This window comes from Prionailurus bengalensis, chromosome D4 (genome assembly GCF_016509475.1).
Source record: "Prionailurus bengalensis isolate Pbe53 chromosome D4, Fcat_Pben_1.1_paternal_pri, whole genome shotgun sequence".
Classification (NCBI taxonomy): Eukaryota; Metazoa; Chordata; class Mammalia; order Carnivora; family Felidae; genus Prionailurus; species Prionailurus bengalensis.
The window spans coordinates 90875745-90945081 of NC_057359.1; the positions used below are offsets into that span (position 1 = coordinate 90875745).

General features: G+C 60.4%; 1 protein-coding gene and 1 long non-coding RNA gene across 3 annotated transcripts; both read left to right on the plus strand.

Annotated features, from left to right (window-relative positions):
• The first annotated feature begins 14921 nt into the window (after positions 1-14921).
• LOC122474707 lies at positions 14922-15997 on the plus strand. The gene is made up of 2 exons (XR_006294989.1): positions 14922-15182; positions 15485-15997. It is a non-coding gene; the product is annotated as an uncharacterized LOC122474707 (long non-coding RNA).
• An 8872-nt stretch (positions 15998-24869) lies between these two features.
• On the plus strand, positions 24870-56925 carry LOC122474520 (translation initiation factor IF-2-like). Of its 2 annotated transcripts, none has more exons than XR_006294924.1 (3): positions 24870-25322; positions 52776-53025; positions 56637-56925. XR_006294924.1 is itself a non-coding variant. In XM_043565427.1 (3 exons), exons 1-3 carry the CDS (start codon positions 25185-25187, stop codon positions 53712-53714), a joined length of 774 nt encoding a protein of 257 aa, XP_043421362.1. In that variant the 5' UTR covers positions 24896-25184; the 3' UTR covers positions 53715-53843. The 2 variants fall into 2 exon arrangements, 1 of the variants encoding a protein (XP_043421362.1); XM_043565427.1 differs by lacking the exon at positions 56637-56925 and adding an exon at positions 53329-53843 and having other exon boundaries at positions 24896-25322.
• The last annotated feature ends 12412 nt before the right edge of the window (positions 56926-69337 follow it).

Below are 69337 nucleotides of genomic sequence, written 5' to 3' on the forward strand. Positions count from 1 at the left end.
GCCCTCTGGGCGGCAGCCGCTGGCGCAGCGGGCCCAGCTCCGGGCGAGAAGAGCCGATCCGGGAACTCGGGGTGGGGGTGAGGGCCTGAGAAGTTAGAAACACTTTCGTGTGTTTAGAACAGCGTCGAAACAATCACAGGAAGGCAAAACCAGCTGAACGGTGCGCGTATTCCGCGGTTTAGGCATTCCCCCTTTGCTCAGGGCTTAGCTGCCGGCACGCTGGCCTCGGGCGCCCGGTGCGTTCCCGAATCTCCCTGAGCCTGTTTCCTCCCCTGGAAAAGGAGTCGAAATAGTTTCCTCCCAGGCTTGTTGGGGTACCATTGCCCTTTGTTCACCGCAGAGACTCTAGAGCCCCATGGGGACCCTCTTACGTTTCAAGAGGCCTTTGCTTAGGTCTGGATGAGGGAGGGGTCATAAAGAGGGACAAAAAAGGAAGGCACCCTAATGGTAAGTAAAGGAGTAGCAACAAGGGAGAAACAGAGAAACAGCAGGGGAAAGTAAGGACCCATGCAGCTCAGAGAGGTTACAGGTTTGCTCAAGGTCACAAGGAAGCCACTTGAAGTTGTAACTCTTCCTGGACCCTGGGCATAGCCTCTCAGGTCCTTTGGAGGTGTCCCCGTGTCCTTAGGGTTTCCCTTGACGACCGTAGGTTTCCATCAGGTGGGGCTAGTGTCCCCAGAATACGTAGGAGCCTGGCACATGACTGGGGAAGCTGGTAAGTGCCCGCAGAAAGGTCATGCTTCCATTTTTAGCTGCAAACACTGCTTCCCTGGGACCTGGTCTGGGACTGAGTGGTTTTTTTTTTTTCTTTGTTTGGTTTTTTTCTTTTTTTTTTAATGTTTATTTTTTATTTTTGACAGAGAGAGACAGAGCATGAACGGGGGAGGGGGAGACACACACACACACACACACACACACACACACAAACACACACACACGCACAGTATCTGAAACAGGCTCCGAGCTGTCAGCAGAGAGCCTGACGCGGGGCTTGAACTCATGGTCAGCAAGATCATGACCTGAGCTGAGGTCAGACGCTCAACGGACTGAGCCACCCAGTCAAGTGTGTTGTTTTTTTCTTAAGTAAGCTCTGCCCTAAAAGTGGGGCTTTGAAGACCCTCACATCAAGAGTCGCATGCTTTACTGATTCTTGACAATATTTTGCTGATTCTATTGCAACTGTATTGCCAAGACACATAGCCCAGAAATAGTCTAAGGGCCTCCAGACTGAGGCTCAGGAATCACCATAGTCTGTCAGCGGAACCAGAGTGAACTGTCGAGACGGGGACAGCCCTGTGCCTCCAGGAAGCCAGGCACAAGCCACTCTCTGAACCTGAGTGGTTTTTCCTCAATCAGTTTTCCTGGTGCGCATTCAGGACAAGGATGCCACCCAGTAAGAAACAGGAGAGCCGGGTGGGGCTCACCCAGCCCGGGGGCCCTGGCAGACAAGCCAGCACTTGGCCTGTGGGCCACGACCCTCTCCTGCCCCCACCGGCACCGTCTGCCCTCTGTCCCCTGACCCCCACCTCACAGGAGACAAACCAGCCCGAGGACAGCCTCGGGGCCGGCCTGGGAAGAGCTGGGTGGAAGGACAGGTGAGGGAAGACACAAGGGGTGTTCTCGACTCCCAAATCTGACGACCGAAGTCTGGGAGGCGAGAGGAAGATGGGAGGAAATGCAGGGTGTGCATTTGCACGTCTTCCTAATAGGAGACGTGAGTGGGTGACCCAGGACTCGGGCGGAGACCTGACGCCTTCAGGGGAGCCGGGAGAAGGATCCGAGAGAACCAGAGCAAACCCACAAAAGCACAGGGGCGGCGGGAGGTGCCGGAGACATACGTGTGCGGGTCCTCCAGGGCCCCCACTCTTCGCTCTATGTGTGTGTGTGTGTGTGTGTGTGTGTGTGTGTGTGTATACCGTGGTTAAAAACCTTGGTGAATATGGCTTACGTGTCTTCTTAGGGGGAGGAGGGCTATGGGGACGGTGCTCCCCCTTGCTGGCTGCGGGTGAGAGGCCGTACCACCTCCTGGGTGGGGTCCAGGGCTCGCTTTTGGGATCCAGGTGCGTGCACACAGCGGGGAGCAGACAGGGTGCTGAGGGCAGGCATGGACGCATCCACAGAGGAACAAGGACAGAAGCGATTTCTGTCAATGACAGCACCTTACGCATATCAATTCACCTGGTTATTCGAGAGAAGGTAAACGTCCACTACATTGCGGGAAGGTTCTGGGGGCTTGGACTTAGAGCAATGAGCCAACCTAGTTCCTGCTCGCATGGAGCTGACTAAAGCAGGGAGGGGTTCACTGAGGAATTCTGGTGACAGCCGTGTGGTCTCGCTGGGATCAGCGGGCTCGTCCAGCAGCTTAGGACCAAGCCAAGTGAGGCCCGCGGTGGAGGGGCTATGCCCCAGCTACCCCGGAGAAGCAAGCCTCCGTTCCCTTGGCCTGTCCTTAGATTTCCCATCTGTCAAATGGGTGTGTAGGGCAACACGCCCCTCGATTTGTCCGTGAACGTGGTCTCGACTCTTCCGGGCAGATGAGGAAGAACTTCCTGGTGGTCGGTCTCCCCACTGGTAACTTCAGGAGAGGGGTTGATGTCACCAAGGGGATGGGGCGGCACCCCCGGGGGAATGGCTAGGGATCCTTTTCTGGTTAGCGGCCAAGCTGGACCGGGAGCCCTGGCCTCCAAACTCCGTCCTCAACCTCCCTTCCACCCACATCCTCCCGCTCGATCCCTTGCTGTGACCTCCGCCTGAGATCCCGGAGGAGGCCTGGGAATGTCTCCCAGAAGAGAAGGGATCTGTGGTCGAGCATGTCTTAGAACCCTGGAAGCAGCAGGAAGACAGGGCTCCCCAGACCTTAATCTCCAAGGGCAGGTGGGGGCAGGGCCTCTAGCCCAGTGAGTGCATGCACCTCCCTTTTCTTACCGGAGGGCAGAACCTTCTGTCTGGAGCAAGGGCCAGCGTTTTCCCGGGAGCCCAGCAGACGGCTCTGGAAAACTCAGGGTAGACCCAGACAGCCATGTCAGGCCCCGCGGGGCCTCGGTACTGGGACCCGGTGACAACAAGAGATGTGTCTCTGTGGACAGATGCCAGGTCTCAGGTCACCTGCCACGGGCTCTGCCCTTGAAGTTCTGGGTGACCTTGGACAAAACCTCAGTGTTGCCTGCTATAAAAAGAAGTGATGGGTTCCTCATGGGCTCTTCAAGCTGTGCTTCTGGGATTGGGGGTCGGGCCTCTAGGGGGCCGTGGACGTTCGGGGAGTCCACGCCTCATGCCGGTGTCACCCTGAGCAGCTCTGTCCTGTGTTTGCCACACAGGGCTTCTGCCTTAGGTACCGTCGGGACAGAATTTGCCCTCCCCCATATAGGTGAGGTTTGAAACTGTAAGGGCAGGTGAGCGCTGGGCCAAGCCTGTCCCTCCGGGTCTCTGCTCCTCTGTTCCGTGTTGTCCTGTGTGCTCAGGGGGGACCAGTGGGTATGCAGTCTGGTGGCTCCGTCTACAGGAGTCCAGCTGAACCTGCGGGTCATTCTTTTACCAAATCCCATCGTCCCGCACTCGCTAGGGCCTGGCCTCGACCCACAGCCCCCATCCTGTCCCTGATCCCACGCTGGTCACAGGGAGCAAATCTGCAAGCTCTTCTGAGACCAGCAGGCCGGGACCCCAGGAGCAGACCCAGGGAAGGAGAGGGCTCCCCCTGCATCCGGCAGAGGAGCTGAGGGTGGGGCAAGGGGCCCAGACCCACATGTGAACGAGGGCATGTTCGGAGGGGTCTGTGTGCCCAGCAGGCTCACCCTGGGCTGGAGAGAAGGCCTTGCACTTTGGAGAAGGCTGGGAGGGACGAAGGTCCAGCCTCCCTCATCCACTGTGGGGGTTGGGGCCACCTTGCCGTTCAGGCTCCACAAGGTGGGACCTGGGACAGGTGGTCTGGACCTTCTGGACTCGTGCTTCCTTGCAGGGACATGTGCAGCGGCCTCCCTCGCAGACTCGCCAGAGGGGACACAGCGCAGGAAGATTCAGACCCTGCAAAGGAAGATGCCACGTGGGGGACCCCGTAGGGTCATGCTCACTGAAGAGGTCACAGTGCTCAGCATCTGAGATCCCCGGCTGAATTAGGGAAGGAGGGAGGGAGTGAAACCACAGTAGCAGGGTCCACACCAGGCCAGGTCAGAGGGTGTCACAGCTCGGGCCCTGGAAGGGGGCACGGGACACGTCTGTCTGTCCCTCCAGCACTGACCTTCCTCCACATGGGCCCTGCTGACCTCCTGGATCATGTCTACCTCCTCCGCAAACAACGCTGAGTGTTCTCAGACGAGGGAGAGCAGGCAGGGGCCAAGGACGGGCTTCTGGAATCCTGTGTCCTGGGGGACTCTGGGACAGCCTTCCAGGTGGCCCTTTGTGTCCTGCAGGCACCAGGCCACGATTCCACCTCATCTCTCAGGGAATGCGACAACCCATCTATAAGGCCCATTACGTCCCCATGTCACAGATGGGGACACTGAGGCTAATAGCACATCCTGGGTCACTAGACAAGCTGGGTCAGGAAGCCCATCTCCCTGACTTTGGATTGTCCTACCAGCAGGCATGAATCTTGGCGTCCTGGGGCTCGAGTCCCTCCTCCTGGGGGATCCCACCACCAGCCGAGGCCCCCCCCTACCCACTGAATCAGGGGAGCAGAGCTGACCAACCTGCCTGGGGCCCCACCTGGGGCTGGGGAAGGGCCGACTCCGGGCGCTGGGGGCTCTCTCAGTATCGGGCCAGCCGGTCCCCTGCAGGACGAGGACTCCTCGCTGTGGATCGGCTGGGGCTTCTGCTTCCTCACATTGTCACCTGGGCTGCCGGTCCCTAGACCAGAAACCTGCCCGTCTGAAGGTGACCACCGGTGCCTCCCTTGGGTTTCATTTGCCCGAGTCCCTCCCCGGGACGACCCGCATCTCTGACGCCTGCTCCCGTGGGGGTCGCCTCCCCTTGGACTGGGACGGGTCTGGCCTCCATCCCGGGGAACGCACTGGCTTTGGCGCATTATTTGGCCCAGAGGCCTGTGAACCTTCTGGCCCTGGGTCGTGAGGGATGCTCTCCCCTCTGTGGTGTGACCGTCCGGCCTTCTGCATCTCCCGGTTTCTGTTTGGGCCACGGGAGGACCAGCCGTGTCCTCTCTGGCGTCAGGCTGTGGAGTCACGGCACAAACAGGGGTCTCCACCCGGAGACCATTGTCACCGAAGGGGCCTCCTTTTTCCCCCCTAATCTTTAATCCATCGTGATTTCAATATCAAAGGAGAAAAAGTCTATTTCAAACGACCACAAAGTACAAAAATGAATCTGTCCCATCTGAAAACACGATGCGGACCCAAAGGTATCTCTTACAAGATTCCACTTGAAGGAAACCTCCAGACTAGGTAAGGAAACACGGAGAGAAAGCAGACTGGGGGTTCCCAGGGGCTGGAGGGGGCACGAAAGGGGAGTGAGGTCTCTGGGTACACGGTGACCCTTGGGGATCGAGATATTCTGCAGCAAAATTCTGTGGCGTGGTTCACAGCGTTGTGAGCGTACCCAGTGCTGAGGAATTGAACAACGTAAAATAAATAAAACATTTTATTGAAGATTAATATAGATTATAACTAATGAACAAATAACATAACAGCTAAAAAATAGAAGAGAAAAAGGATAAGGGAGAAGAGGAAGAGACATTTTGGTGGGGGGTCGGGGTCAGGGATTGGAGAATGCATTTGAAATAAAATATAATAAACAAAAAATGAAATAAGATGAAAAAAGCACCCTGTATAGGTCTTCAACCCCTTGATTTTTGGGCGACATCCATGTGGGATCAAGGGCAGTGGCAGGGGCGGGGAGAAGGGCGATGGCAGGAGCAGTGTTGGGAGCAACAGCGGGAAGAGTGGAACCAGCAGAAGCAGGACCCAGCTGACTCTGCTCAGGTGCCCGCTGTCCCCGCACAGGTCCCAGGTCACCTGCTGGCTCCCGGGCCCCTGCAGGAGTCGCTCCAGATACCTCGCCTGCCTGCAGATACGCCGAGGCCCCTGATGCCTTTGGGCCGGGCTCTGGAGCCGACCCGGCTTTTGCTCCTGCACCGGACTCTTGAGAAGGAAACAGAGTGATGGTTGCAGCGGCTCCAAGGCCTCACGGTGAGAGGAGGGAAGGTCCCCCACCCCACCCAGCCCCGGCCTCTCCAGGGGCCCTTTGCAGAGACACAACTCACCCCGGAGCCTCCCCGAGAAGCCGCGGCCAGGAACCCACACGAGGACCTCTGCCCCCTGCAGTCCGCAGCCCGGGGCTCTCAGTCCGCTCCTGGCCCCACACCAGCCCGCGGGGGCTCCTCCCAGGGTGGCCCAGCACCACCCGGGCCCCGTGCACCCCCTTTGCCCACCCCCAGCCTTCTCACCCTCGGGCTCTGACTCTGGGGACTCCAAGTACTGGTCCCAGGACCGGTGAACGAAGACCTTACGGTGGGGCCGGGGCGCTGGAGGAGGCCTTCCCAGGCCAACTCCAGGCTCTGCTTCCCAAAACCTCAGTGCAGCCACTCTCTCCACGGGTCCAGGGTGGCCCTCCTGGGCGACGGGGCACACGCACAACTCTGTAGGGCGGGTGAATCCGGATTCGGCCAATCGTTTCCCGATTTCATCGGTTGATTTCTGTAAAGACAGTGACCCGCGGACGGCCCGGAGACATCACAGCCCCGTCCGGCCACCTCAGTGTCCTTCTGCCCTCTCCCCCTGAAGCTCTCAGATCGGACACAGACCTGAGTGTGCACAGCCCTGGGCCTGTGACACAGTGACATCCACCTACAGGGCTGGGGATGAACGTTGGGGACAAGAGGGCCACCCCAGCACACCCTGTCCCTCCTAGCCAGCCTTGACCGGGGTGTGAGCATGACCCACCCACCAGGCATCTGACCCCTTCATCAGCCAGCACCTGCTCAGGTGGGCCCTCCAAACACGACCCCTCCTTCCACACACACACACACACACACACACACACACACACGGGAGGGGACCTGGGGCCGCACAGGTCAGATCAGAGCGGTGTCGGGCTGGACTGGATGTCTCTGGGTCTCCTGTGTAACCTTTGGGTCCCTGCGAGCTAGAGACCTGAGGCGTCCTGTGCACGACCTGACCCACTGTCTCCAGGGTCGGGAAGCATCGCGGCCACAGGCTCCCCTGAGCCGGCAGCCGCGGGACACGGGCACACAACAGGAGAACATGTTCGTCAGGCGAAGGTGTCCCAACGAATGAGCCCAGTCGGGCGCTGTCTCCAGAAAGTGGATGCCTGGTGACCCGGGTTCTGAGTTCAATTGGGCTCTGTGACCAGAGGTGAGGTCACTTCCTGGGGTCCCCTTACCCGGCTTCCTGCTCCTACAAGAGCCCCTCCCAGGCTGCAAAGGGGCTCCCCTCCGCCCCATGCCCTGTCCCTACAGTGACAGCAACACAGCCCAGACGCGTCCCCACGAGGCCTGGTGCAGCCGGGGCCGCGGCTTTGGGGCCACAGAGCTGGGTTCAGACCTGGGTTTTCCCCCTGACCAGTGCTGGGACCCTGCATTGTGCCTCGCGGGGCCCCAGTCACCTGTCTGCACAGTGGGGTCCTTGTGGCATCTACTTGTAGGGGCGCCATCAGGGAGCCACCTGTAGACACGTCCCATGCCTGCTATCTCATGAGGCTCGTGGGCACACGTGATCGTGGAAGGATGAGGAAGGGGTGGGCCTGGCACGGACACACTCACGCGGGCCTGGGTCTTCTCTGGGTCCAGGCACAGCCACCCCTCCTGCCTGGGTCCCAGGCCCGGGGGAAGGTGGAGGTGAACTCGTTCACAGCCTGTGCCCTCCGGACATGCACTCCAGGGGCCACATTACATTTGGGCTCAGGTCCCAGGGCCTGGTCTGGGTCCACGTGCCTGGCAGTCCCCACTGTGGCTCCCCGCCTTCCCGATTCCTGGTCCCACGTGCCTCTGACACCCCCTCCCCTCCCAGGTGGACGTCCCATGTGACCGGGTTCTAAGAGCTAGAATATGATGACCGGGTGTCATTTCTGGGCCGATTCATGGAATTTCTGGTTTCCTCTCTCGTGGGTCCATTCTCTGTCTCTGCCTCGGACTCTGTCTGTCTCTCTGTGCCTCGCGGTAGCAGGGCCTGTGTGCTCCAGGGTCCAGGTGACAACCCTCAGAAGCCTCCCTTGTGGCCCGTGTCCCTCCCCAGGCCTAGTGCTCAGTTCCCTCATGAGGCCTCCTCGGCCCAGCCAGGGCACTGCCTGTGGAACTACTTCCTAATGAGGGCCCGAGGCTCCATCAAGGATGTCTTGACCTCGGTCCCCACACCAGGGGCTGCTGCTCGGCCACGTGCTACAAACCCAGGTCCTCGGTCCTCCAAGCCCCCAGGCTGCCCTCTGCTCAGAAAGACCTTGAGGAAGTAGGAAGCATTTTCCCAGGAGGGGAGAACAGAGGGCCAGGGATGAAGATCCCAGGACACAGAGTCATCTATGAGCCTGTGGGACCCTTGGGACACTGTCGACGCAGCCCAGTTTAGGAGGAGGAAGCTGAGTCCTTCTGTGCCGTAGCCCTGTCCACACTTCCTAGCTCCAGGGGCCCAGCGTGGTGGACACAGGACCCCAGACCCTGTCTTCCCTAGTTCTTGCCATTCCTCCTGGACACCTTGGGGACCCACTGACCCTCAGCCGGCATGTGTCCCTTCCTATGCTGTGGGTCCCGGGCTATTGCCAGGAATCCTGATGTCCCTGCCCCATGGCCCCACTGCCTCCAGCCTTTCTCTTCTTTCCCCCATATTACCCACCCCCTCCCAGTGTGGACTCCCCTCTGATCTCCAGTGGGACAGTCACAATGTGTGTCTGTGTGCACGCGCCTTTCTGGAGATGCCCAGAGGTCACAGCCTCACAGGGACGGGGTGGATAGGGACCCCCAAGCATCTTAGGGGCTCTCATTCCCAGGGGGAACCCCATGGGGGTTAGAGGCTGGCCTAGGACTGGAGACCAGCCCTGCTCCTTGGACCCTGCACACCTCACTTGTGCTGGGCTAGTCCTTGCCTCTCCTCAGGGTCCCTCTGTCCCTGGGGGTCAGACGGGGAAGTGCATCAGTGTAGCCAAGCCCCAGGCTCGCCCCAGGGGTAGGTGGAGGGGAGGTGCTCCAGGTACACAGGCCTCCCTCCACAGGGCCAGATGGGTCGTGCGGAGGCCAGGTGTGGCCAGGGACCCGCACTCAGCACCTGTAGATGATCCAGACGGACCGGTGATGTGCATGAATCCAACTGCTCCCCACCTGGCTGGTCACCCACGTTCCCACCTCTGCCAACTGCTCTGGGAACCAAACCTCTCCTGAGCCTCAGAACCACGCTCGCCCTTGCCAGGCAGGCCTCAGGGTGCGAGGCAAGGTTGGTTGAATATCTGGGGACACGATGGCCAGTGACTACACCCGCCCCACCCAGCTGGCCTGGACCGCAGACTCCACCCGGGGGTCCAGGTGCATGGACCCTGGGGCATGGCTGGGCCAGGGCTCCTGGAGGCAGCAGTGGAGGCCGACTCAGGGCCGGGAGAAGTCGGTCCGCCCCTTGCTCTTCTCCTTTCCTCCTTCCGCCTTGTCTTCCTGGCAGGACGTTGGACACCGTTCCAGCCTGTGCCTGGATGCAGCCCTGTGAGGAGTCAGAGGGTGGCAAGCTGCCCGGGGAGGCCGGGGGCCAACTCCAGGATGACCAAGTGTCAGGGGGCTACTGTAACTGGGCATCCCCCGGGCACTCAGTGATTTCAGCCCTTTGTATACATGAGCCGTGACCCCCGGGACCGGGTATCAGCCCATTCCTCACCCCAAGAGGCATGTATCGTCCCCAGCCGAGGCCCCGTCGGTGGCCCGTCCTCCCTCCAGCCCCAAGAGGTCCAGCTGCTCCACAGGCTCTACATCTTTTGCCACTGGAGCCCGAGCAGCCATCAGGGGCTTGGATCCGGGCCCTGGAGCCCCTCAGGGAGGACAGGTGAGACTGGGCAGGAGCCAGCAGAGGGCTGAGTGGAGTCTCCTTGAGGTCATGGCCTCCTGCTCAGCCCAGACCCGCTTGTGTGCCGACCCCTATGACACCTGGACCCCGGCTGCCAGGCAGGCTTGGGGACAGAGACCACAATGTGGCTCCTGGTAGCTCACAGGTGTCCCTGTGTCCTGTAGCTAGACCTGTCCTACCAGCTGGACTCCCTCCTGGTCGGCCAGCAATATCTGTGGCCAAGAGGAACAGGCCAGTGTCAAGGTCTGGGAAGAATGAGTGGCCAGGCAGAAGGGGAAGGCTCACCCTCGGCTCGGGCAGTCCCTGCTGGGCTGGCAGGAGCTCCGGAGGTGGTATTCCAGCTCTCTGCTGACCAGCCCTGTGCCCAGAAACACCTGCCTCCCTTCTCTGGGCCTCACTCTCTTGCTCTGTGAAATGGGTGATGCAGAGCAATCACTCCCATGGCAGGAACAAGGCGGGTACCGGTGACGGATGGAGCACCCGTACAGGACCCGGATCGCAGACCACAGTGGGGAAGCGGGGAGGGGATGCCATTGAGGCCCCGCCCCCAAAGCCATCCAGCCTTTCCATGCAGCCACCAGGGCCTGGCATGGCCCCAGGAGCGGTGGCCGACCAGACTCCTGACACAGGTCCCTGTGGCCTCTTTCTGAGCAGTGGGGACCCGGGGGCGGGGACACCCAGGGTGCAGGGGTGCTCGGGGCAGCTCCTCCCTTGGAGGGAAAGAGAACAATGGAGACATTCTCTGGGGTCCCCCCAGGCCAGGAGAAATGGGAGGAGCGCTCCCCCAGCCCAGAGAGCTCTTCCCTGTGACTATTTCCCTGGCGGGGGTATGGGGTCAGCGGGTTATACTGGCTGTAAACAGTGAGTCTACACCTGAATGTGTGAGCCCCCGAATTCACCGTATACACTGAAAGGCGGTTTCACTGAAAATTCGGCAGGAACTTGCTTCGGCAGCTTATGAGTCTCAATTTGGAGCCCTGTCCGTCCCAGAGACCCCAGGACCCGGGCTGTCCTCCCAGACCCTGCCGGAGACCCCAGGGCCCGGGCTGTCCTCCCAGTCCCTGCCGGAGACCCCAGGGCCCAGGTTGTCCTCCCAATCCCTCCCAGGGACTCCAGGCCTGGGCTGTCCTCCTGCTCCCTCCCAGGGACCCAAGACCCAGACTGTTTCCAGGTCCCCTCAGGGGCCCCAGGGCCCGGGGTGTCTCCTGGTTCCTCCAAGGGACCCCAGAGCCCGGGATGCCCTCCCAGTCCCTCCCGGAGACTCCAGGTCCTGGGCTGTCCTCCCGGTCCCTCCTGGAGAGTCCAATGCCCTGGGTGACCTCCCGGTCCCGCCAGGGACCCCAAGGACCAGACTGTCTTTCCGGTCACCCCCTGGAGACCCCAGGGCCCAAGCTGTACTCCCAGTCCTTCCCAGAGACCTCATGCGTCAGCTCAGCCTCAGCCTCCACACGCCCCGGGGCAGCCTTGGGCGCTCATGAGCTCTGTCTCTCAGGGTCCGCAAGCACAGCGCCTCACTGCCCCTGTCCCCCCAGCCAGCGGGCGACACCGCATCACCGGTGCCGGCCTGGATGTGACGATCAGCAGCTTGGACGAGAGCATCCGCCGAGCTGGCAGGGGGCACGTCCCTTGGTCCCCTCTCCGAGACCTCTCCGGGTACAGACCTCACTTGAACAACTCCTTTGACAGGAGACCATCTCTGGACCTGCCGGGGAATCCAGCCCCGGGAGGAGGCGACGACCTGCTCTGCTCTACAGAGGAGGAGACTGAGGCAACATCATCCTCCCAGGCCGGTGCCTGGAAATCCATGCTTATCTGGGGGCCAATACCAAGCCCGCGAGCTCCCTCCACATCTAGGATGCCGTGGCTCTGACGACACTGACTGGTCACGTCCCCTGCACCTGGCAAGCTACGGTGGTGACCCCCGACTCCTTACCTGACATCCGAGCCCCGAGTGAACTGGGCCAGATGCCCTCCCCAGGGTGTTCCCCTCCCCCCTCCCTAGTGTTTTCCTCCCCCAGGGAGCCCACCATCCCTGCCCCTCGAGCCCCCTGCTACCACCGCCCCGCTCCATGGCTCCCATCCAGAGCACCCTCATCTCTAAGGCTGGCTTCAGAGGTCACCTCCTCGGGGTCCTGAGAAGCCCACGCTTCAGGTCAGAGCGACCCGGGCTCACAACCACAGGGGGGCCACGTCAGAGTCCTGTGACACGCAAGCTCTATGCCAGCTTCTGGGACCTCGGTGCTCTTTTTTGAAGATGAGTTCGGCGGCTCGCACCTCAGGTGGGTGTGGGGGGGATGAAAGCAAGGGAGGTGAAGGCGTCCGAAGTGGGGGAGCTTGTGGGGGGAGGGGGCTCTCGGGAAGGCAGGAGGAGGGGATGGAGAGGAGGGAAAGTCGGCCTGACCTCTCCCTGCCCAGACTGGTGTCCACCTCCCCCTCCCCCTGCTCAGCCAGGCGCCCGGATGAACAGTGGAGTGGAGTGTGGGGGCCAGGTCATCAGGGTGGGGGTCTGTCTCACTTCCCTCTTGCCCCCATGTTTCCATACCCACTGCGTCCAGCCGCCTTGCCTGGGTGGAGTGGCCATGGTCCCAAGTCTAAGAGGATATGAGGGTCACTGAGCGGGCGGTGGACATCGGATACGTGCGACCCCAGGTGTCTGTGGGCTCCTGCCGCGAGGGGGTCCCGTGTGCGCAGTCCCATTGTCCCGGTGCACCTGCGCAGGCTCCACCTGCCTCGACCTTTGGTGGGAGCACCTCCCCGCCCACAAGGCTCCTGCGCCACATCCTGCCCGAAGGTGGGAGCCAGGGGCCACTCTAGCCGGACTGGTGAAGCTCCTCCTCCAAGCGCTCGTGGAACAGTCGGGAAACTGAGGCCAGGAGAGGCAGGGACTGGCCGGGGACCCACCAGGTGAGCAGAGCCTAGAGGGGCTGGGGGAGGTTTCGGGCTCCTAGGCCAGGGCTTCACTTTCCCAGGGGGTTTTCAAGGGAATGAGAGCCTCTAAGATCCTGAAGGACCACTGAACCGATCCCGTGTGGGGTCCTTTCCTCTGGACATCCCCGAGTGGGCACAGGTCCACGCAATTGCATGGAAACACAGTCCCCCGCCCCCCAGTAACTAACCACCCGCATGGGGGTCAAAGGATGAGTGGACCCTGGAGGTGACAGGGGTTGGGGAAGAGAAGAGGTGTGGGGCGGGGACATTGTCTCCAGGGAACATGCCCATGAAGGGAGCCACGCCGGGCCGATGGCCAGGGGATCCCCAAATGCCCCCGTGTGTATCACAGGCACCCCCATTCTAGAGAAGCACCCCACTCAGCCCCTGTGGTTGGAGACCTTCGAATGCGCAACGTGTTCTCATGCTGTGTCCTGATAAATCGAGGCTGTGGTCTCAGGAAAGCCCCCAGGGAGAGCCTTTTCCCACTTGCATACGGTGGGACCGGTCTCACCCCCGAAGCCTCTGGTCACGTGCCCGGAGGGACGCAAAGGTGACACCGGGAGGCCAAGGCCTGGCCGGTCTAGCCTGACACGGCCCTGATCCGACTTGTGAGATGCACGAGCCTCCCTGTGTCTGTGAGTGTGTGTGAGGCTGTGTGTGCTTGTAAGGATGGGACGTGGGGGGGAAACCACCCAGACAGCAGCAGGCTGATGGGAGGGTCATGTCCACACCCCAGGTCAAGGGTGACTGGGAGGGACAGGGTGAGTTGTGTAGAGCTACAGGACACAGGGACACACTCTGGTCTCTGTCCCCGAGCCCGGCCGGCAGCTGGGGTCCCGGTCCCCTAGGGGTCAGCGCAGACCTGGGTCTGGGATGAGCAGGAGGCCATGACCTCAAGGAGACTCCACTCTGCCCTCTCCTGTGTTCCGTGCCAGGCCCTCTCCTTCCTCATCATCCACGGCCACGTGTGCCCACGAGCCTCATGGGATAGCAGGCACGGGACGTGTCTACAGGTGGCTCCCTGATGGCGCCCCTACAAGTAGATGCCACAAGGACCCCACTGTGCAGACGGGGAGACCAGGGGGCCCCGGGAGGCACAGGGACTGTGCGGGGTCCCAGCACTGGTCAGGAGGAAAACGCAGGTTTGAACCCAGCTCTGAGGCCCCAAAGCCGCGGCCCCGGCTGCACCAGGCCTCGCGGGGACATGTCTGGGCTGTGTTGGTGTCACTGTAGGGACAGGGCATGGGGTGGAGGGGAGCCCTTTGCAGCCTGGGAGGGGCTCTTGTAGGAGCAGGAAGCCGGGTAAGGGGACCCCAGGAAGTGACCTCACCTCCCTGGTCACAGAGCCCAACAGAACTCGGAACCCGGGTCACCAGGCACCCACATTCTGAAGACAGCGCCCGACTGGGCTCATTCGTTGGGACACCTTCACCTGACGAACATGTTCTCCTGTTGTGTGCCCGTGTCCCGCGGCTGCCGGCTCGGGGGAGCCCGTGGCCGCGATGCTTCCCGACCCTGGAGACAGTGGGTCAGGTCGTGCACAGGACGCCTCAGGTCTCTAGCTCGCAGGGACCCAAAGGTAACACAGGGAGACCCAGAGACATCCAGTCCAGCCCGACACCGCTCTGATCTGACCTGTGCGGCCCCAGGTCCCTCCCGTGTGTGTGTGTGTGTGTGTGTGTGGAAGGAGGGGTCGTGTGTGGAGGGCCCACCTTAGCAAGTGCAGACTGATGAAGGGGTCAGATGCCTGGTGGGCAGGTCAGGCTCACACCCCGGTCAAGGCTGGCTAGGAGGGACAGGGTGTGCTGGGGTGGCCCTCTTGTCCCCAACGTTCATCCCGAGCCCTGTAGGTGGATGTCACTGTGTCACAGGCCCAGGGCTGTGCACACTCAGGTCTGTGTCCGATCTGAGAGCTGCAGGGGGAGAGGTTGGAAGGACACTGAGGTGGCCGGACGGGGCTGTGATGTCTCCGGGCCGTCCGCGGGTCACTGTCTTTACAGATATCAACCGATGAAATCGGGAAACGATTGGCGGAATCTGGATTCGCCCGCCCTACAGAGTTGTGCGTGTGCCCCGTCGCCCAGGAGGGCCACCCTGGACCCGTGGAGAGAGTGGCTGCACTGAGGTTTCGGGAAGCAGAGCCTGGAGTTGGCCTGGGAAGGCCTCCTCCAGCGCCCCGGCCCCACCGTAAGGTCTTCGTTCACCGGTCCTGGGACCAGTACTTGGAGTCCCCGGAGTCAGAGCCCGAGGGTGAGAAGGCTGGGGGTGGGCAATGGGGGTGCACGGGGCCCGGGTGGTGCTGGGCACCCTGGGAGAGCCCCCGCGGGCTGGTGTGGGGCCAGGAGCGGACTGAGAGCCCCGGGCTGCGGACTGCAGGGTGCAGAGGTCCTCGTGCGGGTTCCTGGTTGCGGCTTCTCGGGGAGGCTCCGGGGTGAGTTGTGTCTCTGCAAAGGTCCCTGGAGAGGCCGGCGCTGGGTGGGGTGGGGGACCGTCCCTCCTCTCACCCTGAGGCCTTGGAGCCGCTGCAACCATCATTCTGTTTTCTTCTCAAGAGTCCGGTGCAGGAGCAAAAGCCGGGTCGGCTCCAGAGCCCGGCCCAAAGGCATCAGGGGCCTCGGCGTATCTGCAGGCAGGCGAGGTATCTGGAGCGACTCCTGCAGGAGCTCGGGAGCCAGCAGGTGACCTGGGACCTGTGCGGGGACAGCGGGCACCTGAGCAGAGTCAGCTGGGTCCTGCTTCTGCTGGTTCCACTGTTCCCGCTTTTGCTCCCAACACTGTTCCTGCCATCGCCCTTCTCCCCGCCCCTGCCACTGCCCTTGATCCCACATGGATGTCGCCCAAAAATCAAGGGGTTGAAGACCTATACAGGGTGCTTTTTTTATCTTATTTCATTTTTTGTTTATTATATTTTATTTCAAATGCATTCTCCAATCCCTGACCCCGACCCCCCACCAAAATGTCTCTTCCTCTTCTCCCTTATCCTTTTTCTCTTCTATTTTTTAGCTGTTATGTTATTTGTTCATTAGTTATAATCTATATTAATCTTCAATAAAATGTTTTATTTATTTTACGTTGTTCAATTCCTCAGCACTGGGTACGCTCACAACGCTGTGGACCACGCCACAGAATTTTGCTGCAGAATATCTCGATCCCCAAGGGTCACCGTGTACCCAGAGCCCTCACTCCCTTTCGTGCCCCTCCAGCCCCTGGGAACCCCAAGTCTGCTTTCTCTCCGTGTTTCCTTACCTAGTCTGGCGGTTTCCTTCAAGTGGAATCTCGCCAGAGATACCTTTGGGTCTGCACTGACTTTCTAAGATTGGACAGATTCATTTTTGTAGTTTGTGGTTGTTTGAAATAGACTTTTTCTCATTTGATATTGAAATCACAATGGATTAAAGGTAAGGTGGGAAAAAAGAGTCCCTCTCACCCACAGCCAGCAAGGGGGAGCGCCGTCCCCATGGCCCTTCTCACCCTAAGAAGACACGTAAGCCATATTCACCAAGGTTTTTAACCATCATACACACACACACACACACACACACACGCACACACATAGAGCGAAGGGTGGGGGCCCTGGAGGACCCGCACACGTATGTCTCCGGCACCTACCGCCGCCCCTGTGCTTTTGTGGGTTTGCTCTGGTTCTCTCGGAAACTTCTCCCGGCTCCCTTGAAGGTGTCAGGTCTCCGCCCGAGTCCCTGGGTCACCCACCTACCTCTCCTCTTAGGAAGACGTGCAAATGCACACCCTGCATTTCCTCCCATCTTCCTCTTGCCTCCCAGACTTCGGTCGTCAGTTGGGAGTCGCGAACACCCCTTGTGTCTTCCCTCAACTGTCCTTCCACCCAGCTCTTCCCAGGCCGGCCCCGAGGCGGTCCTCGGGCTGGATTCGTCTCCTGGGAGGTGGGGGTCAGCGGACAGAAGGCAGACGGTGCTGGTGGGGGCAGGAGAGGGCCGTGGCCCACAGGCCGAGTGACAGCTTGTCTGCCAGGGCCCCCGGGCTGGGTGAGCCCCACCGGTTCTCCTCTTTCTTCCCGGGAGGCATCCTTGTCCTGAACGGGCACCAGGGAACCTCAGTGAAGAGACCACTTTGCTTTGAGACGAGGGGCGGAGTGGCAAGGGCTGCAGAGGACGTTGGCCTTGGATGGGGAAAGCGAGGCCGGCCACGCACCGCTGTCCCGTTCAGGGCCCCTCTGGCACCTGGGTGCACCTGCAGCCGGAGGGGCTGGTTCCCGGCAGGCTGGCCGCGTCCCCTGGAGCCCCCGGACCCTCCTCTCTGCCTGAGGACGCTCTCCCAGAGACGCGAGCCCGTCACAGCTGTCTCTGGGGACTGTGCTTCCTCACCTTGTCACCTGGGCGGCCGGTCCCCAGACCAGAAACCTGCCCGTCTGAAGTGACCACCGCTGCCTCCCTCGGGTCTCACTGGCCTGAGTCCCACCGGAGGGCGTCCCGCATCTCAGACGCCTACTCCCGTGGGGGCCACCTCCCTTGTACAGCGACAGGTCTGGTCTCCACCCCGGAGAAAGCACTGGCTTTGGTGCAAAATTTGGCCCAGAGGCCTGTGAACCTTTCTGGCCCTGGGCCGTGAGGGATGCTCTCCCCTCTGCGGTGTGACCGTCCGGCCTTCTGCATCTCCCGGTTTCTCATTGGGCCACGAGAGGACCGGCCGTGTCCTGGCTGGCGTCAGACTGTGGCGTCACAGCACGCACAAGGGTCTCTGTCTCTGACATGTGCCCTCTTTACTAACACAGCCTCTTGTATCCTCGTGACATCTCCTCCCCTCCCCGGTGGAAGGACCGTGTGAGCGGTTCTGAGGGAGAGAATATAACGATGGGTGTCGCTTCCAAGGTGGTTCATGAAAGCCTGTGGTTTCTCCAGGTTCCTTTTCTCCCGGGTCCATTCTCTGGCTCTGTGTCAGTCTGTATGTCTGTGTGTGTGTCTCTCTCTGATGAAGCAAGAGTAGATAATATGAGCTGCCCCAGGAGGCCCAGTGCCAAGAACCTGCAGAGGCTCCGGGCTGAGACACAGAAGTCCTGAGACTTCCCAGGCCCAGCCGAATCCTGCCAAGAGCACGTGCCCGGTCGCAGTCCTGGAGGCGGACCCTACCCCAGTCGAGCCTCAGCTGAGGCTGCAGCCCTGGCCTCCTGGGTGACGGTGGGGCTGAGGCTCCCAGCGGAGCCGAGCCGGGAGACTGGCACAGAAAGTGTCAGGTGGTCCAAGTAAGGTGAATGTGTCCCCCGGCACAGACAACAGTCCGTCCTCCAGGCTGGGGCCCGGGCCCGCCCTCCTCCCTCCCGAGCTCTCTCTGGCCACACTGGCCCCTCCTCAGCTCCTCTCTGGACAAACCCTCTGTGCCTCCGAGTCTCTGCAGCTTTGCTCGTCCCCGCAGCACACTGCTTGCAGACGTGTGTGGGACTGGCTCCTCTTGTCCTTCTGGGTCCCAGCATCAGGGCCACCCTGGAGGCCTGTGAGACCCTCCCCCACCCAGGGGCCCCTGGCTGCCCTCCTTCACCCTGCTTCACTTCCCGACAGTCTGGTCTTTCCTTTCACACAGATTCACTCTTGTGCTTTGACCCACCTCCCCCTCTGGGCTGTGAGCTCCTGGAGGGCTGGGACCTCGCGGGACCTTTGACTCCAGCCCCCAGGCCCAACACATCCCCTGCTCAGGGTGAGAGGCACAGGAGCTGAATGCGTTCAGAGAGGATCTCAGAGTCCCTACCTGCCTCTGAGCAGCTAACGCTGTGCACATGCAGACTAATAGTAAGAGGTACATGTTGGGTTGGGGGCAGGGGACGCCCAGCATGACCCCTGAGCTTCCCTTCCCGCTCCAGAGGCTTCACTGAGCACCGTGGACACAGCCTGCCCCCTGGTGGTCAGCACCGGCATGACAGCCCCAGGCAGGGAAACCAGAAAACAAAACACACACCTTTGTTTGGGTGTAGTCAAGGCAGCAGCCCTCCCTGGCCCTAGGGGGGCACAGGGGCAGGACCTGCGGGCTCCAGGGGCGATGTGAGGACTTCAGAAGCCTCCCTTGTCCCCCGTCCCACCTCTCCCGTCCCGGTGCCCCGTTCATTCTTAAGGCTTTCCTCACCCCAGCCACGGCACTACCTCTGGGAGCCCTTCCTAATGAGGGCCCGGGGCTCCGACAACGAGGGTCTTGACCTCGGTCCCCACACCAGGGTCCGCTGCTCGGCCACGTGCTGCCCACCCAGGTCCTCGGTCCTCCAAACCCCCAGGCTGCGCTCTGCTCATAAAGACCTTGAAGGGGTAGGAAGCATTTTCCCAGGAGGGGAGAACAGAGGGCCAGGGATGAAGATCCCAGGACACAGAGTCATCTATGAGCCTGTGGGACACTTGGGACACTGTCTACACAGCACAGTTTAGGAGAAGGAAGCTGAGTCCTTCGGTGCTGTAGCCCCGTCCACACTTCCGAGTTCCAGGGGCCCAGCGTGGTAGACACAGGACCCCTGACCCCGTCTTCCCTAGTTCCTGCCAATCCTCCTGGACACCTTGGAGACCCTCTGACCTTAGCTGGCATGTCTCCCTCCCTATGTGGTGGGTCCTGGGCTATTGCCAAGAATCCTGATGTCCCTGCCCCATGGCCCCACTGCCTCCAGCCTTTCTCTTCTTTCCCCCGTATTACCCACCCCCTCCCAGTGTGGACTCCCCTCTGATCTCCAGTTGGACAGTCAGAACGTGTGTGTGTGTGTGTGTGTGTGTGTGTGTGTATGTGTTTGTGTGTGTGTACACGCGCCATTCTGGAGATGCCCAGAGGTCACAGCCTCACAGGGACGGGTGGATAGGGACCCCCGAGCATCTTAGGGGCTCTCATTCCCAGGGGAATCCCATGGGGGGTAGAGGCTGGCCTAGGACTGGAGACCAGCCCTGCTCCTTGGACCCTGCACACCTCACTTGTCCTGGGCCAGTCCTTGCCTCTCCTCAGGGTCCCTCTGTCCCTGGGGGTCAGACGGGGAAATGCATCAGTGTGGCCACGGCCCAGGCTCGCCCCAGGGGTAGGTGGAGGGGAGGTGCCCCGGGTACCTAGGCCTCCCTCCCCAGGGCCGGCTGGGTCGTGGGGTGGCCAGGTGTGCCCAGGGACCTGCACCCAGCACCTGTAGATGATCCAGACGGACTGGTGATGTGCATGAATCGAACCGTTCCCCACTTGGCTGGTCACCCACGTTCCCACCTCTGCCAACTGCTCTGGGAACCAAACCTCTCCTGAGCCTCAGAACCACGCCCGCCCCTGCCAGGCAGGCCTCAGGGTGCGAGGCAAGGTGAGTTGGACATCTGGGGACAAGATGGCCAGTGACTATGCCCACCCCACCCAGCTGGCCTGGACCGCAGACTCCACCCCGGGGTCCAGGTGCATGGACCCTGGGGCATGGCTGGGCCAGGGCTCCTGGAGGCAGCAGTGGAGGCCGACTCAGGGCAGGGAGAAGTCGGTCCGCCCCTTGCCCTTCTCCTTTCCTCCTTCCGCCTTGTCTTCCTGGCAGGACATTGGACAGAGGTCCGGCCTGTGCCTGGCTGCAGCCCTGTGAGGAGTCAGAGGGTGGCAAGCTGCCCGGGGAGGCCGGGGGCCACCTCCAGGATGACCAAGTGTCAGAGGGGGCCATTGTAACTGGCCATCCCCGGGCACTCAGTGATTTCAGCCCTTTGTATACATGAGCCGTGACCCCCGGGACCAGGTATCAGCCCATTCCTCACCCAAGAGGCACGTATCATCCCCAGCCGAGGCCCCGTCGGTGTCCGGCCCTCCCTCCAGCCCCAAGAGGTCCAGCTGCTCCACAGGCTCTACATCTTTTGCCGCTGGAGCCCGAGCAGCCATCAGGGGCCTGGATCCGGGCCCTGGAGCCCCTCAGGGAGGACAGGTGAGACCGGGCAGGAGCCAGGAGAGGGCCGAGTGGAGTCTCCTTGAGGTCATGGCCTCCTGCTCAGCCCAGAGCCTCTTGTATGCCGACCCCTATGGCACCTGGACCCCAGCTGCCAGGGAGGTTCGGGGACAGAGACCACAATGTGGCTCCTGGTAGCTCACAGGTGTCCCTGTGTCCTGTAGCTAGACCTGTCCTACCAGCTGGACTCCCTCCTGGTCGGCAGGCAATACCCATGGCCAAAAGGAACAGGCTACTGTCAAGGTCTGGGAAGAATGAGTGGCCAGGCAGAAGGCGAATGCTCGTCCTCGGCTTGGGGGTCCCTGCCCGGGCTGGCGGGGGCTCCGGAGGTGGTATTCCAGCTCTCTGCTGACCAGCCCTGTGCCCAGAAACACCTGCCTCCCTTCTCTGGGCCTCACTCTCCTGCTCTGTGAAATGGGTGATGCAGAGCGATCACTCCCATGGCAGGAACAAGGCGGGTACCGGTGATGATGGAGCACCCCTACACGACCCGGATCACAGACCGCAGTGGGAAGGGGAGAGGGGACGCCATTGTGGCCCCGCCCCAAAGCCATCCAGCCTTTCCATGCAGCCACCAGGGCCTGGCATGGCCCCAGGAGCGGTGGCCGACCAGACTCCTGACACAGGTCCCTGTGGCCTCTTTCTCAGCAGTGGGGACCCGGGGGCGGGGACACCCAGGGTGCAGGGGTGCTCGGGGCAGCTCCTCCCTTGGAGGGAAAGAGAACATTCTCTGGGGTCCCCCCAGGCCAGGAGAAATGGGAGGAGCGCTCCCCCAGCCCAGAGAGCTCTTCCCCGTGACGATTTCCCTGGCGATGGTAGGGGGTCAGCGGGTTATACTGGCTGTGACTCTGCACTTGAATGTGTGAGCCCCCAAATTCACCATATACACTGAGAGGAGGTTTCACTGAAAACTCGGCAGGAACTTTCTTCGGCAGCTTGTGAGTCTCAGTTTGGAACCCTGTCCTTCTCAGAGACCTCAGGGCCTGGACTGTCCTCCTGGTCCCCCCCCTCCCAGAGAACCCAGGGCCCGGGCTGTCCTCCAGGTCCCCCCAGGAGCCCTAGGTCCCAGGATGTCCTCCCAGTCCCTCCCGGAGACTCGAGGGCCTGGGTTGTCCTCCCGGTCCCTCCTGGAGACCCCAACGCCCTGGCTGACCTCCCGGTACGCCCAGAGACCCCAGGGCCTGGACTGTCCTCCCGGTCCCCCCCGGAGCCTCCTGGGCCCGGGATGTCCTCCTGGTACCCCCCAGAGACCCCAGGGCCCGCACTGTCCTCCCATTCACCCCCAGAGACCCCAGGGACGAGGATGTCCTCCCGGTCCCTCCCGGAGACACCAGATCCCTGGCTGTCCTCCCGGTCCCTCCCGGAGACCCCAGGGCCCGGGCTCTCCTCCCGGTCCTTCCCAGAGACATCAGGTGTCAGCTCAGCCTCAGCCTCCACACGCCCCGGGGCAGCCTTGGGCGCTCACGAGCTCTGTCTCTCAGGGTCCGCAAGCACAGCTCCTCACTGCCCCTGTCCCCCCAACCGGCGGGCGACACCGCATCACCGGTGCCGGCCTGGATGTGAGGATCAGCAGCTTGGACGAGAGTATCCGCCGAGCTAGCAGGGGGCATGTCCCTTGGTCCCCTCTCCGAGACCTCTCCGGGTACAGACCTCACTTGAACAACTCCTCTGACAGGAGACCATCTGTAGACCTGCCGGGAATCCAGACCCGGGAGGAGGCGACGACCTGCTCTGCTCTACAGAGGAGGAGACTGAGGCAGCATCATCCTCCCAGGCCAGTGCTTGGGAATCCATGCTTATCTGGGGGCCAATACCAAGCCCGCGAGCTCCCTCCTCATCTAGGATGCCTTGGCTCTGACAACACTGACTGGTCACGTCCCCTGCACCTGGCAAGCTGCGGTGACCCCCGACTCCTTACCTGACGTCCGAGCCCCGAGTGAACTGGGCCAGATGCCCTCCCCAGGGTGTTCCCCTCCCCCCTCCCTAGTGTTTTCCTCCCCCAGGGAGCCCACCATCCCTGCCCCTCGAGCCCCCTGCTACCACCGCCCCTCTCCATGGCTCCCATCCAGAGCACCCTCATCTCTAAGGCTGGCTTCAGAGGTCACCTCCTCGGGGTCCTGAGAAAGCCCACGCTTCGGGTCAGAGCGACCCGGGTTCACACTCACAACGGGGCCACGTCAGAGTCCTGTGACACGCAAGCTCTATGCCAGCTTCTGGGACCTCGGTGCTCTTTTTTGAAGATGGGGTCGGCGGCTCCCACCTCCGGTGGGTGTGTGGGGGATGAAAGCAGGGAGGTGAAGGTGTCCGAAGTGGGGGAGCTTGTGGGGGGACGGGGCTCTCGGGAAGGCAGGGGGAGGGGATGGAGAGGAGGGAAAGGCGGCCTGACCTCTCCCTGCCCAGACTGGTGTCCACCTCCCCCTCCCCCTGCTCAGCCAGGCGCCCGGATGAACAGTGGAGTGGAGTGTGGGGGCCAGGTCAGCAGGGTGGGGGTCTGTCTCACTTCCCTCTTGCCCCCATGTCTCCATACCCACTGCGTCCAGCCGCCCTGCCTGGGTGGAGTGGCCGTGGCCCCAGGCCTAAGAGGATATGAGGGTCACTGAGTGGGCGGTGGAGATCGGATACGTGCGACCCCAGGTGTCTGTGGGCTCCTGCCGCGAGGGGGTCCCGTGTGCGCAGTCCCATGGTCCCGGTGCACCTGTACAGCAGTCTCCACCTGCCTCCACCTCTGCTGGGAGCACCTCCCCGCCCACAAGGCTCCTGCGCCACATCTTGCCCGAAGGTGGGAGCCAGGGGCCACCCTAGCCGGACTGGTGAAGCTCCTCCTCCAAGCGCTCATGGAACAGTCGGGAAACTGAGGCCAGGAGAGGCAGGGACTGGCCATGGACCCACCAGGTGAGCAGAGCCTAGAGGGGCTGGGGGAGGTTTCGGGCTCCTAGGCCAGGGCTTCACTTTCCCAGGGGGTTTTCGAGGGAATGAGAGCCTCTAAGATCCTGAAGGACCACTGAACCGATCCCGTGTGGGGTCCTTTCCTCTGGGCATCCCCGAGTGGGCACAGGTCCACGCAATTGCATGGAAACACAGTCCCCCGCCCCCCAGTAACTAACCACCCGTGTGGGGGTCAAAGGATGAGTGGACGTTGGAGGTGACAGGGGTTGGGGGAGAAAAGAGGTGTGGGGCGGGGACATTGTCTCCAGGGAACATGCCCATGAGGGGAGCCACGCCAGGCCGATGGCCAGGGGATCCTCAAATGCCCCCGTGTGCATCACAGGCACCCCCATTCTAGAGAAGCACCCCACTCAGCTCCTGTGGTTGGAGACCTTCGAATGCGCAACGTGTTCTCATGCTATGTCCTATTATCTCGAGGCTGTGGTCTCAGGAAAGCCCCCAGGGAGAGCCTTTTCCCACTTGCAGACGGTGGGTCAGGTCTCACCCCCGAAGCCTCTGGTCACGTGCCCGGAGGGACGCAAAGGTGACACCGGGAGGCCAAGGCCTGGCCGGTCTAGCCTGACACGGCCCTGATCCGACTTGTGAGCCGCACGAGCCTCCCTGTGTCTGTGAGTGTGTGTGAGGCTGTGTGTGCTTGTAAGGATGGGACGTGGGGGGGAAACCACCCAGAGCAGGAGCAGGCTGATGGGAGGGTCATGTCCACACCCCAGGTCAAGGGTGACTGGGAGGGACAGGGTGAGTTGTGTAGAGCTACAGGACACAGGGACACACTCTGGTCTCTGTTCCCGAGCCTGGCCGGAAGCTGGGGTCCAGGTGCCCTAGTGGTCGGCACACACCAGGGTCTGGGCTGAGCAGGAGGCCATGACCTCAGGAGACTCCACTCTGCCCTCTCCTGTGTTCCGTGCCAGGCCCTCTCCTTCCTCATCCTTCCACGGCCACGTGTGCCCACGAGCCTCATGGGATAGCAGGCACAGGACGTGTCTACAGGTGGCTCCCTGATGGCACCCCTACAAGGAGATGCCAGAAGGACCCCACTGTGCAGATGGGGAGACTGGGGGGCCCCAGAAGGCATGGGGTCTGTGCAGGGTCCCAGCACTGGTCAGGAGGAAAACCCAGGTCTGAACCCAGCTCTGTGGCCCCAAAGCCGTGGCACCGGCTGCACCAGGCCTCACGGGGATGTGTCTGGGCTGTGTTGGTGTCACTGTAGGGACAGGGCATGGGGTGGAGGGGAGCCCTTTGCAGCCTGGGAGGGGCTCTTGTAGGAGCAGGAAGCCGGGTAAGGGGACCCCAGGAAGTGACCTCACCTCCCTGGTCACAGAGCCCAATTGAACTCAGAACCCGGGTCACCAGGCACCCACGTTCTGGAGACAGCGCCCGACTGGGCTCATTCGTTGGGATACCTTTGCCTGACGAACATGTTCTCCTGTTGTGTGCCCGTGTCCCGTGGCTGCAGGCTCAGGGGAGCCCGTGGCTGCGACCCTTCCCGACCCTGGAGACAGTGGGTCAGGTCGTGCACAGGACGCCTCAGGTCTCTAGCTCGCAGGGACCCAAAGGTAACACAGGGAGACCCAGAGACATACAGTCCAGACTGACACCACTCTGATCTGACCTGTGCGGCTCCATGTGCCCCCCCACCCCCCCGTGTGTGTGTGTGTGTTTGTGTGGAAGGAGGGGTCGTGTGTGGAGGGCCCACCCAAGCAGGTGCAGGCTGATGAAGGGGTCAGATGCCTGGTGGGCGGGTCAGGCTCACATTCGTCAAGGCTGGTTGGGAGGGACAGGGTGTGCTGGGGTGGCCCTCTTGTCCCCGAGGTTCATCCCGAGCCCTGCTGGTGGATGTCACTGTGTCCCAGGGGCAGGTCTGTGCACATTCAGGTCTGTGTCCAATCTGGGAGCCACAGGTGGAGAGGGTGGAAGGACTCTGAGGGTGGCCGGGCACGGCTGTGATGTCTCCGGGACAGCCGCGGGTCACTGTCTTTACAGAAATCAACCGATGAAATCGGGAAACGTCTGGCCGAATCCCGATACACCTGCCCTACAGAGTTGTGCGTGTGCCCCGTCGCCCAGGAGGGCCACCCTGGACCGAGGGAGAGAGTGGCTGCAGGGAGGTCTTGGGAAGCAGAGCCTGGAGATGACCTGGGAAGGCCTCCTTCACCGCCCCGGCCCCCCCACAGGGTCCTGGTTCACAGTTCCTGGGATCAGGATCCGGAGCCCCCCGACCCAGAGCCCGAGGGTGAGAAGGCTGGGGGTGGGGGATGGGATGCTCGGGCAGGGCGGTGCTGGGCCACCCAGGGAGGAGCCCCCGGAGGCTGGTGTGGGGCCAGGAGCAGAGACTGAGAGCCCCGGGCTGCGGCCTGCAGGGGGCAGAGGTCCTGGTGTGGGTTCCTAGCCGTGGCTTCTCAGGGAGGCTCTGGGGTGAGTTGTGTGTCTGCAAAGGCCCCTGGAGAGGTCTTCGCTGGGTGGGGTGGAGGGTGGGGGACCGTCCCTCCTCTCACCCTGAGGCCTTGGAGCCGCTGTAACCATCACTCTGTTTCCTTCTCAAGAGTCCGGGGCAGGAGCAGAAGCCGGTGCGGCTCCAGAGCCCGACCCAAGGGCATCGGGGTCCTCGGCGTCTCTGCAGGCAGGGGTGGAGTCTGGGGCGACTCCTGCAGGGGCCGGAGAGCCAGCAGGTGACCTGGTACCTGTGCTGGGACAGCGGGCACCTGAGCAGAGTCAGCTGGTTCCTGCTTCTGCTCCCGACACCGTTCCTGCCACCGCCCTTGTTCCCCTATGGATTCCGGCCACAAATCAAGGGCCCAAAGGCCTTCGAGGGGTGTTTATTGTATTTCTAATTGTTGCTCCAGTACCAGTCCCCGACCCGTCCACCAGAATGACTCTTCCTCTTCTCCCTTATCCTTTCTCTCCTCTACTTTTTAGCTGGTACATTATTTGTTCATGGTATGTTTAAAATCCACATTAATCTTCAATAAAAACTTATTTATTTTACGTTGTGCAATTCCTGAGCACGGGGCACGCTCACGATGCTGTGAACCTCGCCACAGAATTTTGCTGCAGAATATCTCGATCCCCAAGGGTCACCGTGTACCCAGAGACCTCACTCCCCTTTCGTGCCCCCTCCAGCCCCTGGGAACCCCCAGTCTGCTTTCTCTCCGTGTTCCGTTACCTAATCTGGAGGTTTCCTTCAACTGGAATCTTGTAAGAGATACCTTTGGGTCCGCACCGACTTTTCAGATGGGACAGATTCATTTTTGTACTTTGTGGTCGTTTGAAATAGACTTTTTCTCCTTTGATATTGAAATCACAATGGATTAAAGATTAGGGGGGAAAAAGGAGGCCCCTTCGGTGACAATGGTCTCGGGGTGGAGACCCCTGTTTGTGCCGTGACTCCACAGCCTGACGCCAGAGAGGACACGGCTGGTCCTCCCGTGGCCCAAACAGAAACCGGGAGATGCAGAAGGCCGGACGGTCACACCACAGAGGGGAGAGCATCCCTCACGAACCAGGGCCAGAACGGTTCACAGGCCTCTGGGTCAAATAATGCGCCAAAGCCAGTGCGTTCCCCGGGATGGAGGCCAGACCCGTCCCAGTCCAAGGGGAGGCGACCCCCACGGGAGCAGGCGTCAGAGATGTGGGTCGTCCCGGGGAGGGACTCGGGCAAATGAAACCCAAGGGAGGCAGCGGTGGTCACCTTCAGACGGGCAGGTTTCTGGTCTAGGGACCGGCAGCCCAGGTGACAATGTGAGGAAGCAGAGGCCCCAGCTGATCCCCAGCGAGAAGTCCACATCCTGCAGTGGACCGGCTGGCCCAGTACTGGGAGAGCCCACAGAGCCCCAGTCGGCCCTTCCCCAGACCCATGCCTGGCCCCAGGCATGTTGGTCAGCTCTGCTCCCCTGAGTTCAGTGGGTGGGGGGGCCCTCGGCCAGTGGTGGGATCCCCCAGGAGGAGGGACCCCGAGCCCCAGGACGCCAAGATGCACACCTGCGGATAGGACAATCCAAAGTCAAGGAGATGGGCTTCCTGACCCAGGTCATCTTACTAGTGACCCAGGCTGTGCTATTAGCCTCAGTGTCCCCATCTATGACATGGAGATGTAACGGGCCTTGTAGATGGGTTGTCGCATTCCCTGAGAGATGAGGTGGAATCTCTAGCAGGCTCATCCTGGGCTGGAGAGAAGGCTTTGCACTTTTGAGAAGGCTGGGAGGGATGAAGGTCCAGCCTCCCTCATCCGCTGTGGGGGTTGGGGCCGCCTTGCCGTTCAGGCTCCACAGGCTGGGACCTGGGGCAGGTGGTCTGGACCTTCTGGACTCGTGCTTCCTTGCAGGGACATGTGCAGAGGCCTCCCTCCCAGACTCACCAGAGGGGACACAGCGCAGGAAGATTCAGACCCTGCAAAAGAAGATGCCAACCGGGGGACCCCGTAGGGTCATGCTCACTGAAGAGGTCATGGTGCTCAGCACACAGCAGGGACCTGAGTTCCCCAGCTGAATTAGGGAAGGAGGAACGGAAGGAAGGAGGGAGGGAGGGAAACCAAAGAAGCGGGGTCCACACCAGCTCAGGTCAGAGGTCCGGTCAGAGGGAGTCACAACTCGGGCCCTGGAAGGGGGCCGGGACATGACCTTCTGTCCCTCCAGCGCTGACCTTCCTCCACGTGGGACCTATTGACCTCCTGGATCGTCTCCACCTCCTCCGCAAACAACGCTGAGTGTTCCCAAAAGGGGGACAGCAGGCATGGGCCAAAGAGGGGCTACGGGAATCCTGTGCCCTGGGGGACTCTGGGACAGCCTTCCAGGTGGCCCTTTATGTCCTGCTGGGCACACAGACCCCTCCGAACATGCCCTCGTTCACATGTGGGTCTGGGCCCCTTGCCCCACCCTCAGCTCCTCTGCCGGATGCAGGGGGAGCCCTCTCCTTCCCTGGGTCTGCTCCTGGGGTCCCGGCCTGCTGGTCTCAGAAGAGCTTGCAGATTTGCTCCCTGTGACCAGCGTGGGATCAGGGACAGGATGGGGGCTCTGGGTCGAGGCCAGGCCTTAGCGAGTCCGGGACGATGGGATTTGGTAAAAGAATGACCCGCAGGTTCAGCTGGACTCCTGTAGACTGAGCCACCAGACTGCATACCCACTGGTGCCCCCTGAGCGCACAGGACAACACGGAACAGAGGAGCAGAGACCCGGAGGGACAGGCTTGGCCCAGCGCTCACCTGCCCTTACGGTTTCAAACCTCACCTATATGGGGGCGGGCGTATGCTGTCCCGACGGTACCTAAGGCAGAAGCCCTGTGTGGCAAACACAGGACAGAGCTGCTCAGGGTGACACCAGCATGAGGCGTGGACTCCCCGAACGTCCACGGCCCTCTAGAGGCCCGACCCCCAATCCCAGAAGCACAGCTTGACGAGCCCATGAGGAACCCATCGCTTCTTTTTATAGCAGGCAACACTGAGGTTTTGTCCAAGGTCACCCAGAACGTCTAGGGCAGAGCCCGAGGCAGGTGGCCTGAGACCTGGCATCTGTCCACAGAGACACGTCTCCTGTTGTCGCCCGGTCCCGGTACCGAGGCCCCGCGGGGCCTGACATGGCTGTCTGGGTCTACCCTGAGCTTTCCAGAGCCGTCTGCTGGGCTCCCGGGAAAACGCTGGCCCTTGCTCCAGACGGAAGGTTCTGCCCTCCGGTAAGAAAAGGGAGGTGTGTGCACTCACTGGGCTAGAGGCCCTGCCCCCACCTGCCCTTGGAGATTAAGGTCTGGGGAGCCCTGTCTTCCTGCTCCTTCCAGGGTTCTAAGACATGCTCGACCACGTAGCCCCTCCTTCCTGGGAGACATTCCCGGGCCTTCTCCCGGATCACAGGCGGAGGTCACAGCAAGGGATCGAGCGGGAGGATGTGGGTGGTAGGGAGGTTGAGGACGGAGTTTGGAGGCCAGGGCTCCCGGTCCAGCTTGGCCGCTAACCAGAAAAGGATCCCTAGCCATTCCCCCGGGGGTGCCGCCCCATCCCCTTGGTGACGTCAACCCCTCTCCTGGAGTTACCAGTGGGGAGACCGACCACCAGGAAGTTCTTCCTCATCTGCCCGGAAGAGTCGAGACCACGTTCACGGACAAATCGAGGGGCGTGTTTCCCTACACACCCATTTGACAGATGGGAAATCTAAGGACAGGCCAAGGGAACGGAGGCTTGCTTCTCCGGGGTAGCTGGGACATAGCCCCTCCACCGCGGGCCTCACTTGGCTTGGTCCTAAGCTGCTGGTCGAGCCCGCTGATCCCAGCGAGACCACATGGCTGTCACCAGAATTGCTCAGTGAACCCCTCCCTGGTCCAGTCAGCTCCAGGCGAGCAGGAACTAGGGTGGCTCATTGCTCTAAGTCCAGGCCCCCAGAACCTTCCCGCAATGTAGTGGACGTTTACCTTCTCTCGAATAACCAGGTGAATTGATATGCGTAAGGTGCTGTCATTGACAGAAACCTGCTTCTGTTCTTGTTCCTCTGAGGATGCGTCCACGCCTGCCCTCAGCACCCTGTCTGCTCCCCGCTGTGTGCACGCACTGGATCCCAAAAGCGAGCCCCGGACCCCACCCAGGAGGTGGTACGGCCTCTCACCCGCAGCCAGTAAGGGGGAGCGCCGTCCCCATGGCCCTCCTCCCCCTAAGAAGACACGTAAGCCATATTCGCCAAGGTTTTTAACCATTGTACACACTCACACACACACACACACACAGACGCGCGCGCGGGCACACACACATAGAGCGAAGGGTGGGGGCCCTGGAGGACCCGCACACGTATGTCTCCGGCACCTCCCGCCGCCCCTGTGCTTTTGTGGGTTTGCTCTGGTTCTCTCGGATCCTCCTCCCGGCTCCCTTGAAGGCGTCAGGTCTCCGCCCGAGTCCCTGGGTCACCCACCCACCTCTCCTATTAGGAAGACGTGCAAATGCACACCCTGCATTTCCTCCCATCTTCCTCTCGCCTCCCAGACTTCGGTCGTCAGATTTGGGAGTCGAGAACACCCCTTGTGTCTTCCCTCACCTGTCCTTCCACCCAGCTCTTCCCAGGCCGGCCCCGAGGCTGTCCTCGGGCTGGTTTGTCTCCTGGGAGGTGGGGGTCAGGGGACAGAGGGCAGACGGTGCCGGTGGGGGCAGGAGAGGGCCGTGGCCCACAGGCCGAGTGCCGGCTTGTCTGCCAGGGCCCCCGGGCTGGGTGAGCCCCACCGGTTCTCCTCTTTCTTCCCGGGAGGCATCCTTGTCCTGAACGGGCACCAGGGAACCTGAGTGAAGAGACCACTTTGCTTTGAGACGAGGGGCGGAGTGGCAAGGGCTGCAGAGGACGTTGGCCTTGGATGGGGAAAGCGAGGCCGGCCACGCACCGCTGTCCCGTTCATGTCCGTCTGGCACCTGGGTGCACCTGCAGCCGGAGGGGCTGGTTCCCAGGAGGCTGGCCGTGTCCCCCTGGAGCCCCCGGTCCCTTCCTCTCTGCCTGAGGACGCTCTCCCAGAGACGGGAGCCTGTCACAGCTGTCTCTGGGGACCTCTGCTTCCTCACCTTGTCACCTGGGCGGCCGGTCCCCAGACCAGAAACCTGCCCGTCTGAAGCGACCACCGCTGCCTCCCTCGGGTCTCACTTGCCCGAGTCCCACCGGGGGGCGTCCCGCATCTCAGACGCCTACTCCCGTGGGGGCCACCTCCCTTGGACTGGGACGGGTCTGGTCTCCATCCCGGAGAAAGCACTGGCTTTGGTGCAAAATTTGGCCCAGAGGCCTGTGAACCTTTCTGGCCCTGGGTCGTGAGGGATGCTCTCCCCTCTGCGGTGTGACCGTCCGGCCTTCTGCATCTCCCGGTTTCTGTTTGGGCCACGGGAGGACCTGCCGTGTCCTGGCTGGCGTCAGACTGTGGTGTTACAGCACGCACAGGGGTCTCTATCTCTGACAGGTGCCCTCTTTACTGACACAGATTCTTGTATCCTCGTGACATCCCCTCCCCTCCCCAGTGGAAGGACCTTGTGAGCGGTTCTGAGGGAGAGAATATAACGATGGGTGTCGCTTCCAAGGTGGTTCATGAAAGTCTGTGGTTTCTCCGGGTTCCTTTTCTCCTGGGTCCATTCTCTGTCTGTGTCAGTGTGTGTCTGTGTGTGTCTCTCTCTGACGAAGCAAGAGCAGATAATATGAGCTGCCCCAGGAGGCCCAGTGCCAAGAACCTGCAGAGGGTCTGGGCTGAGACACAGAAGTCCTGAGACCCCCCAGGCCCAGCCGAATCCTGCCAAGAGCACGTGCCCGGTCGCAGTCCTGGAGGCGGACCCTGCCCAGGTCAAGCCTCAGCTGAGGCTGCAGCCCTGGCCTCCTGGGTGACCGTGGGGCTGAGGCTCCCAGCTGAGCCTAGCCGGGAGACTGGTACAGAAAGTGTCAGGTGGTCCAAGTAAGGTGAATGTGTCCCCCGGCACAGACAACAGCCCATCCTCCAGGCTGGGGGCTGGGCCCGCCCTCCTCCCTCCCGAGCTCTCTCTGGCCACACTGGCTCCTCCTCAGCTCCTCTCCGGACAAACCCTCTGTGCCCCCGAGTCTCTGCAGCTTTGCTCGTCCCCACAGCACACTGCTTGCAGACGTGTGCGGGACTGGCTCCTCTTGTCCTTCTGGGTCCCAGCATCAGGGCCACCCTGGAGGCCTGTGAGACCCCCCCCTACCCAAGGGCCCCTGGTGCCCTCCTTCACCCTGCTTCATTTCCCGACAGTGTTTTGTTTTTCCTTTCACAGGGATTCACTCTTGTGGTTTGACCCAACTCCCCTTCTGGGCTGTGAGCTCCTGGAGGGCTGAGACCTCGTGGGAACTTTGACTCCGGCCCCCAGGCCCAACACAGCCCCTGCTCAGGGTGAGAGGCACAGGAGCTGAATGCGTCCAGAGAGGATCTCAGAGTCCCTACCTGTCTCTGAGCAGTTCACGCTGTGCACATGCAGACTAATAGTAAGAGGTACATGTTGGGTTGGGGGCAGGGGACGCCCAGCTTGACCCCTGAGCATCCCTTCCCGCTCCAGAGGCTTCACTGAGCACAGTGGACACAGCCTGCCCCCTGGTGGTCAGCACCGACATGACAGTCCCAGGCTTGGAAACCAGAAAACAAAACACACAAGTTTGGGTGTAGTCAAGGCAGCAGCCCTCCCTGGCCCTAGGGGGGCACAGGGGCAGGACCTGCGGGCTCCAGGGGCGGTGTGAGCACTTCAGAAGCCTCCCTTGTCCCCCGTTCCACCTCTCCCGTCCCGGTGCCCCGTTCATTCCTAAGGCTTCCTCACCCCAGTCAGGGCACTACCTCTGGAAACCCTTCCTAATGAGGCCCCGGGGCTCCGACAAGGAGGGTCTTGACCTCGGTCCCCACACCAGGGTCCATGCTTGGCCACGTGCTGCCCACCCAGGTCCTCGGTCCTCCAAGCCCCCAGGCTGCCCTCCGCTCAGAAGGACCTTGAGGGAGGAGAAAGCATTTTCCCAGGACCAGGAGCATCTTGGGGCAGGGGTGGAGGTCCAGGGCCAGCAGACAAGCCTGTGGGACCCTTGGGACACCACGTCTATGCAGCCCAATTTACACAGGAGTAAGCTGAGGCCTGTCCCGTAGCCCCCTCCCAGTAGGGGGGTGTCTCCTTCTAGCTCCGGGCTGGTGGTGGACACAGGACCCCAGACCCCATCTTCTCTGGGTGCCCCGGGGAGTGCCCAGCCCAGGCAGCCCCCTGGGTACCCTGGACACCCCGCTGTCCATCAGGCTGGCACGTCCTCCCACCCCACGTATGAGCCCTGGTCGTGCTGCCAGCCCACTGGGGACCCCTGCCCCGTGGCAGAGCTGCCTCCAGTCCCCTTCTCCTTGCCCCGGTGTCACCTCCCCCCTCCAGGGTGTACTCCCCTTGAGCCGCTGCCGGGTGGTCAGTGTGTGTGTGTGTCTGTGTGTCTGTGTGTGTCTGTGTGTCTGTGTGTGTGTGTGTGTGTGTGCCTGTGTGTGTGTGCGTGTGCTTGCCTGTACGGTCTGGGGACATCCAGATATAACAGCCCCACCTCGTATGGGGTTGATAGGGATCCGACGGGATCTCAGGGGTCTCATTCCCAGGGCGAACCCCAGGGGAGGACTGAGTTTGGCCTAGGACGGAGACGCCCACTACTTGGACTCTGCCCACCTCACGTAACCTGGGCCGGTCCCTGGCCTCAGTCTCCCACCTGGCCCTGAGGTTGGGCGTGGAGTGACGTCAGCGTGGACAGGGCCCAGGCTCTCCTCCTGGGTGGATGGAGAGGAGATGTGCCAGGCACAAAGGCCTCCCTAGCAAAGGGCAGCTGGGTCTCGTGTCCTCGGCCTGGCACGGCTGTGTGCCCTCCCCGGGGGGCTCCGTGCCGCTGATCCCGTGTGCGCCCTGCCTCCAGACCGCTCCCTGTACCCCAAATCCTGTGAACCCTCAGATCAGCCTCACCCCAGCCAGTGGGATGCAGACTTGAGGGCCGGGTGGGTTGGACACGCGGGTACACGAGGGTCGCCGAATGTACCTATACCGTCCCAGCTGTCACAGACCTCACGCTCCCCCCCAGGGTCCAGCTGGGTGCACGGCCGGGGCAGAGGGCCTGGAGGAGACGGTGGACACCAAGTACGGGCAAGGAGAGGATCGGCCTGTTACCTCCCGCCTCTCCCTCCTTCTCTCCACCTCCTCCCACGGTCTTCCTGCCAGGACCCGGGACACAAGGGGCAGCCTGTCCCTGGCTGCAGCCCTGGCCGGGTCAGAGGGGTGGGAGGGAGCCCAGGAAGGAGGGGGCACATCGTGGGGATGTCTGAGTGTTGGGGGTGGTTAGAGTTGCTAGGGCCCCCCCGGGGTGCTCACTGACTTCACCCCTTCTTATACATGAACTGCGGCCCCGGGATCAAGGGCACTCAGCTCTGAGTGACCAAGTCCAGCCGTGAACGGGAACGAGGGACTCAGTCTTCACCCTCATGGAGCCCTGCCCTGACCATCACAGGTCTTGTCCTGGGTTGGGGCTCCCCCAGCCAGGTGATCCCCGTGCCTCCTGCTCACCTTCCTGAGATGGGAGTCACAGACCCCATTTTCAATGAAGAAAATGAGTCTCTGACACCCACCACGTGAGCTTGTGGGTCACAGGGCTGGGACATGGCCCTATTGTGTGTTTGTCCCCCGGAGAATCCGACCCAAAGCCTGAGCTCGCACGGGAGTCTGAGGAGGCTCCAGCCTTGGAGATGACCACGTCCTGGGTGGGGGCCATGGGAGGGGCGGTGGTGGCTGGGGCCTCTGTGGGGCCGGGGCTCCGTGGGCTCCCTTGAGGGGGAAGATCCTAGGGAGGCCGGGGTGGGGTGAGGGGTGCCCACGGGGGAGGGCGTCTGGACCAGCTCACGCAGGGTGCCTGATGTCGGGCCAGGAGTCGGGGGTCACTGCAGGGTGGGGATGCTCTGCCTCTGTGGCCCCCAGCTGCTGACCGTGGGGGAGACGCCGTCCCACCGCTTAGGCTGTGAGCTCGAGGGCAGGGTGTTTTTTGGGCTTCACCATCGTGTGCGGGTGCCTGCACACAGCAGCAGACAGACACGGGTGCTGACGCGTGCGGGGATGAGTGAATGGACACCGGGCTGCGGCTCCCATCTGTCGCTGTAAACAGCGGGGCCCGCGTCATGCGGCTCTGGGACGGTCCCAGTGAGTCAGCGAGATGTGAAGTGTTATTCCTCACCCGGCACAGTTTGAGGGCTGAGAATCCAGCAGGGGACGGGACGGGGTGTGTGCGCATGGAGCTGACCGGAGTGGGTGCCGCTCGAGCCGGGCACACACACCAGAAATACGTGGCTTGCGGGTGTTCTCGTCGGCCCTCCCTCTCCGGCTGGGGACGTGGTGGCCGCCGGCCTGCAGCAGAGGGAGTAACGGGAGGGAGCGGAGTCCACACGGCCCCCAGGCGAGGGGCAGGGGCAGCACAGAGCTGACGCGGAGGGGCAGGGAGAAGCGCCCGGGGCCTGCAGCCTGCCCGTCTGGACACGTGTGTGGGCTAAGCAGGTGACCTCTAGCCGGTCAGTCCCTGGAGCCACGACACTGGGGCGTCCGAGGGCGATGCCGCGGAAAGCCAAGCACCCTTTCCCAGTTTGATGCCGACTCAAACTCCCAGGACCCACCTGGGAGCCAGGGGAGGTGGAGGTCAGCGGTGGGATTATGGGGTGACTCCGGGCCCATCACTGTTCTTTTCCTCATTTCTAACATCCTGTAGGAAATATGCCAGTAACTGGAACAAGGTATCACACACGATGTCTGCATAACACCCTGTTCTAGATTTTCTGAAACAAGGTCCTCTACAATTAGGGTCATGGCAGATGCTGGACCACGGCCAGCACCCCGGCGGCAGACACCGTGGCTGGCGTGCAGGGTCTGGGGCGGCAGGGCCGCCTGGAAGGGGCGGGGATGTTGGGGGACGCACATCTCCACCGGAAACCTGCTGTGTTTCCTGGGTCTCAGCCCTCCCCGCAGTGTCTACGTTTTGTATTCCACCTGAAACTGGCCCAGCCTTTCGTTCCAGAATTTCACACGTCCAGTAACAGCCAGGACAGAGGAGTGAGCGCGCAGGTGTTTCCTACAGCTGCCCTGGGCCAGTGCCCGCCTTTCCTGGCTTGTTTCCCAACTGTCCCTGAGGGCCTGAGGTGGAACCACATCGCTCACCCAGCCTGGGGGCAGTGTGGGCTCTCAGCAGGGCTGGAGGGTAGCAGGAGGCAGGGGGTGGGGACGCCGGAGGCAGGGGTGGGGACACTGGGGCAGGACTGGGGCCCTCCAGCCAGGGCAGGGGAGGAGACGCATGCCTGGGGCAGGGGAAGGGAGGCTCGGGCTCAGGTGGAGGGCCTCAGTCCTCACTTAGTCGCGTCCTGGGACCCAGCCTTGAGGGCGCGCACCCCGCCACGGAGACTCCGCTCCTCCTGTTCCCGCGTGGTGCACGTCCGTGGGGGTGTTGGAAGGGTTCCTCCAGCCGCTGTGGGGCCTCATCGTGCGCACTGGGTGTGCGCAACCTGTTGCAGGGCGACCCGTGCCCGCCCACAGTTTGCAGCCCTTGCACGGGGCTCAGTCGGTGCCCAGGGTCCACTTAGGACTTTCCGGTGCCGGGGCAGGTCTGGGTGCCCTTCGACTGCCCAGCTGCCCCGGGGGCCCGGGGATCCTTTGCCTGTCTCCGGGCCTTTGTCTTGCACTGTCCTTGTTTGTGTATGAAGGGACCGGCTGGAGACCTCCGTCCCTCCATGGAGGATCGGGGACCCCCGTCATCCAGCAGGTGAGAGGGCGGATCCTCGGCACCAAGGGGAGCGCCGTCCACCACCACTGCCCTCGACCCCCTCGGGGCGCCTGGGGGCAGGGGCACACCTGAGGTCATTTTTCCTGTAATGACCTGGTAGCAGGTGCCCAGCTGTAGCTAGGGAGGCTGTGTTGGGCCTTTTCTGTACACAGAATAACGCAGATGTGCTGGTTTCCGGAGGCTCCTTTAATGCAGCTGATGTTGTCAAGGTTCACCATGAGTGCGGCATGGACCGGGAGTTCAGTCGGTCTCAAGCCTAATAATGTTCTTCAAATCATTTTTATTGTGTAGATAGGCCGTGTTCTGTATCCACTCAGCAGTCGATGGACATTGGGGGTGTTTCTACCTTTGGGCAACTGTGAGTGACAATGCTGTGAATGTTCACAGTCAGGCTTTTCACAGGTTTTCATCCCTGGATCATATGGATACTCCGTGTTTACGTTTTGAAAAATGGCCAGACTGTCTCCCAAAGGGCTACATCACTTTATATTTCTGCCAGCAAAGGAGGAGGACCCCAACGTCTACGGATCCTTGCCAACACTTCTTAATATCTATCTTTTTAATGACAGCCGTCCCGGTGGATGTGAACTTGTATCTCATTGTGGCCTTGATTGGATTTCCATCCTAAAGAACGATGTGGAACATTGTTGGTCACTTTCTTATCGTTTGTGGAGAAATGTATCCTCAGCTGCATTTCCCATTAAAAAAAAATTTTTTTTAATGTTTATTTATTATTGAGAGAGACAGAGACAGAATGTGAGTGGGTTAGGGGCAGAGAGAGAGGGAGACACAGAAGCAGAAGCAGGCTCCAGGCTCTGAGCGGTCAGCACAGAGCCCGACGCGGGGCTCGAACTCACGAGCTGTGAGATCATGACCTGGGCCGAAGTCGGCCGCTCAACCAACTGAGCCACCCAGGCGCCCCTGCATTTCCCATTTTTAAATTGGATGCGTAGTTTCTTCCTACTGAGTTGTAAGATTTAATATGCATTCCACATGCAAGTCTCTTAGGATATATGTCCTTAGCCGATTCATTGTCCCATTCAGTAGGGTGCCTTCTAGCCTTCGTGATGCCGTCTTTCAGTACACTTACTTGTAGTGTTTCTTTTTGAGAGAGAGAGAGAAAGACAGAGTGCAAGTGGGGAGGGGCAGAGAGAGAGGGACACGGGGAATCCGAAGCAGCTCCAGCTCTGAGCCATCAGCGCAGAGCCCGATGCGGGGCTTGAACCCACGAACTGTGAGATCATGAGCTGAGCTCAAGTCGGCCGCTTAACCGACTGGGCCCCCCGGGCGCCCCTGATTTCGTTTCACTGACGCGTGGCATTCAGTCAGTTCCGTATATACCTCGATGATTGGGTAGCTGTGTGTATGGCCGAGTGATCACACAGCAGGTCCTGTTAACGTCCATCTGCACACGTAGTTGCACATGTTTTCTTGTTACAGAGACTTTTCAGATTTACCCCTTGGCAGTTTGCACACGTGCAATGCAGTATTAACTATAGTGACCACGCTGCACATCACGTCCCTAGACTTATTTCTTTTATCACCGGCAGATTGTACCTTTCGACCACCTTCCCCGGTTCGCTCATCCCTTAGCCCCTGCCTCTGGCAACCACCGGTGTGATCGCTCGATATGTGAGTTCTTTGAGCTCTGTTTTTAAGATCCCACTTACAAAGGAGATATGATACTTGTTTTTCTCTGTCGGACTTATTTGACTTAGCATAATATCCTCGTTTGTGTTGTCACAAACGGGTTTCCTCCTTGTTTATGACTGACTAGTATTCTATGATATGTACGTTTCTGTGTGCGCACACTCCCACATCCTCTTTATCCGTCCATCCATCGTGGACGCTTGGGTGCCTTCCACGTCTTCACTCTGTAAGTAATGCTGGAGAGCGGGGGTAAGATATCTTTTGGCGTGAGTGTTTCGTTTTCTTCCTATAAATACCCATAAGTGGAATTGCCGGGTTACATGGTGTTTCTATTTTCGGTGTCTTGAGGAGCTTCCATGCTGCTTTCCGCATCGTCTGCACCAGTTTACTGTCTCGTACAATTTCTTTCTTGGTACTGTGCTTGTATCCTGCAGCCTTGCTGAACTATTTTATTACTTCGGAAGATTTTCTGTGTATTCTGTACGATTTCCTGTATACCCAGACATGTTGTTTGCAAGTAGAGACGGCTTTCCTTCATTCCCTCTGACCTAGATGTCTGTTATCCCCCTTTCTTGCCTCGTCCACATGGCCGAGACCTCCAGGACAGGGTGGGCTGCAGCCGGGGCTTGGGACCTCGTCTGTCTTGCTCCTGACCTCAGGGTCTTGCTCCTGACCCAGTCTTTCCTCCTTTCCGGGTGACAGGAGCTGTGGCTTGTTCGCAGGTGGCCTGTAGGAGGGCTCAGGAGGTTCCCTTCTGTTTCTGCTTTGAGCGTTCGTATCACGAAATGGTGTTGGATTCTGTCAAGGGTTTTCTGTACTTAGTGGCGATCAGATTTTACAGCAGATTGAAAACCACGAAGTCGTGTCGCTTTCCCTCTTCTTCTGTCTTTCTCCCTCACACAAACACACAGAACTTCTCTGGAAGCTCATCAGATCCGGATGGGAGCTCTTGGGTCCTGGTTAGCCTCGTTCGGGCCGCTGTGTGCCTGGGGGTGGGCCCGTTCAGAGGACACGCCCCACAAGGGACAACTAGAAATCAAAATAGTAATGATAATCTTCCAGGTGGTGGCTGCCTCTGGCATGCGTATGCCATAATTTCCTCTTCTCTGTCCCGACTGTAGAGTGAGAACTTTTAGCATTAAAGGAGACAACTGTACGGGAAACAGAGCATATCAATCATGTGTCCTAACGGGTAATGACCAGGAGGCAAAATCCCCTGCTCACCCGACACGCATGTCAGAGGGAATATAGCATCTTCTGTACTGACTTCCTTTGTGGAAGTCCACGTTCCGAAAAGACCGTTTCTGGCTTGTTTTCTGAGGCCTCACGTCGGGAGGCCCGCTTTTCTCTTCCAGGAGTCTGGGTGCTGACGATGTTTCTGGCCGGTCTCACGAGCGGCAGCTTGAGCCCACAATGTGGCCTCTTCCAGGTAAGAGGGCTTGGGGGGTCACCTGTGTCCTCAGCCAGGAAAGCATCAGCCACGCACTTCTCGGCATTCCCAGGAGGTGCCCGCAGAGCCCAGTATGCAGCGCGAGGCCTGGACCGGGGAGGCACTTTGCACGCTACGTGGCGCTCGGTCTCTAAGGCCCGCAAGTGACAGAGACTCTTAAAGTGGGAACGGGAAGGCAGTTTAGTGCTGTGGTAGTTGAGGTTCTCCAGGTTAAGCTCCAAATAAAGAGAGTGAGACAGTCATCCTCCCTCCTAACGTAGCACAGCTGTCCCACGTACAGTTCAAACCATACAAATCCTCTCCCGAGGAGGATGCTGAGCTCTCAGGGGACGTCCACGCTTGTCATTGATATCCTGTGACTTACATCCTATGATGTGAAGTGAGCCATTATTAATGCATCTTATGTTACACGATTAGAAGACAAGGAAGGGAAGAAAAGAGAGGTATTTGATATTCACGCATACGGTCTACAGGTGAGGAAGACGCCCTGGGGTGGATCCTCGGGCTGGGGCTTCTGTGCGTGGCGCTGGAACGTTTTCTGGTTTTGCAACGGCACGTGGGAAGGCACTCACGTGGCCAATTTTCGTCCTCTTGCGGCACCAGTGCCGACCACGGTGCCGGCTCGACCACCGGCTCCAAAGCTCGCACCGCCTTCAGGGCCAGCTCTTTGGTACCGAATCCGGAGTTAGAGCCCTCTCCGGCACAAGCCCAGCAGCAGACAGAGCGGCAGCCACGGAGCGCGGGCCGGCTCTCCCACCTGATCCAGTGTCAAGTCCAGAGCCGTTGTTCTAACATCAGCTCACGTGAGAGCCCCGGAACCACAGCCAGCTCCAGCACCGGCTCCAGGACCAGCGGAAGGGCTGCAACCAGCACAGGCACCCGCGGTATCACCGGCTGCAGAGACAGAGGCAGCTCTGTCGTCAACCGACTTGCCAGGTCCGGCACCAGCCAGCTCTGGAGTCTGGGTCGGACCGACGTACATTCCAGAGCAACGGACAAGGCAGGAGTGAACTAGACCTGGTCCTCATCGCTCCCGGCAGCACGACTAGAGCTACAGGCATCTCTAGGGCTGGAACCGTCTCCAGAGCCAGCATCAGCACTGGAAGTGGCCTCAGCGCCAGATCCCGCCCTAGAGCCAGCTCCGGCACCGGCTCAAGAGCTTGAGAGACCTGCAGAGCCAGCCAGCTCCCACCGAAGCGCCAGACTCAGAGTCGGTCTGAGCCCTGGCCTCTGCGTCTGAGCCACTGCCACAGCCGGTTCTGTCACCAGCTCAGAACTAGAGCCAGAACCAGCTCCAGAGCCAGAGGTCAAGCCCCTTCCCAGCTCGAGTCAACTCCAGGTCCGGCACTGATTCAACTGCTGAGATCGAGGCCGCTTCAGCTTTGGCTCTGGTGCCAGGTCCAAGGTCAGGGTCGGTGTTCTCCCACCTCCAGCCCTGGCTCGATGCCATTATAGCGCTGCCTCCAGAGGCAGCGGCCGCTCTCTCGCCAACTGCAGTGTCAGCCCCAGTGGTCGTACCAGTGCCCACGTTAGAGAGATAAGCTGCTCGAGGCCATGTAGCGTCGGTGCCAGGTTGCAAGGAAGAGCCAGCTCCAGCATCGGCTCCAGCATCGGCTCCAGCATCGGCTCCAGAATTAGAGTCAGGACCGAGTTCAGGGTCAGAGCCTGCAACAGCAGCAGTTCTCATTCCGGGTCCGGAGCAGAAGCCCCCGCAAATGCCGGCTGCTGCGCCAACTCCAGAGCGAAAGCTGCCTTGGGCACCAGTGGTAGACGCAGAGCCGATGCCACCTCCGGACAAAGAACCAGCTCCGGCGCCGACATCCCAGTCACGTCCTGCTCTGGCACCAGCTCCATCACCGCCCATGTCCACTCTAGTGCTGGCTCTGGTGTCAGCGTCCGCTCGGACACCGGTTCCACAGGTGGAGCCAACGCCGGGGCTCCGACCAGCTCCCCCGCCGGTTTCCCCACCAGCCGGAGGGCCAGATCTAGGACTGGCGATGCAAGCCGGGCCCCCGGCACCGGGTCCAGCATAGCAGCCGCGACGAGAGCCAGCTCCGAACCAGAGCAGCTCCAGCACCATGGACAGCTCTCGCAGCGGTTCTGGGATTGGATCCCCCGGGACTCTGGCACCAGCTGTGTCGCTCACACTGGCTGCACAGCCAGCTGCAGTTCCAGGGCCAAAGCTGAAGCCGCTTCAGCACCCACTCGGGAGCCAGAGCCAGAGCCAGAGTCTACAGCAGAAGCTCTAGCTTCAGCTCCAGAGCTATATCCGGCTGCAGAAGCAGGTCTGGGTCCTCTCTGGAGGTGCCTGCCGCTCTAGCACCTTCCCTAGAGCTGCAGCCAGGTCCAGCACCACCTCTTGCCCCAGCTGCAGACATGGGGCCAGCTCCAGCTTCAGCCCTGGGGCCAGTTCCGGGATTAGAGCCCCCGTTCGAGCCAGAGCAGCTCCAGCACCAGCTGTGGAACTACCCATACGAGCGTCCGCTCCTTCTTTGTCAAGGCCACCGTCGTGGGGGCCAGTATGGGGCCGGGGTCAGGACGGTCCTTGCTGGGCCGGCCACCCCAGGTACCCTGGTCACTCCACTCAGAGCTCGCCTGCCCGATCCCTCCTGGAGATCATAGTCCCTGGGGCTCTGCACCCCTGTTTTCCCAAGCAAGGCTCTCAGTGGCCCAGGAGATCGTGGAGGCTGAAAGCCGAGGCTTGTACCTGACAAATGATATAAAATGTGACCCAGAAACTCCACTTGATGGCTTGTGTCCTGAAAAAGGAGAGATTTATGGACACGGTTGATCCCTTGAGGAAGCTGGGAGTGAAAACTCAGAAACGGCCCATGTTCCAGGGCCTGGGCGATTTGGAAATTCTGATGTGGGGACACAGGATGCAGAGGAAGAGACTTGAGTGGCCAGCACTCAGCCCTGGGGAAAGCTGGTTCGGGAAGAGCACACACCTGGCACCCGCCTCACCCCACACGCTGCACCAGAGTTTCTCCGTGGTCCTGGTGTGAGCCCTGCTGGGGGAGGGTCCGCGCCTGAGGCTGTGGATGGGAGCTGAGCTCTGTTGTCCCAGAGAGGGGTGCCGGTCACTCTTCTCGCTGTGGATAGGCTGGGGCCTGTGCTTCGTCACATTGTCACCTGGGCTGCGGGTCCCCAGACCAGAAACCTGCCTGTCTGAAGGTGACCAGCACTGCGTCCCTTGGCTCTCACTTGCCCGAGTCCCTCCCCGGGACGCCCCGCATCTCTGACGCCTGCTCCCATGGGGGCTGCCTCCCCTTGGACTGGGACAGGTCTGGCCTCCATTCCAGGGAACGCACTGATTTGAGCATTATTTGGCCCACAGGCCTGTGAACCGTTCTGGCCCTGGGTCGTGAGGGATGCTCTCCCCTCTGTGATGTGACTGTCCAGCCTTCTGCATCTCCCGGTTTCTGTTTGGGCCACGGGAGGACCAGCCGTGTCCTCTCTGGTGTCAGGCTGTGGTGTCACGGCACAAACAGGGGTCTCCACCCGGAGACCATTGTCACCGAAGGGGCCTCTTTTTCCCCCCTAATCTTTAATCCATTGTGATTTCAATATCAAAGGAGAAAAAGTCTATTTCAAACGTCCACAAAGTACAAAAATGAATCTGTCCCATCTGAAAAGTTGGTGCGGACCCAAAGGTATCTCTTACAAGATTCCACTTGAAGGAAACCTCCAGAGTAGGTAACAGAACATGGAGAGAAAGCAGACTGGGGGTTCCCAGGGGCTGGCAGGGGCACGAATGGGGAGTGAGGGCTCCGGGTACACGGTGACCCTTGGGGACCGAGATATTCTGCAGCAAAATTCTGTGATGTGGTTCACAGCATCGTGAGCGTACCCCGTGCTCAGGAATTGCACAAAGTAAAACAAAGAAAATTTTTTTTGAAGATTAATGTGGATTTTAAACATACCATGAACAAATAATGTACCACCTAAAAGGTAGAGGAGAGAAAGGATAAGGGAGAAGAGGAAGAGTCATTCTGGTGGAGGGGTTGGGGACTGGGACTGGAGCAACAATTAGAAATACAATAAACACCCCTCGAAGGCCTTTGGGCCCTTGATTTGTAGTCGGAATCCATACGGGAACAAGGGCGGTGGCAGGAACGGTGTCGGGAGCAGAAGCAGGAACCAGCTGACTCTGCTCAGGTGCCCGCTCTCCCAGCACAGCCACCAGGTCACGTGCTGGCTCTCCAGCCCCTGCAGGATTCGCTCCAGACTCCACCCCTGCCTGCAGAGACGCCGAGGACCCGGATGCCCTTGGGTCGGGCTCTGGAGCCTCACCGGCTTCTGCTCCTGCCCCGGACTCTTGAGAAGGAAACAGAGTGATGGTTACAGCGGCTCCAAGGCCTCAGGGTGAGAGGAGGGACGGTCCCCCACCCACCCAGCGCCGGCTTCTCCAGGGGCCTTTGCAGAGACACATCTCACCCAGAGTCTCCCTGAGAAGCCGCGGCCAGGACCCACACCAGGACCTCTGCCCCCTGCAGGCCGCAGCCCTGGGCTCTCAGTCTGCTCCTGGCCCCATACCAGCCCCCGGGGGCTCCTCCCTGGGTGGCCCAGCACCGCCCGGGCCCCGTGAACACACACTCCCACCCCAGCCTTCTCACCCTCTGGCTCTGTCTCTGGGGGCTCCGGGTCCTCATCCCAGGACCGGTGAACCAGGACCCTGTGGAGGGGCCAGGGCGGTGAAGGAGGCCTTCCCAGGTCATCTCCAGGCTCTGCTCCCCAAGATCTCCCTGCAGCCACTCTCTCCCTCGGTCCAGGGTGGCCCTCCTGGGCGACGGGGCACACACACAACTCTGTAGGGCAGGTGTATCGGGATTCGGCCAGACGTTTCCCGATTTCATCGGTTGATTTCTGTAAAGACAGTGACCCGCGGCTGTCCCGGAGACATCACAGCCGTGCCCGGCCATCCTCAGAGTCCTTCCACCCTCTCCACCTGTGGCTCCCAGATTGGACACAGACCTGAATGTGCACAGACCTGCCTCTGGGACACAGTGACATCCACCTACAGGGCTCGGGATGAACATCGGGGACAAGAGGGCCACCCCCGCACACCCTGTCCCTCCCAACGCCTTGACCGAGTGTGAGCCTGACCGCCCACCAGGCATCTGACCCCTTCATCAGCCTGCACCTGCTCGGGTGGGCCCTCCACACACGACCCCTCCTTAAGCACAGACACACACACACACACACACACACACACGGGGGTGGGGGGACATGGGGCCGCACAGGTCAGATCAGAGCGGTGTCGGGCTAGACTGGATGTCTCTGGGTCTCCCTGTGTTACCTTTGGGTCCCTGCGAGCTAGAGACCTGAGGCGTCCTGTGCACGACCTGACCCACTGTCTCCAGGGTCGGGAAGGGTCGCAGCCACGGGCTCCCCTGAGCCTGCAGCCACGGGACACGGGCACACAACAGGAGAACATGTTCGTCAAGCAAAGGTGTCCCAACGAATGAGCCCAATCGGGCGCTGTCTCCAGAACGTGGGTGCCTGGTGACCCGGGTTCTGAGTTCAATTGGGCTCTGTGACCAGGGAGGTGAGGTCACTTCCTGGGGTCCCCTTACCCGGCTTCCTGCTCTTATAAGAGCCCCTCCCAGGCTGCAAAGGGCTCCCCTCCACCCCATGCCCTGTGCCTACAGTGACACCAACACAGCCCAGACACATCCCCGTGAGGCCTGGTGCGGCCGGTGCCACGGCTTTGGGCCCACGGAGCTGGGTTCAGACCTGGGTTTTCCTCCTGACCAGTGCTGGGACCCCGCACAGACTCCGTGCCTCCTGGGGCCCATCAGTCTCCCCATCTGCACAGTGGGTCCTTCTGGCATCTCCTTGTAGGGGTGCCATCATGGAGCCACCTGTAGACATGTCCCGTGCCTGCTATCCCGTGAGGCTCGAGGGCACACGTGGCTGTGGAAGGATGAGGAAAGGGTGCGCCTGGCACAGAACACAGGAGAGGGCAGAATGGAGTCTCCTTGAGGTCATGGCCTCCTGCTCAGCCCAGACGCTGGTGTGTGCCGACCACTAGGGCACCTGGACCCCAGCTTCCGGCCGGGCTCGGGGACAGACACCAGAATGTGTCCCTGTGTCCTCTACCTCTACACAACTCACCCTGTCCCTCCCAGTCACCCTTAACCTGGGGTGTGGTCATGACCCTCCCATCAGTCTGCTCCTGCTCTGGGCAGGTTCCCCCCCATGTCCCATCCTTACAAGCACACACAGCCTCACACACACTCACTGACACAGGGAGGCTCGTGTGACTCACAAGTCGGATCAGGGCCGGGTCAGGCTAGACCGGCCAGGCCTTGGCCTCCCGGTGTCACCTTTGCGTCCCTCCGGGCACGTGACCAGAGGCTTCGGGGGTGAGACCGGACCCACCGTCTGCTAGTGGGAAAAGGCTCTCCCTGGGGGCTTTCCTGAGACCACAGCCTCGAGATAATAGGACACAACATGAGAACACGTTGCACATTCGAAAGTCTCCAACCACAGGGGCTGAGTGGGGTGCTTCTCTAGAATGAGGGTGCCTGTGATGCACACGGGGGCATTTGAGGATCCCCTGGCCATCGGCCTGGCATGGCTCCCTTCATGGGCATGTTCCCTGGAGACAATGTCCCCGCCCCACACCTCTTCTCTCCCCCAACCCCTGTCACCTCCAGGGTCCACTCATCCTTTGACCCCCACGCGGGTGGTTAGTTACTGGGGGGCGGGGACTGTGCTTCCATGCAATTGCGTGGACCTGTGCCCACTCGGGGATGCCCAGAGGAAAGGACCCCACATGGGATGGGTTCAGTGGTCCCCCAGGATCTTAGAGGCTCTCATTCCCTCGAAAACCCCTGGGAAAGTGAAGCGCTGGCCTAAGAGCCCGAAACCTCCCCCAGCCCCTCTAGGCTCTGCTCACCTGGTGGGTCCCTGGCCAGTCCCTGCCTCTCTTGGCCTCAGTTTCCCGACTCTTCCATGAGCGCTTGGAGGAGGAGCTTCACCAGTCCGGCTAGGGTGGCCCCTGGCTCCCACCTTCGGGCAGGATGTGGCGCGGGAGCCTTGTGGGCGGGGAGGTGCTCCCAGCAAAGGTCGAGGCAGGTGGAGACTGCACAGGTGCACCGGGACCATGGGACTGCGCACACGGGACCACCTCGCGGCAGGAGCCCACAACACCTGGGGTCACACGTATCCGATCTCCACCGCCCGCTCAGTGACCCTCATATCTTCTTAGGCCTGAGGCCACGGCCACTCCACCCAGGCAGGGCGGCTGGACGCAGTGGGTATGGAGACATGGGGGCAAGAGGGAAGTGAGACAGACCCCCACCCTGCTGACCTGGCCCCCACACTCCACTCTACTGTTCATCCGGGCGCCTGGCTGAGCAGGGGGAGGGGGAGGTGGACACGAGTTTGGGCAGGGAGAGGTCAGGCCGCCTTTCCTTCCTCCCCATCTCCTCCCCCTGCCTTCCCGAGAGCCCCATCCCCCCACAAGCTCCCCCACTTCGGACACCTTCACCTCCCTGCTTTCATCCCCCACACACCCACCGGAGGTGGGAGCCACCGACCCCATCTTCAAAAAAGAGCACCGAGGTCCCAGAAGCTGGCATAGAGCTTGCGTGTCACAGGACTCTGACGTGGCCCCGCTGTGGGTGTGAACCCGGGTCGCTCTGACCCGAAGCGTGGGCTTTCTCAGGACCCCGAGGAGGTGACCTCTGAAGCCAGCCTTAGAGATGAGGGTGTTCTGGATGGGAGCCATGGAGCGGGGTGGTGGTAGCAGGGGGCTCGAGGGGCAGGGATGGTGGGCTCCCTGGGGGAGGAAAACACTAGGGAGGGGGGAGGGGAACACCCTGGGGAGGGCATCTGGCCCAGTTCACTCGGGGCTCGGACGTCAGGTAAGGAGTCGGGGGTCACCACAGCTTGCCAGGTGCAGGGGACGTGACCAGGCAGTGTCGTCAGAGCCATGGCATCCTAGATCTGGAGGGAGCTCGCGGGCTTGGTATTTGCCCCCAGGCAAGCATGGATTCCCAAGCACTGGCCTGGGAGGATGATGCTGCCTCAGTCTCCTCCTCTGTAGAGCAGAGCAGGCCGTCGTCTCCTCCCGGGGCTGGATTCCCCGGCAGGTCCAGAGATGATCTCCTGTCAGAGGAGTTGTTCAAGTGAGGTCTGTACCTCGGTGGTCTCGGAGAGGAGCCAAGGGACGTTCCCCCTGGCAGCTCGGCGGATGCTCTCGTCCAAGCTGCTGATCCTCACGTCCAGGCCGGCACCGGTGATGCGGTCTCGTCCGCCGGTTGGGGGGACAGGGGTAGTGAGGAGCTGTGCTTGCGGACCCTGAGAGACAGAGCTCGTGAGCGCCCAAGGCAGCCCTGGGGCGTGTGGAGGCTGAGGCTAAGCTGACGCCTGATGTCTCTGGGAAGGACCAGGAGGAGAGCCCGGGCCCTGGGGTCTCCGGGAGGGACCGGGAGGACAGCCAGGGCCCTGGGGTCTCCGGGAGGGACGGGGAGGACCGCCAGGGCCCTGGGATCTCCGGGTGGGACCGGGAGGACAGCCAGGGACCTGGTGTCTTCGGGAGGGACCGGGAGGACATCCTGGACCCTGGGGTCTCTGGGGGTGAATGGGAGGACAGCGCGGGCCCTGGGGTCTCTGAGAGGGACTGGGAGGACAGAACGGCCCTGGGGACTCTGGCAGGGACGGGGCTCCAAACTGAGACTCACAAGTTGCCGAAGCATGTTCCTGCCGAGTTTTCAATGAAACCGCCTTTCAGTGTATATGGTGAAGTTGGGGGCTCACACATTCAAGTGCAGAGTCACAGCCAGTATAACCTGCTGACCCCCTACCATCGCCAGGGAAATCGTCACGGGGAAGAGCTCTCTGGGCTGGGGGAGCGCTCCTCCCATTTCTCCTGGCCTGGGGGGACCCCAGAGAACGTCTCCATTGTTCTCTGTCTCCATTGTTCTCTTTCCCTCCAAGGGAGGAGCTGCCCCGAGCACCCCTGCACCCTGGGTGTCCCCGCCCCCGGGTCCCCACTGCTGAGAAAGAGGCCACAGGGACCTGTGTCAGGAGTCTGGTCGGCCACCGCTCCTGGGGCCATGCCAGGCCCTGGTGGCTGCATGGAAAGGCTGGATGGCTTTGGGGCCAGGCCTCACTGGCGTCCCCTCCCCCCTTCCCCACTGCGGTCTACAATCCAGGTCCTGTACGGTGCTGCATCTGTCACCGGTACCTGCCTTGTTCCTGCCATGGGAGTGATCGCTCTGCATCACCCATTTCACAGAGCAGGAGAGTGAGGCCCAGAGAAGGGAGGCAGCTGTTTCTGGGCACAGGGCTGGTCAGCAGAGAGCTGGAATACCACCTCCGGAGCCCCCGCCAGCCCGGGCAGGGACCCCCAAGACGAGGACGAGCATTCCCCTTCTGCCTGGCCACTCATTCTTCCCAGACCTTGACAGTGGCCTGTTCCTCTTGGCCACAGATATTGCTGGCCGACCAGGAGGGAGTCCAGCTGGTAGGACAGGTCTAGCTACAGGACACAGGGACACCTGTGAGCTACCAGGAGCCACATTGTGGTCTCTATCCCCAAGCCTGCCCGGCAGCTGGGGCCCAGATGCCCTAGGGGTCGGCACACACCAGGGTCTGGGCTGAGCAGGAGGACTCCTCACAGGGCTGCAGCCAGGCACAGGCTGGAACCGTGTCCAACGTCCTGCCAGGAAGACAAGGCGGAAGGAGGAAAGGAGAAGGGCAAGGGGCGGACCGACTTCTCCCGGCCCTGAGTCGGCCTCCACTGCTGCCTCCAGGAGCCCTGGCCCAGCCATGCCCCAGGGTCCATGCACCTGGACCCCGGGGTGGAGTCTGCGGTCCAGGCCAGCTGGGTGGGGTGGGCGTAGTCACTGGCCATCGTGTCCCCAGATGTCCAACCCACCTTGCCTCGCACCCTGAGGCCTGCCTGGCAGGGGCGGGCGTGGTTCTGAGGCTCAGGAGAGGTTTGGTTCCCAGAGCAGTTGGCAGAGGTGGGAACATGGGTGACCAGCCAGGTGGGGAACGGTTCGATTCATGCACATCACCGGTCCGTCTGGATCATCTACAGGTGCTGAGTGCGGGTCCCTGGCCACACCTGGCCTCCGCACAACCCATCCGACCCTGTGGAGGGAGGCCTGTGTACCTGAGGCACCTCCCCTCCACCTACCCCTGGGGGCGAGCCTGGGCCGTGGACACACTGATGCACTTCCCCGTCTGACCCCCAGGGACAGAGGGACCCTGAGGAATGGCAAAATCTGGCCCAGGACAAGTGAGGTGTGCAGGGTCCAAGGAGCAGGGCTGGTCTCCAGTCCTAGGCCAGCCTCTACCCCCCATGGGGTTCCCCTGGGAATGAGAGCCCCTGAGATGCTCGGGGGTCCCTATCCACCCCGTCCCTGTGAGGCTGTGACCTCTGGGCATCTCCAGAAAGGCGTGCACACACACACACACACACACACACAGACACACACACACACATATTCTGACTGTCCCACTGGAGATCAGAGGGGAGTCCACACTGGGAGGGCGTGGGTAATAGGGGGAAAGAAGAGAAAAGCTGGAGGCAGTCGGGCCATGGGGCAGGGACATCAGGATTCCTGGCAATAGCCCAGCACCCACCACATAGGGAGGGCAGATGTGCCCGTTGAGGGTCAGGGGGTCCCCAAGGTGTCCGGGGGGATTGCCAGGAACTAGGGGAGGACGGGGTCTGGGGTCCTGTGTTCACCACGCTGGGTCCCTGGAGCTAGGAAGTGTGGACGGGGCTACGGCACAGAAGGACTCAGCTTCCTCCTCCTAAACTGGGCTGCGTCGACAGTGTCCCAAGGGTCCCACAGGCTCATAGACGACTCTGTGTCCTGGGATCTTCTTTCCTGGCCCTCTGTTCTCCCCTCCTGGGAAAATGCTTCCTACTCCCTCAAGGTCCTTCCGAGCAGAGGGCAGCCTGGGGGCTTGGAGGACCGAGGACCTGGGTTTGCAGCACGTGGCTGAGCAGCAGCCCCTGGTGTGGGGACCGAGGTCAAGACCGTCCTTGATGGAGCCTTGGGCCCTCATTAGGAAGTAGTTCCCCAGGCAGTGCCCTGGCTGGGCCGAGGAGGCCTCATGAGGGAGCTGGGCACCGGGCCTGGGGAGGGACATGGGCCACAAGGGAGGCTTCTGAGGGTTGTCACCTGGACCCTGGAGCCCACAGGACCTGTGCCTATGAGACACACAGAGACAGACAGAGCCCGAGGCAGAGACAGAGAATGGACCCACGAGAGAGGAAACCAGAAATTCCATGAATCGTCCCAGAAATGACACTCAGTCATCATATTCTAGCCCTTAGAACCCGGTCACACGGGCCGTCCACCCGGGAGGGGAGGGGTTGACAGAAGCACGTGGGACCAGGATTCGGGAAGGCGGGGAGCCACAGTGGGGACCGCCCATCACGTAGGCCCAGACCAGGCACTGGGACCTGAGCCCAAATGTAATGGGGCCCCTGGAGTGCATGTCCGGAGGGCACAGGCTGTGAACGAGTTCACCTCCACCTTCCCCCGGGCCTGGGACCCAGGCAGGAGGGGTGGCTGTGCCTGGACCCAGAGAAGACCCAGGCCCGCGTGAGTGTGTCCGTGCCAGGCCCACCCCTTCCTCATCCTTCCACGATCACGTGTGCCCACGAGCCTCATGGGATAGCAGGCATGGGACGTGTCTACAGGTGTCTCCCTGATGGCGCCCCTACGAGTAGATGCCACAAGGACCCCACTGTGCAGACGGGTGACCGGGGACCCCGGGAGGCACAATGCAGGGTCCCAGCACTGGTCAGGGGGAAAACCCAGGTCTGAACCCAGCTCCGTGGGCCCAAAGCAGCGGCACCGGCCGCACCAGGCCTCACGGGGATGTGTCTGGGCTGTGTTGGTGTCACTGTAGGGACAGGGCATGGGGTGGAGGGGAGCCCCTTTGCAGCCTGGGAGGGGCTCTTGTAGGAGCAGGAAGCCGGGTAAGGGGACCCCAGGAAGTGACCTCACCTCCCTGGTAACAGACCCCAACAGAACTCGGAACCCGGGTCACCAGGCACCCACATTCTGGAGACAGCGCCCGACTGGGCTCATTCGTTGGGATACCTTCGCCTGACGAACATGTTCTCCTGTTGTGTGCCCGTGTCCCGCGGCTGCCGGCTCAGGGGAGCCCGTGGCCGCGACCCTTCCCGACCCTGGAGACAGTGGGTCAGGTCGTACACAGGATGCCTCAGGTCTCTAGCTCGCAGGGACCCAAAGGTAACACAGGAGACCCAGAGACATCCAGTCCAGCCCGACACCGCTCTGATCTGACCTGTGTGGCCCCACGTCCCCTCCCGTGTGTATGTGTGTGTGTGTGTAAGGAGGGGTCGTGTGTGGAGGGCCCACCTGAGCAGGAGCAGGCTGATGAAGGGGTCAGATGCCTGGTGGGTGGGTCATGCTCACACCCCAGGTCAAGGCTGGCTAGGAGGCACAGGGTGTGCTGGGGTGGCCCTCTTGTCCCAACGTTCATCCCCAGCCCTGTAGGTGGATGTCACTGTGCTCCGGGTGCAGGTCTGTGCACACTCAGGTCTGTGTCCGATCTGAGAGCTGCAGGGAAAGAGGGCAGAAGGACACTGAGGTGGCCGGACGGGGCTGTGATGTCTCCGGGCCGTCAGCGGGTCACTGTCTTTACAGAAATCAACCGATGAAATCGGGAAACGATTGGCGGAATCTGGATTCGCCCGCCCTACAGAGTTGTGTGTGTGCCCCGTCGCCCAGGAGGGCCACCCTGGACCCGTGGAGAGAGTGGCTGCAGGGAGGTTTTGGGAAGCAGAGCCTGGAGTTGGCCTGGGAAGGCCTCCTCCAGCGCCCCGGCCCCGCCGTAAGGTCTTCGTTCACCGGTCCTGGGACCAGTACTTGGAGTCCCCGGAGTCAGAGCCCGAGGGTGAGAAGGCTGGGGGTGGGCGATGGGGGTGCACGGGGCCCGGGTGGTGCTGGGCCACCCTGGAGGAGCCCCCGCGGGCTGGTGTGGGGCCAGGAGCGGACTGAGAGCCCCGGGCTGCGGACTGCAGGGTGCAGAGGTCCTCGTGCGGGTTCCTGGTTGCGGCTTCTGGGGGAGGCTCCGGGGTGAGTTGTGTCTCTGCAAAGGTCCCTGGAGAGGCCGGCGCTGGGTGGGGTGGGGGACCTTCCCTCCTCTCACCCTGAGGCCTTGGAGCCGCTGCAACCATCGCTCTGTTTTCTTCTCAAGAGTCCGGTGCAGGAGCAAAAGCCGGGTCGGCTCCAGAGCCCGGCCCAAAGGCATCAGGGGCCTCGGCGTATCTGCAGGCAGGCGAGGTATCTGGAGCGACTCCTGCAGGGGCCCGGGAGCCAGCAGGTGACCTGGGACCTGTGCGGGGACAGCGGGCACCTGAGCAGAGTCAGCTGGGTCCTGCTTCTGCTGGTTCCACTGTTCCCGCTTTTGCTCCCAACACTGCTCCTGCCATCGCCCTTTTCCCCGCCCCTGCCACTGCCCTTGATCCCACATGGATGTCGGCCAAAAATCAAGGGGTTGAAGACCTATACAGGGTGCTTTTTTTATCTTATTTCATTTTTTGTTTATTATATTTTATTTCAAATGCATTCTCCAATCCCTGACCCCGACCCCCCACCAAAATGTCTCTTCCTCTTCTCCCTTATCCTTTTTCTCTTCTATTTTTTAGCTGTTATGTTATTTGTTCATTAGTTATAATCTATATTAACCTTAAATAAAATGTTTTATTTATTTTACGTTGTGCAATTCCTGAGCACTGGGTACACTCACAACGCTGTGAACCTCGCCACAGAATTTTGCTGCAGAATATCTCGATCCCCAAGGGCCACCGTGTACCCAGAGACCTCACTCCCCTTTCGTGCCCCCTCCAGCCCCTGGGAACCCCCAGTCTGCTTTCTCTCCGTGTTTCGTTACCTAGTCTGGAGGTTTCCTTCAAGTGGAATCTTGTAAGAGATACCTTTGGGTCCGCACCGACTTTTCAGATGGGACAGATTCATTTTTGTACTTTGGGTCGTTTGAAATAGACTTTTTCTCGTTTGATATTGAAATCACAATGGATTAAGGATTAGGTGGGAATATGGAGGCCCCTTCGGTGACAATGGGCATGGTCTCGGGGTGGAGACTCCTGTGCGTGCTGTGACACCACAGCCTGAAGCCAGACAGGACACGGCTGGTCCTCCCGTGGCCCAAACAGAAACCGGGAGATGCAGAAGGCCGGACGGTCACACCACAGAGGGGAGAGCATCCCTCACGACCCAGGGCCAGAACAGTTCACAGGCCTCTGGGCCAAATAATGTGCCAAAGCCAGTGCGTTCCCCGGGATGGAGGCCAGACCTGTCCCAGTCCAAGGTGAGGCGACCCCCAAGGGAGCAGGCGTCAGAGATGCGGGTCGTCCCGGGGAGGGACTCGGGCAAGTGAAACCCGAGGGAGGCACCGGTGGTCACCTTCAGACGGGCAGGTTCTGGTCTAGGGACCGGCAGCCCAGGTGACAACGTGAGGAAGCTGAGGCCCCAGCAGATCCCCAGCGAGAAGTCCTATTCCTGCAGGGGACCGGCTGGCCCAGTACTGGGAGAGCCCACAGAGCCCCAGTCGGCCCTTCCCCAGACCCATGCCTGGCCCCAGGCAGGTTGGTCAGCTCTGCTCCCCTGAGATCAGTGCGGGGGGGCCCTCGGCGGGTGGTGAGATCCCCCAGGAGGAGGGACCGCGAGCCCCAGGACGCCAAGATGCACGCCTGTGGGTACACAATCCAAAGTCAAGGAGATGGGCTTCCTGACCCAGTTCGTCTTACTAGTGACCCAGGCTGTGCTATTAGCCTCAGTGCCCCCATCTGTGACATGGGGACGTAACGGGCCTTCTAGATGGGTTGTCACATTCCCTGAGACATGAGGTGGAATCGTGGCCTGGTGCCTGCAGGAATAAAGGGGCCACCTGGAAGGCTGTCCCAGAGTCTCCCAGGGAACAGGATTCCGGAAGCCCCTCCTTGGCCCCTGCCCGCTGTCCCCCTTCTGGGAACACTCAGCGTTGTTTGCGGAGGAGGTAGAAATGATCCAGGAGGTCAGCAGGTCCCACGTGGAGGAAGGTCAGCACTGGAGGGACAGAAGGACGTGTCCCGTGCCCCCTTCCAGGGCCTGAGCTGTGACGCCCTCTGTCCTGACCTGGTGTGGACCCCGTTTCTGTGGTTTCACTCCCTCCCTCCATCCCTCCCACCTTCCCTCCCTCTTTCCGTAATTCAGCCGGGGATCTCAGGTGCGTGCCGTGTGCCGACCGCCGTGACCTCATCGGTTTGCACGACCCAACGGGGTCCCCCACGTGGCATCTTCCTTGGCATGGTCTGAATGTTCCTGGCCGTGTTCCCTCTGGCGAGTCTGGGAGGGAGGCCTCTGCCCATGTTCCCGGCAAGGAAACACGAGTCCAGAAGGTCCAGACGACCTGCCCCAAGTGTCAGCGTGTGGAGCCTGGACAGAGGGTGGTCCCTGAGCAGAGGAGGCCTTGGGCCCACGCAGCCTGGAGGAGGAAGGGGAGCACCGTGGTGGCCTGGAGCTCAGGGCTTCTGGGAGACGGTGTCCTAACCAGACTGGCTCTGTCCCCAGCGCCGTCGGGGTACCCGCGCTCCCTGGGGCACGTGGCCCTGGCTGGCAGGAGAGGAGGTGCCTCTGGGGCAGGACAGAGCCCTCAGGCAGAGCGGAGGGTCGCAAGTGCTCCCCAAGGGGCAGGTGGACCCGGGCGCCCTGAGGTGGCATCACCGGGACAGCAGTGCCTGCGGCTGGGGTCCCCATACCTGTCCCCTCCTCGGGCCCAGCAAAGGCCCGTCTGCATGGCGTTGACCCCCAAACACAAAGTCTGGGCCAGGAACCACCCTCTTCAAGGCCTTGCCCCCAGTCTCTCTGCCCACCTCAAGTTACAAAAATGGACAATAGTTCAGGTGGTGGTGGATGCCCTGAGATGTTTGTGTTTCTGACCCACGTTGTGACGTCGCTGTGTCCGGCCGGTTGTGGAGTCGCGGAGAAGCAGGTGGAACATCTGGCAGCCACCAGGACCGGCCCTGCAGGGGCGGGGCTTGGCTCCAATGGAAGGTTGGCGACCCGCCCACCGTTCAGTTCTGCAGCCCCCGCTCCCCGAGCCTCATCATTGCTGCTCTGTGAAGCTGCTACTGTTTGCTTTTCGGGGCTGTGACTTGTCTGAGCCGCGTGAGGTCTGTTTCCTTTGTTGTGTGTGGCCCCTGGAGTCTCTGTGCGGCCAACTCAGGGGTCCCTCAGCGGCCGGGCAGAGAGGTCGCCCACATCTCTAAGTTATAGAGAGGAGGTTCCCACAACCCTGCCCTCCGGTTCGAATAATGTTGGAGCGGCTCAGAGAACTCAGACAAGCCTGTCACCTCCTAGATCGCCCGTTTGTCACACAGGACAGCACTCGGGACCAGCCGGGCGGAAAGGATGGGGAGCACGGGGCAAGGTGCGGCGGAGGCTCGGAGCCCCCCTGCTCTCTGCCCATCATCTGTGCTTCCTGACCGATCGGGTCCTTCCTCCCAGCTCATCTCGTAACGCCAGCCAAAGACCCTGAGGGCAGCCAAACTAACCCTTAAGCAACAGGGACGGACGTCCCTGACGTCAGCAAGACCCCGCGGGATTGACCCCAAGACAGCGATCGACCCGACCTTCACTGTCCACCTCAAGCACCCATGACCATTGTCCTAGATTGTCCTCATGTAAAATCCTAGGAATCAAATAAAACTTCACAAGGGGGGGGGGGCACCTGTCATGATCTCGCAGCTTGTGAGTTCGAGCCCCGCATCAGGCTCTGTACTAACAGCTCCGAGCCTGGATCCTGCTTCCGATTCTGTGTCTCCCTCTCTCTGCCCCTCCCCTGCTCACACTCTGTCTCTCCTGTCTCAAAAATAAATACACATAAAAAAAATTAAAAAAAGAAAGAAAAAGAGAGAGAGAGAACCACCACCAGGACTGTCTGCAGCACCTTGAGATGTCAGCCCCCTGTCTTCCCAGCACCGGCCTCACCAAAATGGATCCTTCTTGAGTCACCACCCTTTCCTGTGTCTCTCTGCCCTTGGCTTTTGTCAGCGGTGAGTGGCCGAACCTGGTCTGTTGGGACCCTCGAAGCCAGTGCCCGTGCACACTCGGGCCCCCGTGACAGTAACCGAGCATGTCACACTCTCTGCTATCTCCACGTGTTCACCAGTCGGATGGGCGTTCAGGGAGGTTTCATTACACGGGCACGATTGATTGGATCACTGGTCACTGGGGACTGAACGCCGTCTCTGGCCCCTGTCCCTCCCCAGAGGTGGGGGGAGGAGATGGAAAGTTCCAGCCATCTAATCCCAGGGTTGGCTCCCCCAGCAGCCAGCCTCCCCCCTCAGGTAGAGTCCAAAAGCCACCCATGAACACAGCAAAAGGCAGTGTCACGGTTTTCATCACTCAGGAAATTGGAGAAATCTGTGCCACAAACAGGGGCGAAGACCAAATATATATTTACCGTGAAGCACAGTATCACGGTGCGTATTCAGTGGTGCACAACCGATGCCCAGATCTTTTGCATCTTGCAGAACTGGAACTCTATACCCAGTGGACAACTCCCGGTCTCCCTCTCCTGCCCAGCTCCCCAAAACCACACCGCTCCTTCTGCTTCTGTGAGGCTGACCACCCTACATACCTCATCTCATAGAAGTGGAACCATGCAACGTTTGTGTTTTCGTGACTTCCTTAGTTCACTTCGCATCCTGTCCTCAAGGTTCACCCACTTGAGGCAGGTGTCAGCAATTCCTTCCCGCTGAAAGCTGGGTGATGTACCAATGCACGTTCCTACCACATTTTGTTCGTCCATCACTCACTGGTGGAGGTGGACACTGGGGGTGCTCCTGCCTCTTGGCTGCTGGGAATTGTGCTGCTGCAAACTTGGGTGTGCAAATAACTCTTCACAATCCTGCGCTCAATTCTTTGGATGTGTATCCAGAAGTGGAAGGGCTGCATCATATGCCGGTTCCATTTTTAATGTTTGAGGAAACACCACACTGCTTTCCAGAGCGGTGGCAGATTTTACTTTCCCACCAACAGGGCACGAGGGTTCTGATTTCTCCACATCCTCACCAATGCTGGTTATTTTCTGGTTTTTCTCTTTGCTGCTTATAATAGTAGCCCCATCCTAGACTGATCGGGGTTGGGGGGGAAGTAGATTCAAATTGTTAAAATCAGGAATGAACATGGAGACATCACTACCAACCTTACAGAAATAAAGAGGATTATAAGACGATACCACAAAGAGTTTTCCACCAGCACATCAGACAGTCTAGATAAAACGGGTAAATTTCTGGGCGCCTGGGTGGCTCATTCATTAAGACTGACTTCGGCTCAGGTCATGATCTCACAATTTGTGTGTTCAAGTCCCACATCAGGTGAGCTCAAGCCCCACTTCAGGTAAAACACAAGTTCCAGTGAGCCCCACGTCTCCGTCTCTCTCTCTCTCTCTCTCGCTCTAAAAAAAAAAAAAAAAACCAATAAATTCCTAGAACTAAAAACACTACCAAAAGCAACTCAAGAGTAAATAATAAATCTGAATAGACCTATAGTAAGAGATTGAATCAGGAATCAAAACCCTCCCAACAAAGAAAATCTCAGTGCCAGGATTCACTGCTGGTTAATTCTACCAACCATCTGACAAAGAATTAACACGACTTGTCCCCAGATTCCTCAAAAAGAGAGGAGGGGACACTTCCTAATGCATTCACCATTGTTATCTTCTCCCTGGGGGATACTGTTCTCATGGTTTCCTTTAGGTATTTGTGCATATTTGAAATAGTTGGTTTTAAGTAAGTCTAGAGAGTCTAATGCATGAGCTTCCTCAGGAACGGTTTCCGTCAATTGCTTTGTTTTTAACGGTCTATGGGGTCCATGTTCTTGTTTCTTTGTACACCTCAAAAGTGTTTTTTAGTTGGGGTGCCCGGGTGGCTCAGTTGGTTAAGCATCCGACTTCAGCTCAGGTCACAATCTCATGATTTGTGAGTTTTGGCCCCGCATCAGACTCTCTGCCGTCAGCACAGAGCCCACGTAGGATCCTCTGTCCCCCTCTCTCTCTGCCCCCCCCATTCAATCTTTCTCTCTCTCAAAATAAATAAATAAACTTTTTGTAAAAAGTGTTTTGGGGGAGGCATCTGGGTGGCTCAGTCGGTTAAGTGTCTGACTTCAGCTCAGGTCATGATCTCATGGTTCGTGCGTTTGGGCCCCACGTCGGGCTCTGTGCTGACAGCTGGAGCCTGGAGCCTGCTTCGGATTCTGTGTTTCCTTCTCTCTCTGCCCCTCCCTACTTGCACTCTGTCTCTGTCTCTGTCTCTCTGTCTCTCAAATAAACATTAAAATATTTTTAAATGTTTTTTTGTTGAAAATTGACATTTTGAATAGTATAATGTACAACTCAAATATCAGTCTTCCCCTCCAGGGTTTACTGGCACAGCTCGCAGTAGTTGCTACTGTACTGAGTTTTCTGCACTAATTGTGTAAAATCTGTATTCCTTGTCGTGTGTGGTCACCGAAGTGTCTGTTCTGTGAATGTAGTGCTCATTGGGCAGACATTGCCTTAAGCACCCGAAACCACCGCCCCCCCCCCAAAGAAGACAACAACCTCCAGTCTTTACAGATGGGGAGGAGATGGTCTGCAAAGATCAGGATACAACTTCCACACCACCCAGGCTGTTTACAACTCTGCCTTGACCTTTACTTCCTAATTGCAGAGTCTGACAGTCACCAGAGGGGAGAGCCGGGGCCCTTCTCAGGTCTTTCCTGAACATGCACCCGGCCCATGCACGCAAGCGTCCTAGAGGCTCAGGCATAATGGGCCAGAGGTTCTAGGTCCTTATTCCCTAAAGCTCCTCACCACTCGGCCTTTCTTCCAGTCGTTCTGCTCGGTTCAGCCATTGCCTTAGGCAGCCAAGACTAACATATGCCTTGAAATGTTTTGAACATTTAGTGCCCTCCAGTAGCCACCTCACCACTGGGAGAGTTGGTGGCCAGCAAGAAGTCACAGATGACACCAAGGGTCTGGACCTGGTGTCTCTCTCCTGACATGGGGGCACCTGCGGGCGGAGCAGATACCTGACACGGGCAGGTGGGCAGGGGAGGCCCGAGGCCCCCAGGGGTGTGTGTCTGGCATCTGGACTGAACAGTTCGGTTCAGATGGGGTGGGATCGGTGAGGCCTAAGGGATGGGGTCCCGGGGTCCTTCAGGCTGAGGAGGAAGATGAGGGGAGCACAGGGGACTGAGGAGGCTCAGGTTAGACAAGACAGAGCTGAGCAACTCCTCTGGGGGAAAAGTGGGTCAGGTCCAAGCTCACGGGGACAGACCTTGAGGCCACTGTGCTACGTGAAATAAGCCAGTCCCTAAAGGACCGATATTGGAGGATCCCGCTCATGACGGACCGAGAACAGTCAGATTCAGAGGGGTGGGAGGAGCAGTGGGTGCCGGGCCTGGGGAGGGGGATGGGTGTGGGAGGGTTAGGGTCTAGTGGGCAGACCCAGAGTTTGGAGTGACGAAAAAGTCGTGAAGATGGACGGAGGGGACAGTTGCAGAACAGTGAATGTACCTATAGCAGTGGCAACGCGGATCGCCATGTCCTTGATGTGAGAAGGGAGACGCAAGGCGGAGAAACTGCAGCACTCACCCTGGCCGGGGCTTCGAGGATGCGCATAACGCAGGTTTGCGGGACAACCCGCAATTCCCTTCATCCGCCAGAAACATTTTAGTGGCAGTGACAGGGCAAACGCGACACCCACAACACCGCAGTGACCGAGGGAGGCCAGGGGGTGGGGGGACTGTCCTGCCCCAGCGGGCGGCGGGCTGTGCCTCAGGCTGCCGGGAAGCCAGGCGCCAGCCAAGGGGGTCCTGATCCGGCCTCACCTTCACGTCCTGCCCGCGGCCGCAAGCGACCTTTCAACTCTGACCAGGAACCCGAAGAGCAAGGGGTCTTGCTGGAGCCACGCCCCCGGCAGGCCCCCGGTCAGGCCTAACTGTGCCCGTGCCCGATGCGGGCGGCGCCGGGCCTCGGCGATGTCCCGCGACCGGACAGAGAAAGGGAGCGGCAACAGCCCATCCGCTCTGACGGCTGGGGTCAGGGTGGCACCCCTGACGGACACTAGGCCAGCCCGTCATCAGTCCCGGATGACCCGGTGACTCTTGGGCACGGTCACATACCTCAGCTTCTTCACGACGGCGGGCCAGCCCAACAGTTGTTCGTCCCACAGGTACTCGGGGGACAGCACCTTGGTGGGCTTGTGGTCCAGCAGGTACCTGTTCAGGTGGCTCTCGTCGTGCCTCACGGCCTCGATGCCGTGGGCCCGGTCGACCACCGTGGCCTGGTGACAGGCCGACGTGAGCCGCAGGACCTCGGCCACCGACCCCCCGAAAAAGCCTCCCGCGTAGTAAAAGTCGCCCTCGTCCCTGGGGACGTGCGCCTGGGACTGTGGCCGGCGCTCGTAGGTGAATGCCTCGCGGGCCGCCCCGTAGAAGCCGGGGTGCAGGGTGCCGAAGAGCGGGGACAGGATCTCCACGCCCATGTGGTCGCGGAACCTCATGTCCACGTCCACGCACACCAGATAGTCCACCTCGTGGAGGAAGCGCTGCCGGGAGAAGTTGCTGATCATCTCCATGCGGTGCATGGACATGTCCTGCCAGCGCGAGTAGTTCCGGACCTCCAGGACCACCACCTGCCTCCCTTCCCCGAGGGGCACGCGGGGCACATCCCCCGGCCGGTCGGTGAACACGTAGTAGGTGACCCTGTGTCCCACCATGAAGTGCTTCTCCGCCGTCTGCAGGAACAGCTCCAGGAAGGCCACGTATCTGCAGGGACAGGGGACAGGGCGGGAGGAGGGTCGCTGCCAGAGGCTGGCGGCAGGACCCCAAAGCCGGGGGCCGCGGACCTGTGCGCCTTATCGAGGAGGCAGACCCTGGGCTGCTTAAGGAACAGCCGCTGTCCTGGCCTGTCCTGGGCGACTCTGCCCGCGGCGCCTCCCTACCCTCTGCCCCCGGGGGACAGGGGACCATCAGCTCCCCATCTTACAAAGGGAAGGAGCCTGAGGCGGAGGAGGCTGGAAACCCGTGCAGCCACGAGTCAGCGTGCTGGAGCCAGCAGCGCACCCCCGTGCCGAGCTCCCCTGGCAGACCCCCTTCACCCGCAGGACCCGCCCCTGGCAAATCCCCTGCAGGTTCCCACGTGCTGTGAGGGAGTCGAGACCCTTCGGGCACAGCTCTGGTCAACGTGGCCTCGCAGACTTCGCAGAACCTGCAGGGCCGGCCACCTGCCCCTCTTGGCTCAGTGGTCGGTCCCTGGCCCCCCAGGACTGTGTCTGCCCCTGCAGGGCCCTCCCTTGAAGGCTACTGGGCCCTCAGTCAATGGCGGGTATTCCGAGAAGGCGTCACCCCCCCTTCTCCCCAGATCAGGACTCAGGCCCAGCATGTGGCCAGGGGAGGCGAAAGAGGGTCCCTGGAGGAAGAGGGGGCTTGCTCGGGCCCCAGCACTGAACCCGAGCGTGTAAGCTTCCGGGTCCAGGTCTGTATCTCCCCAACCCCAAGAGGTTGGAAGTCTTCTCCAACCACCTCCCAGGGCTGGTCCCTCTTCGAGGGGGCTGGCTGCTCCCCACCCTGCACACAGCAGCTCCCCCGTCATCGGGCAAGTGCGGTGAGCCCCTCGGTGACAGTTTTTTGAGCAGGCCCTAAGGCTACTTCCTGGTGCCTGGCCCAGAAACCCCTCCCACAGGGAAGGTGGGTACTCCGTGTCAATAGGGGACTTGCACACACACACACACACACACACACACACGCCTGCCCAGCCACCAGTCAGGTCACCAGGGGCAAGTCCAGACCCAGCCGATGTGATCGTGGATTCACAGCTCGACTCGGGGAGTCTGGTTTCGTCTGAGGACATGCCCACCACCTGCCCACCCCCTGGGGACTGCACTCGGAGCCCAGAGGGGACACACGCGGACAGCCAGCGTATGCGCAGCAGGCAGTTCTGTGTCAGAGCTACTGGCACTAGTCCGATGGTGGTGTTCCGGAGCCGGAACCGCTCATTCAGGATGTCAATGTTGAAGGTCCCTTCCCAGATGATGGGGGCCAGCCAAGGGGTGAGGACAAGGACATCTTTCCTACTGCGGCACAAGAGAGCCACCTGGTGTCAGTAGCATGACAGTGAACACACGGAGGGCCCTGGTGCATCACCACCCCCACCCGGGACCCCACCCCACCCACCCAGCCTGTACCCCATCAGGGACCCACAGGGCTGACCCTCCTTCCAGAAGGCCTTCACATGTGCAAGAAACAAATGGCATGGAAATCAAAACTCAGACTCGTGCAAATCACTCGCAGCCCTTAGCGAACACTGGACCCTGCTGGACCTCAGCGTGGGAGCTGGGATTTGCCGGCGAGGGGCGGGGGCCATCCTCCGGGAAGGAGGAGGCGCCCCTTGGGCATTCTTTGGTGGAGAGAGAAAGGACGGAGAATAATTGGTGGGCTCCAAATTCAGACTCAGAAGCTGCCGAAGCAAGTTCCCGCCGAGTTTTCAGTGAAACCGCCTTTTAATGTACATGGTGAGTTTGGGGGGTGTTCAGCAAGTTAGTGACGAGGGTGTTAGCACCTTGGGCTGGGGGTAAACCATCCTGAGATAACACAACACGATGGGAGTGAGTCTGCAGGAAGATGGAGACCAGACACGTCCCAGTCCCAGAGAGGGCAGCCCCCATGGGAGCAGGCGTCAGAGATGTGGGGCATCCCAGGGAGGGACTCGGGCAAGTGAAACCCAAGGGAGGCAGCGGTGGTCACCTTCAGACGGGCAGGTTTCTGGTCTGGGGACCGGCAGCCCAGGTGACAACGTGAGGAAGCGGAGGCCCCATCAGATCCCCAGCGAGAAGTGTGACCGTCACCCCTCTCTGGGACAACAGAGCCCAGCCCCCATCCACGGCCGCAGGCGCGGACCCTCCCCCAGCAGGGCTCATATCAGGACCAGCGGAGAAACTCTGGTGCAGCGTGTAGGGTGAGGCGGGTGCCAGGTGTGTGCTCTTCCCGAACCAGCTTTCCCCAGGGCTGAGTGCTGGCCACTCAAGTGTCTTCCTCTGCATCCTGTGTCCCCACATCAGAATTTCCAAAGCGCCCAGGCCCTGGAACATGGGACGTTTCTGAGTTTTCACTCCCAGCTTCCTCAAGGGATCAACCGTGTCCATAAATCTCTCCTTTTTCAGGACAGAAGACGTCAAGTGGAGTTTCTGGGTCACATTTTATGTCATTTGTCAGGTACAAGCCTCGGCTTTCAGCCTCCACGGTCTCCTGGTCCACTGAGAGCCTTGCTTGGGAAAACGGGGGTGCAGAGCCCCAGGACTATGATCTCCAGGAGGGATCGGGCAGGCGAGCTCTGAGTGGAGTGACCAGGGTACCTGGGGTGACCGGCCCAGCAAGGACCGTCCTGACCCCGGCCCCATACCGGCCTCCACGATGGTGGCGGTGACGAGGAAGGAGCGGACGCTCGTATGGGTAGTTCCACAGCTGGTGCTGGAGGTACTCTGGCTCGAACAGGGGCTCTAATCCCGGAACTGGCCCCAGGGCTGAAGCTGGAGCTGGCCCCATGTCTGCAGCTGGGGCAAGAGGCGGTGCTGGACCTGGCTCCAGCTCTAGGGAAGGTGCTAGAGCGGCAGGCACCTCCAGAGAGGACCCAGACCTGCTTCTGCAGCCGGATATAGCTCTGGAGCTGAAGCTAGAGCTTCTGCTGTAGACTCTGGCTCTGGCTCTGGCTCCCGAGTGGGTGCTGAAGCGGCTTCAGCTTTGGCCCTGGAACTGCAGTTGGTCTTGAAGCCAGTGTGAGCGACACAGCTGGTGCCAGAGTCCCGGGGGATCCAATCCCAGAACCGCTGCGGGAACTGTCCGTGGTGCTGGAGCTGCTCTGGTTCGGAGCTGGCTCTCGTCGCGGGTGCTATGCTGGACCCGGTGCCGGGGGCCCTGCTTGCATTGCCGGTCCTGTATCTGGCCCTCCGGCTGGTGGGGAAACCGGCGGGGGAGCTGGTCGGAGCCCCGGCGTTGGCTCCACCTGCGGAACCGGTGTCCGCGCGGACGCTGACACCAGAGCCGGCGCTGGAGCGGACACGGTCTCCAGCACAGGAGGCGGTGATGGAGCCGGTGCCAGAGCAGGACGTGGCTGGGATGTCGGTGCCAGAGCTGGTTCTTTGTCCAGAGGTGGCATCGGCTCTGCGCCTACCACTGGTGCTCAAGGCAGCTTTTGCTCTGGAGCTGGCGCAGCAGCCGGCACTTGCGGGTGCTTCTGCTCCAGACCCGGTATGAGAACTGTTGCTGTCGCAGACTCTGGCTAAGAACTCGGTCCTGACTCTAATTCTGGAGCCGATGCTGGAGCCGATGCTGGAGCTGGCTCTTCCTTGCAACCTGGCACCGACGCTACATGGGACTCGAGCATCTTCTCAGTCTAACGTGGACACTGGAACACCACCGGGGCTGACACAGGAGTTGGCGAGAGAGTGGCTGCCGTCTCTGGAGGCAGCGCTACAGCCGGCATTGAGCCGGGGCTGGCTGGTGGGAGAACACCGACCCTGACCTTGGACCTGGCACCAGAGCCAAAGCTGAAGCGGCCTCGATCTCGGCAGTTGAATCAGTGCCGGACCTGGAGTTGACTCGAGCTGGGAAGGGGCTTGACCTCTGGCTCTGGAGCCGGTTCTGGCTCTAGTTCTGAGCTGGTGACAGAACCGGCTGTGCCAGTGGCTCAGACGCAGAGGCCGGGGCTCAGACCGACTCTGAGTCTGGTGCTTCAGTGGGAGCTGGCTGGCTCTGCAGGTCTCTCAAGCTCTTGAGCCGGTGCCAGAGCTGGCTCTAGGGCGGGATCTGGCGCTGAGGCCACTTCCGGTGCTGACGCTGGCTCTGGAGACGGTTCCAGCCCTAGAGATGCCTGTACCTCTAGTCCTGCTGCCGGGAGCGATGAGGACCAGGTCTAGTTCACTCCTGCCTTGTCCGTTGCTCTGGAATGTACGTCGGTCCGACCCAGACTCCAGAGCTGGCTGGTGCCGGACCTGGCAAGTCGGTTGACGACAGAGCTGCCTCTGTCTCTGCAGCCGGTGATACCGCGGGTGCCTGTGCTGGTTGCAGCCCTTCCGCTGGTCCTGGAGCCGGTGCTGGAGCTGGCTGTGGTTCCGGGGCTCTCACGTGAGCTGATGTTAGAACAACGGCTCTGGACTTGACACTGGATCAGGTGGGAGAGCCGGCCAGCGCTCCGTGGCTGCCGCTCTGTCTGCTGCTGGGCTTGTGCCGGAGAGGGCTCTAACTCCGGATTCGGTACCAAAGAGCTGGCCCTGAAAGCGGTGCGAGCTTTGGAGCCGGGGGTCGAGCCGGCACCGTGGTCGGCACTGGTGCCACAAGAGGACGAAAATTGGCCACACGAGCGCCTTCCCACGTGCCTTTGCAAAACCAGAAAATGTTCCAGCGCGCGTAGAGAAGCCCCAGCCCCGAGGATCCCCCCCAGGGCGTCTTCCTCACCTGTAGACCGTATGCGTGAATACCAAATACCTCTCTTTTCTTCCCTTCCTTGACTTCTTATCGTGTAACATAAGATGCATTAATAACGGCTCACTTCACATCATAGGATGTAAGTCACAGGATATCAAAGACAAGCGTGGACGTCCCCTGAGAGCTCAGCATCCTCCTCGGGGAGAGGATTCGTGTGGTTTGAACTGTACATGGGACAGCTGTGCTACGTTAGGAGGGAAGATGACTTTCGCACTCTCTTTATTCGGAGCTTAACCTGGAGAACCTCAACTACCACAGCACTAAACTGCCTTCCCGTTCCCACTTTAAGAGTCTCTGTCACTTGCGGGCCTTAGAGACCGAGCGCCACGTAGCGTGCAAAGTGCCTCCCCGGTCCAGGCCTCGCGCTGCATACTGGGCTCTGCGGGCACCTCCTGGGAATGCCGAGAAGTGCGTGGCTGATGCTTTCCTGGCTGAGGACACAGGTGACCCCCCAAGCCCTCTTACCTGGAAGAGGCCACATTGTGGGCTCAAGCTGCCGCTCATGAGACCGGCCAGAAACACTGTCAGCACCCAGACTCCCGGAAGAGAAAAGCGGGCCTCCCGACGTGAGGCCTCAGAAAACAAGCCAGAAACGGTCTTTTCGGAACGTGGACTTCCACAAAGGAAGTCAGTACAGAAGATGCTATATTCCCTCTGACATGCGTCTCGGGTGAGCAGGGGATTTTGCCTCCTGGTCATTACCCGTTAGGACACATGATTGACATGCTCTGTTTCCCGTACAGCTGTCTCCTTTAATGCTAAAAGTTCTCACTCTATAGTCGGGACAGAGAAGAGGAAATTATGGCATACGCATGCCTGAGGCAGCCACCACCTGGAAGATTATCATTACTATTTTGATTTCTAGTTGTCCCTTGTGGGGCGTGTCCTCTGAACGGGCCCACCCCCAGGCACACAGCGGCCCGAACGAGGCTAACCAGGACCAAAGAGCTCCCATCCGCATCCTGATGAGCTTGCAGAGAAGTTCTGTGTGTTTGTGTGAGGGAGAAAGACAGAAGAAGAGGGAAAGCGACATGACTTCGTGGTTTTCAATCTGCTGTAAAATCCGATCGCCACTGAGTACAGAAAACGCTTGACAGAATCCAACACCATTTCGTGATACGAACGCTCAAAGCAGAAACAGAAGGGAACTTCCTGAGCCACCTGCGAACAAGCCACAGCTCCCGTCACCCAGAACGGAGAAAAGACTGGAAGCCTTGGCCCTGAGTTCAGGAGCAAGATGGACGAGGCCCAAGCTCCCGGCTGCAGCCCACGCTGTCCTAGAGGTCTCGGCCGTGTCGACGAGGCAAGAAAGGGGGATAATAGACATCTAGGTCGGAGGGAATGAAGGAAAGCCATCTCTACTTGCAAACAACGTGACTGGGTATACAGGAAATCGTACAGAATACACAGAAAAGCTTCCGGAAGTAATAAAATAGTTCAGCAAGGCTGCAGGATAAAGCACAGTACCAAGAAAGAAATTGTACGAGACAGTAAACTGGTGCAGCCGATGTGGAAAGCAGCATGGAAGCTCCTCAAGACATCGAAAATAGAAACACCATGTAACCCGGCAATTCCACATTTGGGTATTTATAGGAAGAAAACGAAACACTCACGCCAAAAGATATCTTATCCCCGCCCCCCAGCATTACTTACAGAGTCAAGATGTGGAAGGTACCCAAGCGTCCACGATGGATGGACGGATAAAGAGGATGTGGGAGTGTGTGCACACAGACACATACATATCATAGAACACTAGTCAGTCATAAACAAGGAGGAAACCCGTTTGTGACAACACAGACGAGGATATTATGCTAAGTCAAATAAGTCCGACAGAGAAAAACAAGTATCATATCTCCTTTGTAAGTGGGATCTTAAAACAGAGCTCAAAGAACTCACAGATAGAGCGATCACATGGGTGGTTGCCAGAGGCAGGGGCTAAGGGATGAACGAACCGGGGAAGGTGGTCGAAAGGTACAATCTGCCGGTGATAAAAGAAATAAGTCTAGGGACGTGATGTGCAGCATGGTCACTATAGTTAATACTGCATTGCACGTGTAGAAACTTCCAAGGGGTAAATCTGAAAAGTCTCTGTAACAAGAAAACATGTGCAACTACGTGTGCAGATGGACGTTAACAGGACCTGCTGTGTGATCACTCGGCCATACACACAGCTACCCAATCATCGAGGTATATACGGAACTGACTGAATGCCACGCGTCAGTGAAACAAAATCAGGGGCGCCTGGGGGGCCCAGTCGGTTAAGCGGCCGACTTGAGCTCAGCTCATGATCTCACAGTTCGTGGGTTCAAGCCCCGCATCGGGCTCTGCGCTGATGGCTCAGAGCTGGAGCTGCTTCGGATTCCGTGTCTCCCTCTCTCTCTGCCCCTCCCCCACTTGCACTCTGTCTTTCTCTCTCTCTCTCAAAAAGAAACACTACAAGTAGGTGAACTGAAAGACAGCATCACGAAAGCTAGAAGGCACCCTACTGAATGGGACAATGAATCGGCTAAGGACATATATCCTAAGAGACTTGCATGTGGAATGCATATTAAATCTTACAACTCAGTAGGAAGAAACTATGCATCCAATTTAAAAATGGGAAATGCAGGGGCGCCTGGGTGGCTTAGTCGGTTGAGCGTCCGACTTCGGCTCAGGTCATGATCTCACAGCTCGTGAGTTCG

Excerpts from the sequence above, each read along its gene's own strand:
- LOC122474520 (XM_043565427.1), top strand. The coding sequence starts at position 25,185 with ATGTTCTCCTGTTGTGTGCCCGTGTCCCGTGGCTGCAGGCTCAGGGGA. Across the intron at positions 25,323-52,775 it reads TAGCTCGCAGGGACCCAAAG|AAATCAACCGATGAAATCGG; the intron begins GTAACACAGGGA and ends CTGTCTTTACAG. Across the intron at positions 53,026-53,328 it reads CCCGGAGTCAGAGCCCGAGG|AGTCCGGTGCAGGAGCAAAA; the intron begins GTGAGAAGGCTG and ends TTTCTTCTCAAG.